Source organism: Prionailurus viverrinus, chromosome A3, assembly GCF_022837055.1.
Source record: "Prionailurus viverrinus isolate Anna chromosome A3, UM_Priviv_1.0, whole genome shotgun sequence".
Taxonomy (NCBI): Eukaryota; Metazoa; Chordata; class Mammalia; order Carnivora; family Felidae; genus Prionailurus; species Prionailurus viverrinus.
In genome coordinates, this window is record NC_062563.1 from 26,896,357 (window position 1) to 26,954,963 (window position 58,607).

The following is a 58,607-nucleotide window of genomic DNA, read 5'->3' on the forward strand; positions in this document are numbered from 1 at the left end:
CCTGGTCCAGCCCTCTTTGGGCCCCAAGGTGGAGGAGACCCAGTCCTGGGGTCTAGGCCCCGGGGATGCCTGGTAAGTCCTGTTTCTCCTTTGGCAAATGTTCCTCTTTCCTTTATAGGGCCTGTGCCTACGTTTCTGAACCAGAAGGTGTTTACACAAAACATCTTGGGTTTGGCGACAAATTCACCCTCAGTGAGGAATCCTTAATGAATTTTCTTTCCCCACGCAGGGCAGCTGCAGGGAAAACTAGCCGTGCCTCTGGCACTTGAAGGAAGCCAAAGGCCAGGCAAAGAGGAGGTCGGGCTTCTGGGGCCACAATCTGGGGTGGGGGGAGTTTTTTTCCCCCAGGATCCAAAGACAGTTGTGGTATGGAGACCAGAATGCTTCTAGACACACATTTGTTCCTGATTTTTTGTGTGACAGGGCATTGTGCTTCTCCTGGCCTCACTTTGCAGCTATGAAATGGGCGGTAATAACCTATCTGTACAAAAAATTGTGAAATTTAAGTGAGGCAAGGGACATTAAGGGGTTTGGTTACCAGGGGCCAAAGGAGAGAATAAAAAGCTGGAATCAGGGAGGCAGGAGGTCAGAATCCTAGGTCGGCTGTTGGCTGTGTAAGGTCCTCACTCCTCTCTGGGCCTCAGTTTTTCTCAGATGTACAATGAGGGGTTCAGGCATGAAGATCTCTAGGGAACCTTCTAGTTCTGAGTGGCAGCCATGTTCCACCTGCCTGCCTTTTCTTGGACATCCTTCCAAAGCCTATGGCCCACACCGATTTGCTTTCTAACACTTACAGAACTTCTTTTCTGAGCTGGCACTTCATTGTTCACTGCACATGGTTTTCCAGCCCCTTCCCTGGGTCTAGGTCAACCACTCTGAACATTGGGCCTGAGACAGGGGCTCGATGAATACTGGTGAAAGCTGAATTTTTAAAATGATGCCTACCTCCTTCTGATCCGGCAGAGACACAATGAGGGAGAATTTTGTTCACTCCCATTTTTATAAATTGGAAACTGAAGGTGTCAGAGATTAAATATAAGCCACTCTGACACATGGAAATTCTTCCTTCTTAGTGTTCCTGAAACAGGGGAAGAATGATTTTATTACTCCCAAACACCATAGTATGTAATTATATGTTTTGTCATGAATTGTCGGTGTTTCCCACTAGGATGACGTTGCATGAGGACAGAGACTGTGTTTTGTTCACTGCTGCGCCCTCAGCACCTAAAACTGCCTGGCGCCTAGTAGGTGCTCAACAAATAGAGAAAGACAGGCAGGTGGGTTCAAAGGCAGCGCTGCCTGCTAGGCGCTCTGGGCCTGCAGGGGGCGTTCCAGTCCCGCCCCCAAAGCTAGGCCCGCCTCTCTCTCGAGTGTCCGAGCCTGCGCGACACAGTTCTTTTAATTGCGCATGCCCGCCGGAAGGCCTGCCCGGGCTGCGCTTGCGCGTGCGCATGCGCAGCCGAAGCGGAGCCCGAACGGAATTTGAGTTGTGTCGCAGCCGAGCCGAGTGGAGTGGAGTCGGAGGTGGTGGGCATGCTGTCACCCGAGGCGGAACGGGTGCTTCGGTACCTGGTGGAGGTGGAAGAGCTCGCGGAGGAGGTGCTGGCGGACAAGCGACAGGTAGGAGGCCGGTCCGAGGCGCTGGGGCTGGGGTTCGGCGTTTGGGGCCTGGCGGCGAGCGCCGTAAGGCCGCGCGCTGGGCGCGGAATCCGGCTCCAGCGGGGGCTTGCAGTGGGCTGACCTGGGCTGGTGGGCTCACGGCTGTGACTACAGACGTGGGGCGGCGGTAAGGTAAGGTGGACCAGACGCCTGTGACGGCGCCTCGCTTCACGCATTTATTAGCACGTGTTAACTGGGCGCCTGCTCTGTGCCAGAGATTCCCTGTGCCCATCCTTTCTCCGTCCCTCGCCGTGCCCTCGGGATCCCGAGCCGTTACCTCTTTCGTAGGTTTACCCGAACATCTTTTTCAAAGGGCAGTTCCTGCTGCCTCGCCCCACTGACTGTGGGTGCTCTGCCTTGGCCAAGGCTCTCAGGGGACAAGAGAAAGAGAAAAGAGTGGTCTTGTGATTGGGCAGGTGGGGACGCTGGAGAAGTGGGGCCTTGGTCGTGGAGGGCCTTGTAGACCTGACCTGGAAGTCTGGGTCTTGGGTCTTGTGCTAATTTAAGCGTTGAGGGTTTGAAGGGAGTTGATGGGGGGAGGGAGGATGATGTAATTGGATTTAGGCTTTAAAAGAGTTCCTCTGGCTGGTGTGTGGAGCACAAAATATAGGGGGGCATGGGGGGTGGTCTGTGAGGAGCCACTGCCAAGGTTCAGGCAAGAGATGGGTTTGGCTCTAGCTGGTGGTGATGGAGACAAGCGAATGGGTCAGAGGTATATTTTGGGGCTTTAGTAGGCCTTGATGTGGTTACATATGGGGGTGAGGGAGTGGGAGGAGTGAAGAGTGATTCATGACTCGTCTCCAGTTAGAATAATTGGATGACTGGTCGGGTGTTTACTGAGAAGGGGAAGACTTGGATGAATAAGTGCCCATTAAATGAAACACTGCATCAGGGTGTGCTGGATGATAATAATAAAGAAGCGATTAAAATTTGCCGAGTACTTACTGTGTGTCAAGGACTATGCGAACTCATTTAGTTCCTGGCTCAATAACCTGTGAGCTAAGTGCTACTCATATCTCCATTTCTCCGAAGGTGAAATTACACAGCTCGTGACGGGCAACAGGATTCAGACCTGGGTATCGTGGCTCCACAGCCAGCGCTCTCCAGAAGGATACCGTAGTGTCTCCTCACTTCCTTAGTAGCTTTTGTGTTGTTAGCACTGTTTCAGTGCCCCCACCCCTGCTATTGCAGTCCAGGATTGTTGGCTTTCTCCTGATACTAGGTCAGCATCAGCTGAAGGGACTTGTCCAGGGAGCGGTTTCTACTGCCATGGTGATTCTGAAATACTCTGCAGCTGGGGAACTAGCACTCCAGTGAATAATAAGTTATCCATTTAGTCAGCGAACTTTTCCCCAGCACCTTCTCTGTGGGGACAGCACCTGCACGGAGTATTGTCTTTAAGGACCTGGAAACTGAATAGGAGAAGTACATTTGCACATCAGTGTGTTTTGGGCATGACATTGGAAGGAACCCAGGGATAATGCCTTGTGTCTGTTGAGTTTTAAAAGCCTCTGGTCTGTTGGAAGGTAATGGTTTGGGGCAAGAGGGAGCTGAGTTCCCTCCTACCCCTGTGCTTTGCAGATTGTGGATCTGGACACCAAAAGGAATCAGAACCGGGAGGGCCTGCGGGCTCTGCAGAAGGATCTCAGCCTCTCCGGTAAGTCAGGGTTTCATCACTGTGGCTCTGGAGGCCTGTTCTATCTTCCTTCTAAGGCTTTCAACTTATCTGTAACAAAGACAAGTCAGGAAGCCCCACGTGTGTGACACAGCCTGTGGAGATGAGGGAGAAAGTGTTGCAGGTCTGACACGGACTGTGGCTCAGGGTTTCAGCGGCTCATCTCCACGATGGGGGTTAGTTGCTGGCTCACTGATGGCACTAGGAAGGTGCTGGGTGGGGGTTATGGACACAGTGCAGTTCCTGCCCTTGTGCTCTTACAGATAAAACAGCATAAATACATAATTGGAAGTTGTGAGAAAGCTGAGGAAGGAATTGGACATGAGGTGGGTGTTGGAGGAGGGGTTGAGGGCTTTTCAGATGAGGACAGGTGGGTAAGACAAAGTAAGCGGCGGGGCGGGGCACGTGTGATGTGGCTGGAAAGATGGGCAGAGGTCAGGCCCAGGGTTTAAAGTGCACCAGAAAGCCTAAAACCTGCTCATTGCTTCTCATCTCACCAGAGTAAAAGGCGGAGTCCTGTAAGACCGCCTGGAACTCTCCAACATCCTCTCCTCTCCTGTTCCCCCTCGCTCATCGACTCCATTCACCCTGGTCTTGCTGTTCCTGTTTCCTCTGCCTTGCTCACTCTTTCCCCAGATGTCTGCAGGGCTCACACCCACTTTCTTCAAGTCTCTGCCCAGATGTCACATGATCATTGAGGTCTTCTCGGACCACCTAATACCAATGACAAGTTCGTCCCCTACTCTGACATTCCCCATCGTCTTACCCTGCTTTATTTTTCTGTGGAGTACTTAGACTTATCAGGGTCTGACAGGTCCTATCTTTGCTGATTTATTCTTTCTCCTCCACCGTAACATAAGCTCTGTGAGGGCAGAAACTTTGTCTCGTTCTACTGTGGTGTCAGCCTCTCAGACAATGCCTGTCAAGAGTGTAGGTGCTCCAAAATATTTGTTGAAAGAGTGACCATTTGCCCTTTCAGAAGATGTGATGGTTTGCTTCGGGAACATGTTCATCAGGATGCCTCACCCTCAGACGAAGGAGATGATTGAGAAAGGTAAGGCCTTCTGGGGATGAGTCAGGGACACATCTCCCCCACCAGCCCCAATCGTAACCCAGAACTGAGTGAGAGTCAGGCTTCGGGCCATTTGAGGAGAGGCAGCTGTGTTACAGGGTTCAGGTAGGTGTGGGTTTGAGTCCCTGCTCTGCCACTCTGAGCTACTTCTCATCTCTAAAGGGGAGGGACGCATCTCTGTAGCACACTTGTGAAGTTGGGATAAAACAGTATATGTACTTAGCCTAGTGCTTGTTTACCAGTGAGAAACAGTTTGTGCCACAAATACAGAAGACCCAACAAACCGAGGCTTCAGGAGACCTGGTTGTTTTTCTCCTCAGTAGTTGTCCAGAGTCAGGCAGTCCAGGACTGGCACTGCTGCTCACAGCAAGGTCACCCTCACGTGTTCTCGTGGTGGCGGTGTGGTCATTGCAGGCCTCGTGTCCTCATGCCAGGCTGTAGGAAAGGCAGAGGGCATGCTCCGTGTATGGCCTTGCTTTCTGTTTCCTTAGAGACTTCGGACATCTCGTTGGCCAGAACTAAGTCATGTGGCCACCCGTAGCTTCAAGGGAGCCTGGCAGAGTGAGCTCTTTATTTTTCAGGTCCCCTGTATTAGAGACTGCATTGAAAATGGAGGTTTGGGGAGAGTGAGCCTCCGGGCTCTGCTGCAGCCTGGGCACTCAGCATGTACTCAGATCTTCATAGCCACGACCCTCGAGTCTCTTTGTAGGAGCATAACGGCAAAAAGTCAAGCTGCAAATGGGTCCTTGCTTGGGAAAAGGAAAGGTTATGCGTAGTTTTTTCTCTCCCGACCCTTGGAAAATGTATAGACCAAGAGGACCGGCAAGGTCGCCCATCCCTGAAGGCAGAGTCTCCCTAGCGCTGTTGAAATAAAATTTTAGCAAAGGAGACTAGAACAGCTTAAAGAAGTTTCTGACTGCGCTTTTGAAAAATGTACACTAATACTATGGTTATAAAATTAAGAGTCGTCATTGCACTTGGGTGGTGGCCACAGTTCACTCAGGCTAAGCTTTCAGAGGGGGTTGCTTGCCTGGGTTCAGGATCTGGTCCCCAGCTGTCTTGGTCCACAGATATGGTCTTGTCACCATACCTCGAGGGGTTCTGGGACATGATTGTCGCTGATTGTCCGGGTCCTCCCAAGCCAACCAAGCCCCTGAGGGCCTAGCGTTGCTCGTTTACCAGGAGCACTAGAACCGTTGCCCAGGCCTTCTCCCCACTGGAAAGAATGAAAATCTGTGGGGAAGACAAACCAGCAGGTGGTCGTTTGGGTGACATTAGGCAGTGGTGTCACCAAACATTGTGGCGTCTACTTCTCATAATGCAGTGTGCCCTAAGGTATGAACAGTCTTGGCAAGATAACCTTTTCTGTTCACCAGGGTTAATTAGGTTAAGCCCGAGCATCGGGCTTGTCCATTGATCATTTAGGTCACATGTTACCACAGTCCTGTTACCTAAAAACCCCTCGTATTGATGGAGTTAGGCTTGTAAAACTCCTTAGCCATGCTTTTCCTAACCATCTTCTTCACTCTGGTTTGATGTTTGAATTTTCTGTGATTTCATTGTGGGAGGGTGACCTAAAGTCCCATATTGCCTTCCCCACCCACTGAGCAGCCGAAGGTACTTTGCATATGAAAATAGGTCAGTGAATGGAGAGGCGAACGCTCAGTCCTTTCCTGGGCTTACTCGACCATCTTGGGCAGATCACATCCCTTCTCTAGGCTTCACTTCCTTCCTCAGTTGGTCTCTCAAGTCCCCTTCTTCCCGAATGCCAGGAGCCCTTGATCTCAAGGAGTGGGGGGAGAAGTGGATGGCTTCTCCCTTTGGGTGGGTCTGTCTGTGGTGTAACCTCATCCTCTGCCCACCTCGTTTTTTTCAGATCAGGACCATCTGGATAAAGAAATAGAGAAACTCCGCAAACAACTTAAAGTGAAGGTCAACCGCCTCTTTGAGGCCCAAGGTATTGGCCTGGCGGGAAATGGAAACTAGGAAGAGAGAGGACTGTCAGCATGGACTTTGCAGAGCAGGGTGGAAGCCTCTCCCAGGCGGGCAAAGGCCTGGGCAGCAAGCGAGCGGTGCTGAAGCTGTGGGCAGGGACAGTGGTTGTAGCTGCCCAGAGATGGAATGAACAAGGAAGGTCGTGGGGTGTTATTCCTGTCATGAGTCCTTTTCCAGGCACAAGGAACAGCCTGGGCTATCTCACAGGAAATCCTAGGCATGGTATAAGAAGCAGGATAGCTCTGACTCAGGGCACTCAGAGGGCCTCAGTCAGGTGGTTAAGGCCAGAGCTAAATTTCTGGGTAAACCTAACCCCTCCAGATTGGTCACGGGTCTAGCAGAAATCTGGAGGTTTCTGGGCAGCAGAGTCAGGTTCTTGGTGACTCCTGTGCCTTATCCAATGCATTGCAGAATTTTAGGCCCTTCCCTGTCAGACCTCAAGGCCAAGTGTTTGGCAACATGAATGCAGCATAAGCCCCTTTCCTGGGCCTGACTCCAGGGCCAGCAGGAGTTGGACAACAGGAGGCCCAACTAGCTGATGGATTGTTTTCTCCCTTTAGGCAAACCAGAGCTGAAGGGTTTTAACCTGAATCCCCTCAACCAGGATGAGCTTAAAGCTCTCAAGATCATTTTAAAAGGATGAAATTCAAGAATGAGATGGGGGACCTAGGACAGCATCCCCCCTGAGGTCATGGAGGACCCAGGACTCCAGCTTTGAAACCTGCAAGGACACGATCCACCCTGCTAGAAGATGGGCGTCTTTACACTTTAAGATGTAAAGAAGATCTGCCCCATGAAAAGCCTTTGTCTGGGGGGATTGGCTCTCCGTGATGGCAGGAGGGAGCCCTCAGCCTGCCAGTGTCTGCTGGGGCTGACTGCTGGGGCTGGATGGACACAAGGCCCATTGATAGGCCCTGGCAGCCACCAGTGCTGAGTGGGGGCAGCGCCTGTGGGGGTGTGAGAATGACCACAACAGGCACTTTTAACAAGGGCCCCTGTTCAGATGGGCCCCGGACGTCGGGGAGCATCATTCCTGCATTCCTCTCCAGAAGAGAGGCATTCTCAAGCAGCATGTAGTGGAATTGGAATAAAGCAGGAGGCTCACAGGTGGTTTCTGAATGAAAGGCCGAATCAGTGTTTCGTAGTTCACCACAGCCATCTGTGGGCCAGACGCACCACTCCCCCAGCACCGCCTCCACTTTGACCCATTTTTCCTGCTTGCCCCCAGAATGGAGCCCAGAGTGGGTGCTGCTTATCAAACTCTTGCACCTGTCTTTTAGTCAGGAAGGCCTTGCAGAGTCCCACACCGGGGACGGGTGGGGGGGCTGCCTCTTCACGAGGCCCTCTGCCACCTCTGAAGGGGGGGCCTGGGTCAGCGCCACTCAGGGTTCCGGCCTGCCTTCGCTGGTCTCAGATCCTAATGTGCTGTGAGGCAGCACGCTGTCTTTCATGTCACTGAGAGCTTAATAAATGTTTCCTAAACGAATGAATAGTAGCTTCTGTTCTTTACCTCATTTGGTCCTTAATCGAGGCCACGCTGCCTTTAGGACGCCACCAGCCTTGAAATGCTAGCAGGACTAGACCGCCAGTACCAACACTGGTAACACGGAGCGGGCACGCCTCACCCGGTCCCCTCACTGCACTTGGCTCCAGCCGATGATCACGTGGGAACACAGGCTGGTATGTCCAGATGTTACTTTTTTTTCAAGAGCTAGAAATCTGGATTTTTAAATTGACTCTCCTGCCTTGTAAACATCACTGATACAGAAGAGTTTTAAAGACTTAGGTTTTGGCCAACAAAATACCCTACATAAGCCAAATTTGGCCCCATACCTACAATTTTGCATCTTCCTGAGTTTTAAAAGTAGAATTACATTGTTTTCCCCATCATGGTCCTAAAGTGGGGAGGTAGAATTGGAAGCTAGACGTCCATCCATAGTAGACTAGTTAAAGGAGTCAACAGCTCCAGACGGGAATACTCTGCACCTACAGTCAGGGATAAGGAAGCTTGCTGTGCACTGATTGGGAGCCAGTTCCAGGGTAGAGTAAGTGAGAAGAGCAAGACGACAGAGTAGGGTCTCATAAGCCGATAATTTGTGTGCAAACACTGTATGGTTCCCTCCCCAAGACAGAAACTGCAGGGCTGGAGCACAAGGGTGAAAGAGAAGGACACCTCACCTTTGTAGCACATACTACATAAAAACATAAAAAAGGGACCGGAGCATTCGCCCCGGTAGCTGCCGTCTGATATGTGTGCCTGGTTGCGTGACTTCTGTCTGAACGTTGTCCCTGCCTGTGTGGCAGGGTGGATGCTTGGCCAAAGGAGCAGGTCAGGTTGGCTGTCCTGGAAATGAGGAACCTGTGTCCGGGGCTGTCTGGCCTTGCCTCAGTCACATGGGTGGAGGGAGGTTCCCACGCTCTGAGGCAGGAGGCCCAGAGTGGCCTAGCTTCTGGCCTTCCCAAGGCCGGCTGGTTCACTTCTTGGGTCTGCCGGTATTTTTCCTTCCAAAAATCCCTTCCCCTTCCCCTTCTGCTATTTGCAGCCAAAAGAACTGTCCTGCAGTGGGGAGAGTTGCAGCGGGAGCTGCCTGGGCTCTCCTAGGCGGTCCCCCATGGAGCAATTTGCCCACAGCCCACTCTGCTGCAGTCTCTCTTAAACCAACAGGAGGCTTAGGAATGGTGGAATGTGTAGAGAATGCAGAACTTTTATTTGCGCCCAACTCCCCAAGCCGTATCCCGTTGCTGGCCAGGCCAAGGCCTTCTGGCTTAAAAAGCTCAGCTCCCAACCTCGGGAAGGTGCGTAGAAGCCCCACATCACCTAGCTGCCTCCTAAGTGCACCTTTGCAGAGACCCTCGCTAAGCAGCTTGGCCTTCCCGATCCTTACCTTGTCCGCTTGAAAAACAAGGATGCTCTGGCCTGTTGATGTTAAGATGGTCAGGGGAGCTCCATGAATTCCTGACACGCCAAGTCAGGGTGTTGCATGGAGGGAAAGGTGTATTTAGGGCTCAGCCTTTCCCCAGAGCCCCAGTAATCCAGTAAGTGCTTGCTTTGCAAGCACACCTTAAGACCAGTTCCCTAGCCCCTGACCCCTTGCTCCTGAAGGCTCGTTTTAAGCACTGACCTTCAAGACATCAAAGGCTCAAAGCCAGGAGGGCCTGGCTCCGGTCAGCATCATGCCCTGAGCCAGGCCCAGTGCCCAGTGACTCCGAGTGAGGTCTGTTCTCATTTATTAGACAGGATCTCTCTGGGGTAGCAGAACTTGCTGCGGTTGTCCTCGTGAGGCCCGATGGCCAGGCCAATCCCTCAAGGTTAATACGCATCCAGTCCCAGGGATTGGCCGTCTCCTGGTGCAGAGGTGCCCAGGTGGGGGCATCCAGGGGACCTGGAACAAGCAGTGAGCAGCAACGCTGCTGCCAGGCCAGAGGGAGGGAGGTGAGTGCTTGGAGGCACCGCTGTGCTGGAAAGAGGGGGGAGAGGACTGTGCTGGCATCTCCCAGGGTCGCTTTCCTCCCCACCGCGGGGACTAACTGGAGGCTTTCTTCTGGCTTTGAAGGGAGCGGAACAGTTGCCTCAGCTGTTTTTTCCGATCGTTGACACAGCCTGGAAGGGAGATGGAGTGTTAGCTGGGATGGCCTGTCCTTGGTAGAGGAGACATGGGGGGCGTGGAGGGGCCTGTGCTCCCACTTCCTGGACGAGGGAGGGCCCGCAGGAGCCATGCAACCCCGGATGGCCTGTGTTTTTCCCTGTGTTTTTCGTCCCGACTCCACTCCTGAACTGCACACCGTCAAGCAGATCATTCTCCCCTGTTGAACATAGTTTTCTCATCGATCAACCAGGATACCTGCTTTGTGGACTGAATGTAAGGATCACCAGAAAAAGGTAACATTCAACCCCGGTGCTGAATGTGGATGAACTTGCTGAGCCTTCACAGGAATGACGTGTAGAAGAAAACTGAGTTTCAGACAGGGTAAGAAATTTGCTTCGAATCATACCGCAAGTAGCGGAACTGAGACCCGAACCCAGATCTAGCTCCAGAGGCCAAGCTCTTTTTTTTTTTTTTTTAATTTTGAGAGTGTGAGCAGGGGAGGGGCAGAGAGAGAGAGAGGTGGGGGGAGAGAGAGAGAGAGAGAGAGAGAGAGAGAGAGAGAATCCCAAGCAGGCCCTGCACTGTCAGCACAGACAGGCCACGCTCTTAACCACTACCCCACACTATCTTTCCTCTTGGCTTCGCTTGGTGAAAACATTGCAAGCTAGCATAGTGCCTGGTACCTAACAGGTTAAACGTTAGCTTCCTTCCCTTCCTTACCCAACCCCATATGGCAGGCACAAGTGGTTAAGAGAGGAATTTTCCCCGCAAGTGGCCCCTACTCCCGGAAGGGTGTCCCAGGCAATCCATGCTGAGAGGCCGACAGGAGCTTCTGAGACACCTCCTCTCAGCACCTTCACGCCGTTACCCGCTTCTCGTTTGTTCTCACGGCTGGTCTGTGAGGCAGCACCATGGTCCTTTAGCTGTGCCAGGCACACTGATGGCACTCACAGATGCTGGCTGAATGACTGCATCGCTGTGGCCACGGGCCATCCACTGACCTGGAGGCATCTGCCCTCTCAGCACCCTAGAGCCTTCTGGGTACTCAACTTATCATCAAGGCTTCACTGAGCTGAGGCCCACTATATGCGCCCCCTGGGTTTTCCAAAGTGAGTTCCATGGAACTACCTGGTTCCTTCATAACTCCCAAATCTTTGTGTCCAATGCAAGCCTCTTGTTGGAGTTCTAGACTCATCTCTGAGTTACCTGCTGATCTTTTCACCCGGAGACCCTTCAACCCTTCATTTCATCCAGGCTCTTCCCAACTCCACCAGCTTCTCTTGTGCTCGCACCCAGACGCTCGACTGGAGACTTGGGGATTATTCTAGAGACTTCTAAAGCAGGGGCTCTCAACTAGGCTGTGCTTTAGTCAGCTGGGACCTTTTAAAACTCCTAAGGGCCAGATCAACTGTATCTTTACCTTCAGCAGACATTAGTACTTTTGAAAGCTCCAGCATAATTCCTATAGCGGCCAAGATGGAGAGCCACTGTTCTGCATCTTTGCGACTCAGACAGGGTCCAGGGATAAGCAGCATTAATATCTGAGGCAGATGGTTGCCAAAGATGGCTGCAACAACTCCTTCCATTCCTATATGCACGCCTTCCTGCAAGGTGACTGCTGCTCCTTGACCCAGTGGAGGGCTCCATTTCCTTGCCCTGTGAATCTGGGCTACAGCAGCTTTGACTAATGGATTGTGACGGAATGACACTACACCGTGGGACTTCTGAGCCTAGGCCTCAGGGGGCTTTGCTAGGTCTCCCACCTTCTTGGAACGTGAGACTACCATGGGAAGAAGCCAGGGCTGGGCTGCTGGAGGATGAGTGGCCACCTGAAAAGAGAGGCCCCGCTGACAGCATCACAACCACCACCGTGCGAATGAGGCTATTCTAGGCCTTGTGTCTCAGTGAATTGGCCAGGTGCCTGCAGCCTTATGAATGACCCCAGGCGAGACCTGAAGAATCAGCAAATGGGACAGAAGTTGTTTTGAGCCTCTAGGTTTGGGGAGAGTTTGTTTGTTACATAGCAACAGTCAACTAGGAGAGCATCACCTGGGAGCTTGTTAGAAAGGCAGAATGTTAGGCCCGCATCCCAGACCTACTGAATCGTAATCTGCATTTTAACAAGATTTCCAGATGATTATATATATATACACATCAAAGCTTGAAAGCTCTGTAGAGTCATCTTGCAACAACACAAGGTGGCACTGCTGTAGAAAAGCCTTTCATAAATCCCCTCTCCTCTCCTTTCTCAAGCAAATTAATCGACACTCCAGGCTTCCTTGCAGCTGGGGTGGCCATGTGACCCAGTTCTTGCCAGTAAGATGTCAGCCCTGGGAGGGTTTCCCTTTTGGAATAAAGAGTCAAATCTTGAAGGAAAAGCCTTGGCCCTTGGGCCTTCCTGCTTCTTCCTGCCTGGGACGAAGACACAGTGTCTGGAGTAGGAGCAGCCATATTGCAACCATGAGGCAACAAGCATGAGCACCAAGGCAACCCACTAAGTGTAGCCAAATGGAAAGAAGAAAGCGCTGGGTCTCTGGGGGCATTTTGCATCCATTGTGTCAGCCCTGTCACCTACCCCAAGACATCCTGTGGCTCAAAACAGATCATTCCCTTTCTGTGTAACTATTTGGCTTTTCAGTTGCTTGCAGCCAAACTCAATCCTAAATCCTATCAAACCCTAAAAAAAGATTTAAAACTTCTTTTCATTAAAAAAAGCCACTTAAATAAAATTTAAAAAGCAAGTAACAAATTCAGGAAAATATTTATAAATACATTTGACAGAGGGGTAATGTCATCAATGTATTGATATCCAAGGCCTTTATAAATTTAGAGAACAAGCCACTGAAAACTGCATAAAGACCATGGACAGCTTACAAAAGAAGAAATACGAATTGAAAAACTCTGCAACATAACCAGTAATCAACAGAATGCACATAAAAACAAATCTACTTTTTTACCTATCTAGTTGACAAAGGTTTTCTGTGGTGTTGTGTGTGTGTGCGTGTGTGTGTGCGTGTGCGTGTGTGTGTTTTATTCAGAGCAGGCAAATCTGTGTACTCTTTCTAAAAAGCAATTTGGCTGTAATAAGTCCATCCCTTTGACCCAGTACTTCTACTTCTAGGAATCTGTCCTAAAGAAATAGCCAGAATTTCAGCTGAGCTTGATGTGAGAAGATGTTCATCACAGCATGGCATTACTTATAAAAGAAAAAAATTGGAATCATACCAAATGTTCAATTATGAGAAATTGATTTAGTAAGGTTGACCTATATACAAGCTGGAATATTTTACAGCTGTAGAGTAATTTTGTTTTTAATTGTGCTAAGGGATAGAATTTTCTAGCACCCAAGCATTCAGGTTTTAGAGTAAGAGGGATTGGAGTTCAACTCCTCATCACTTATAACTGGGACCTTCAGCAAGTTGTGTAACACCTGGAGACCATTTCTCCATCTATAAAATGATACAAGCTGCCTAAAAGTGAAATGTACATAAAGCTTGGACCTGGCCAAAAAGTGTTTCCAAAAGAGAGACTCTTATTAGTATTGTTGAATGACATGGAATATACTATGTGGAAAAGTGGGACTCAAAACTCCAGCCCAATGCCAATGTTGTAAAGAAAAAAGTATAAATATAGGCATTTTTGAAAAACTGGAAGGAAATACAACAGATTGTTGAAGCTGGTTATGTCTGGATGGTTTTTTATTCCCTTGTAGTTTTCAAATACTCTACAATGAGTGAATAATTTTTATAATCAAGAAAATTTTTCACTTTTTAAAAACCAAGTTTAAGGTCAAGCCCTGAAGTCCTTAATTTCTTTTACCACATTGTACATTTTTGGAGTTCTTTTCCACCTAAGCCTTTTGCAATCCACCTCCTCATAGATGAATAATATCTCTTGCTATGTGCCAGGTGGCGTTCTAGGCATATGTTGAGATAAAAACTCCTTTGTCTCCATTTTACAGATGAGGAACAGAGAGGTTAAGTCCCTTGCCCAAGGTCACACAGCTGGTAAATTGTAGATCAAATTAAAACGGTCTAACCGCTATGCCAAGCTGCCTCCTAGACTACCTGGCTCCTCTCATGACACATCCCCCATGCCCACTCCCCACCTGGCCCCACTTACCAAGGTGTGTGTTGGTCACAAAATTCCCCATCCCTGACAGGTCAGGAGCCCCCTCTTCTCGGCTGACAGGGCCATCATTCCACATGAGGTCAAAGCCTCCCACTCGCTTCTCCCTTCCTGTGAGCCTAGACGGGCAGGAGATACAAGGGGCTAATGAAGGTGCACCTGATGAAGCCCTAAGACCCAGGCCAGGCTCCTGATCCCTCCCGGCACCCTGCACGTGCCCACGCTGTCAGCATTTCTTCTTTTGTTCACCCATTTCCCAGGTTTCAGAGGGGTCGTCTCCCATACTGTCCCCAGGCTCCCACCCTTGCCCTCGGTAACATGAACCTACTTATACTTAAAGTCTGCTGTCCCTCCCAGACTATAAACTCCAGGAAGGCAGGGACTAGGTCTGTTGTGTCCTTTACTGTGTCCCTGGTGTGGGGCACAGGTCTTGGCACATAGTAGGAGCTCAAATGTTTGTTGAATGAGTGAATGATGGTAGATACAGAGGACACTTGAGGTTCTACCTGCTCAGCACCCATTTCAGCTTCTTTCAGCCTCAGGGTACCTTGGGTTTTTTTGAGAACCACTCCTCCCTCTCTCACTCACATGGCTCAGCTCAGGGCTGATCCTACTCCCCTGGGAGATGGGCACAACATGTAGGCCCAGGCAATCAGAGTCACAATGATTGGTTCAGAGATAGGCATTGACATAATCCCCACGAATAAGAATGAGAGTTAGCCCTCAAACTTTTGCTGGAATAATTGGGAAAAAGCTAATACACAGGAAAGAGGTGGGTCACGGAGAAGGAGAAAGGGAAAGAAAGGGAATCAACCAATACTGACTGAGCATCTGGATTCAGCCATTCCTGAAGTCAGACCCTGGGTTTTCCCATCATATGCGCATCGTTATAACAGTAGATAGTCTCAGGGCACCTGAGTGGCTCAGTCGGTTAAGCTTCTGACTTTGGCACAAGTCATGATCTCATGGTTTGTGGGTTCAAGCCCCGTGTCAGGCTCTGTGCTGACAGCTCAGAGCCTGGAGCCTGCTTTGGATTCTGTGTCTCCCTCTCTCTCTGCCCCTCCCCCTGCTCATGCTCTGTCTCGCTCTGTCTCAAAAATAAATAAAAACATTTTAAAAAATAACAGTAGATAGTCTCTTATTGAGCACTTATTATGAGCAAGGCACTTTATAATAAATTATCTTAGTAGATTAATTCAACAATCCTGGGGGTTAACATGAGGTTTCCCATTTTACAGACCAGAAAACAGGCTTAGACAGGTGAAGTCCAGGGTCTCATGGAAATCCTGCTGGACTGAATCTCAGAAGGCTATATAGTTGGCCCTGCTGTGCCTCAAAAGGGCTGAGTCCTTGGACCAGGATCCAACCCTGTGTGGACATCTCAGTTTGTCCATCTGTAAAATGGTGAGCAGGCCCGAACCATCTCTAAGGGCCACTCAAGTCCCAGGGTTCTGAGTTCTCTATCTTCCTTGATGGGAGCCCCAACTGTCACATACAGGGGTGCCTGAGTGAGGCTGCCTTCCCTCACCTGGCCTCCATGTCCACGACATGCAGGGTATCTTCCAGAAGGCAGGTCTTGAGCTCATAGTCCTCCTGGCTGCTGGCTGTCAGCGATGGGGATGCGTTGACCTCCAGGAGCCACCTGGGGAAGGAGGGGAATGGAGAGCCTTAGGGTTGCCTGGTCCCTGGGGACCCTGGAATTTCATGGAGAGGCTAGATGGGGTGCCTGGGCCCAACCCTCAATTCAACCAAGGTTGCTGTCTCCATTTTTCCACTAGAAGAAAGGTTTCAGTGGCTAAAACTTTTTGAAAACAATTGTCACAAACTTGAAATCCCCACTGGGGCCAGGTGGTACCCAAACGAGGCAAGCTGGAGGGGGTGGAATGATCTTGGTGCCCTCGTATTGCTCTTCCTTCTCCCACTAGAGCTGTGAATACAAGACAAAGTCCCGTTTCCTAGTGAACTTTTGCATGTGTGGGCAATGGCTGCTGAGGGCGGCAGGAGCTGGGAGGGGTGGAGAGCGGTGAACCGGGAAGAACATTCCACTCTAAAGCGGTGGCCCCTCCAGGAGACTGTCACCCTGTGGGAGTGTGAGCCCAGGGTTCTGAGTTTTCCAGAAAAGGCGAACATCCAGACTGTTGTGTAAACATCTCCCAGTTTTTCGAGATGCTCAAATGAATTTACAAGGAACATAATTTGAACTCCAAAATTGAAGCGTCTGTGGCCAAAAGCAGCCCAAGGGCCTAGAGCTTGCAAACCCTTGTTTTGTGCAAATCCGGTCATTTACAGACAAGAACCTGGGGCACAGAGAGGGAAGGACCCATCCGGCAGGTGAGTGGCAGACTCGGGCCCCCCTCCCACCCCCAAGCTTGTTTCCCCATCAGTGTCCACTTTAATACCCGCAGCCACGTCTTGTAGCAGGGGGCAAAGGAGAGACCCGCTGGCACCCGGACCCTGTTTCCTTGAACCTGGGTCTGACATAGGTATCAGTCTAGGGCTCCAACTGCTGGCTCGGAAAGCCCTCAGCACCTATCCAGTGACCCTGGGGAAGGAGCTCGGGAGCCGCAGTGCAGGCAGGGAGTAGCTCAGCCCAGAAATTATGACCCTGGGCCTGGCTCTGCCTCTGACTTAATGTGTAACCCCAAACGCCCAGAACAAACCCACTGGGCTTCTGTGTCCTGTTGTATCACACGATGGTCCCTGCCACCTCAGGCTTGTCTTCCTCATCAGCTCAACCTCCTCTGTGGGGACTGTGGGAGCACACCAAATTCCTTTTTTTTTTTTTTAATGTTTATTTATTTTTGAGAGACAGAGCGTGAGCAGGGAGGGGCAGAGAGAGAGAGGGAGACACAGAATCCAAAGCAGGCTCCAGGCTGTCAGCAAGAGCCCGACACGGGGCTGGAACTCACAAACCGTGAAATCATGACCTGAGCCAAAGTTGGACGCTCAACTGACTGAGCCACCCAGGCGCCCCATGAATGCACCACATTCTTAACAGGAAGTGACATGGTAACAATATTCCCTTACACGGCACTTTGCACCCTGAGAGCAGCAGGGTTTACAGAGAAGTTTCTTGCCTGGTACTCGGGAAGGATTGCTGACTCAGCAGATGTTCGGGAAAGGTCTTTTAGTGCCAGGCACGGGGTTCGGTGCTTTACAGACAATTCCTCATGTATCCCTCATAATAATTCTATAAGGACAATGTCCATTTTACAGATGGGCAAACTGAGTCACAAAACTAGGAAGTGCGTCCAACTAGGAAGCGGCAGAGACCACACCCGGGCCGTCTGGGTGCAGAGTGTGTGAAACGTACCCCCCGCCCCGTGCCCCGGGCTGCCGACCCACCCACTTACGGTTTGAGGTCCTGGTCTATGAGGATGTCATAGCCGTACAGCTCAAAGCAGTGCTTGTCGCTGATGATCACCTTCTGCACGCTCTGCAGGCTCCTGATGAAGATGTTGTCCATGTCACTGAAGAGCGTCTCCACCGCCTCTGGCCCATGCTTGGACGCCAGGTACTGGCGGAAGCGCTGGATCATCCACTTGCAGCCCTGGGGCCCCAAGCACCCAGGGAGCGGGGGGAGAGGGAGCCTCCGTTAACTGGGACCTGGCCAGCCGGGACCCTTCAACAGTCACCATCAGCACGGGCCTTGGGTTTCGACAAGAGGCTCCCACCAGGGTCCTGTGATTAGGAGGACTCTGAGTTTGTCCCTCTTGCAGGGCAAAGCTACTGCATGCTCAGGGGAAGGGGTGGATGTGCCCTCCCAGAGCCTGTGCTTCTTTCTAGAGCACAGCCTGGGTCCCCAGGCTCCCGGAAGTCGCTGCCCCAACACCCTGCACAGGTTTCTTCCCTGGGCCTGCCTTCCTGGGGACAGACTGCACTGACCATGGGTGTACCCTGAGGCCCAAAGATGACCAACTGGTTACTGTTTTCGGGGGGCTAGGGGTACGTATATGCAGGAGGCCCCCACTGTGTAGGATGGAGCTGGGGGAGGGAAAAGACGGGAGCAGGTGTGAGCTGGGAGCCAGCTCTTCCTGTGCCCCTCTGTTCTGGCTCTTAACTCTGAGAAGTCTGAGAATTCTAAATGCGAACATGGCCTTGTAGGTTATTAGATAGATAAATGGATGGATGGATGATAGATAGATAGATGAAAGAAAGAAAAAGAGAGAGAAAAAAGAAAGAGAAAGAAAGGAAAAGAAAGAAAGAAAAGAAAGGAAGGAAGGGAGGGAAAGAAAAAAGAAAGAAAGAAAGAAAGAAAGAGAAAGAAAGAAAATACTTTCAAGGTAGGAGGATAGAACACATTTTGTTACAGGGTGTGTGTCTTTGATTCGTAACTTTTAAATATTCAGACACACAATGTGTGGGCCTCCTTCTGTACTCTTGTCCTGGGTCCTGCAAGTGGGAAGGGTGGTCCTGACCTCACCGATGAACTGGAACTATGAGCCCAAGACTGGCCTGTCCTGGGCTCCGTGGCACACCATCTCCTCACCCCAACCCAGTCCCAAAAGGCTGGCTCTGGAGGCCAGAAGCACAGCTTCCTCACCTTCTTTGGATGGTAGTCAGGAGAGGTCTTTTGCACAGCGACATTGGTGAGGTGAACATCTGGGAGAGGTAGGTGGTCAAGGACAAGTGTGAACAAGAAGGGTGAGCCCTGTTCCATGGAACCCCCAGAGATCAGACTAAGACTTGTGCTTGGACATTGATGAGGAAGGCGCCACAACGGCCCAGACGTCGCATATGTGGGCCTTGAGTTCAGATGGGCCTGGGTTCAAATCCCACCTGCGCCTTTTACTGGCTGTGCGCCCCTGAGCAAGTCACTTAACCCCTGAGCTCTATTAAGTGGGGGGACTTAGGTGGGGGAAATGGGCAAAGAATAAGCAAACAATCAAAACCAATCTGGACAGAAGTGGGGTTGATTAGTTATGAAATCTTTCAGCGGGATTTTTTTTTAGCTTAAAAACGATAATAGAGGGGCGCCTGGGTGGCGCAGTCGGTTAAGCGTCCGACTTCAGCCAGGTCACGATCTCGCGCTCCGTGAGTTCGAGCCCCGCGTCAGGCTCTGGGCTGATGGCTCGGAGCCTGGAGCCTGTTTCCAATTCTGTGTCTCCCTCTCTCTCTGCCCCTCCCCTGTTCATGCTCTGTCTCTCTCTGTCCCAAAAATAAATTTAAAAAGTTGAAAAAAAATTTAAAAAAAATGATAATAGAAATCACAGAGGAAGTCAGTGGATGAACAGAGCCAACCATGTAAAAATAAAAATAATCAGATATCAGGGCAAGAATGAAAAGCAAGCATGACTAGATAAAAGATTTGTAGCAAATGTGACAGACTAATGTTTTTATCACATGAAAATCCCACATAAATTGTTAACAATAAAAATTTATGACCCTAATAGATACGTAGATATAGGGGTATGAAAACATCAGGGAAAACATAACTGCTAAAAGACCATCTGGGAAAATGTCTGATGTTTCTAGTAATAGAAGATACATAATTTTATTTTATTTTCTTTTTTTTTTTTAATTTTTTTTTTCAACGTTTATTTATTTTTGGGACAGAGAGAGACAGAGCATGAATGGGGGAGGGGCAGAGAGAGAGGGAGACACAGAATCGGAAACAGGCTCCAGGCTCCGAGCCATCAGCCCAGAGCCCGACGCGGGGCTCGAACTCACGGACCTCGAGATCGTGACCTGGCTGAAGTTGGACGCTTAACCGACTGCGCCACCCAGGCGCCCCCGAAGATACATAATTTTAAAGAGATGTAAATGGAAGGGAAGGGTGGCGCCCGAGTGGCTCAGTTGGTTAAGCATCTGACTTCACGAGATCAGGTGAGGATCTCATGGTTTATGAGTTCAAGCCCCACATCAGGCTCTGTGCTGACAGCTTGGAGCCTGGAGCTGCTTCAGATTCTGTGTCTCCCTCTCTCTCTGCCCCTCCTCTGCTCACGCTGTTTCTCTCTCAAAACTAAATAAACATTAAAAAACAATTAAAAAGCAATAAATAAAGGGATGTAAATGAGGAAGAAGTACAAATTGGAAGAAACGCAAATTCTAAGGCAAAACCCTGCTTCCCCATTAAGTCAGTTACATATTTTTTAACCTTTTTATTTGGAAAGACTCAAAACTCACAGAATCATTGCAAGTGTAATGAATGCCCATATAGGCTTCATCTACGGGTGCTAATTGTTTTAGAAATGTCTTTAAAAAAATTTTTTTTAATGTTCATTTACTTTTGAGAGAGACAGAGCACGAGCGGGGGAGGGGGAGAGAGAGAGGGAGACACAGAATCTGAAGCAGGCTCCAGGCTCCCAGCCATCAGCACAGAGCCCAATGTGGGGCTCGAACTCACGAACCGCGAGATCATGACCTGAGCCGAAGTTGGATGCTCAACCGACTGAGCCACCCAGGCACCCCAGAAAAGTCTTTTTTAAATGATTGTCTTCAGGGGCGCCTGGGTGGCTCAGTCGGCTGAGCATCCGACTTGATTTCAGCTCAGGTCATGATTTCACGGTTCGTGGGATCATGCCCAGTGTCGTGCTCTGCACGGACAGCTCGGAGCCTGCTTGGGTTTTTCTCTCTCCCTCTCTCTCTCTGCCCTTCCCCCACTGATGCGCGCTCTAAATAAATAAACTTTTTTTTTTTAAGTTCCAAACTGTTTGAAAAAATAAAATCAAATGATTGTCTTCAGCAGGGAGAGCTGGGATAAAATGGGCCCTGTCAATGGAAGAGTAATAAAAATACAAAAGAACCTTCTGTAAAACAATCTGGCCCATATACCCTTGACCCAGTATTTACACCTCTGCAATGTCGTCTGAAGGAAAAATTAAATATGGTAAAAGATTTATGAAAAATATGTTTCTTTCCAGCATTGTGTGTCATAATTGGAGGAAGCAGAATACTTTCTAAATGCCTGCAGGGTGGAAGATTAATAAACCAATAAGTCTACTCGGTGGGATACTTTATAACTAATAAAAAATGTCTACAAGGAAAATACTGATATGTGTAGGGAAAAAAAGTTATGTTTATACAGTTGAGATCACTCCTTTATAAAATGCAACAACAACAAACTGTACAAACGAACCTGGGAGAAAATCCGTCAGGGTAAGTAATTGTCTCTAGAAAATAAGAACACAGAAGGTTTCTTTTCTTTTCTGTTTTTCCTTTTTGTACATTTTCTGAATTTTCTGATTTGCCTTTAAACGGCTTTACTACTTACATTGTGAAAGCTATACTCTTTAAGTGTTTTATTATTTTTATTATTAAAGTAATACATAATGGTTGTAAAAACAATTCATAATATAGGAAAACGTGTAAAGGTGAAAATAAACGTTCCTGGCCTGATTCTAATCCTCCTTGGTGTTCAGAGTTTATAAATTAGTGAACATCCTTCTGACTTTCTTCTGAATAGAAACATATTTCCTTAAGAGCAAAACTAGGATTATAAACACACCAGGTCTATACCTGTATGTTGTTTTTCATTTTAATAGTCTGTCTTACATACCTTTCCATGATATTTTATTTTATTTTATTATTTTTTTTTATTTTTTTTTCAAGGTTTATTTATTTTGGGGACAGAGAGAGACAGAGCATGAACGGGGGAGGGGCAGAGAGAGAGGGAGACACAGAATCGGAAACAGGCTCCAGGCTCTGAGCCATCAGCCCAGAGCCCGACGCGGGGCTCGAACTCACGGACCGCGAGATCGTGACCTGGCTGAAGTCGGACGCTTAACCGACTGCGCCACCCAGGCGCCCCAACTTTCCATGATATTTTAATTGGCCTCATTATAACAGCTGTACAATAGCATGTAGATGTTTTATCGTTCATTTTGCCATCCTTCAAGGGTGTTTTAACTTGTTTCTATTTATTGTTACAGTGCTGAGGTCATTATTTTTATATTTTGTGTGTGCACATACATACATATATATATGAATAACTGTATGTGAACTATATATAAAAATATAAATCTCTAACTCTTAAATATGGAGAACAGAGGGTTACTGGAGGGGTTGTGGGACGGGGGTGGGCTAAATGGGTAAGGGGCATTAAGGAATCTACTCCTGAAATCATTGTTGCACCATATGCTAACTAACTTGGATGTAAATTAAAAAAATAAAAGGAAAAAAACATTTAAAAAATGTAAATCTGTATATTTAAGGTCAGGTTAAAATGTCTTATTACTTTATGATCCAAAGTTGCTTTATTATTTTAAAAGTTGGTGTGTAATATACGAAACACATACAGCAAAATATTAATATCTGCTAAATCTGGGTGGTGGATGCCTGGATTTCTCTTATAGTCTTTTTTCTGCATTTTTGTATATATTTTAAATATTTCAACGTTTGAAAATTAAAAACAATTGAAAGAAGTTGTAGAACATCATGTGCATTGACTCACTGTGAAAACAGCAAAGGCTTGTTCACTAGAAACTAGTCCTGGGAAAGGCCGGGGTCTGTTTAACAAGGAGCCATGACCCGAGATATACAAGCACTTTTAAGTAGGGAACGGGGGACCACTAACGTGTGCTGAACGCTCACTTTGTGCCGGGCACTGTCCTAAGGGTTTTACGCGTGTCATTTAATTTTAACAAAACACATGGCGGCCAAAAAATAAAACTACAATGAATGATGACTTGCATATGTTAAATGCTTGCTAGAATCACATAAACAAACATACTAAAAATGCTAGAGTTGGGGCGCCTGGGTGGCTCGGTCGGTTAAGCGTCCAACTTCGGCTCAGGTCATGATCTCACGGTTCATGAGTTCGAGCCCCATGTTGGGCTCTGTGCTGACAGCTCCGAGCCTGGAGCCTGCTTCAGATTCTGCGTCTCCCCCTCTCTCTGCCCCTCCCCTGCTCATGCTCTGTCTCTCAATAGTAAATAAACGTTAAAAAAAAAATTTCTTAATAAAAAATTTAAAAAATGCTGGACTTGGAAAAATAGGGGGGGAAATTGTTAGAAATACTCTGCAGGGCCAACTCCCATTCTAACACGCAGGCGATGCATGTGCATGAGCTCGGGACAGACACGTAATCGAGAGACCAAATTAAGGCAGGGGGTGGAACTGGCTGGAAGCATTAGCTATGTTGTCCAAGCAGCAGCAGCAGCAGCAGCACCTTCCGTAGCCCTCTCCCCCACAGGCAGGTAATCCAGTCCTGCTGATTTATCATCTCTCCATTTCTGGATTGCCGGCCTCTTTGCTTCTGATGCTCATGTCTAAAAATCTTATGTTTATTTTTGAGAGACAGAGCATGAGTCGGGAGGGGCAGAGAGAGAGGAAGACACAGAATCCGAAGCAGGCTGCAGGCTCTGAGCTGTCAGCACAGAGCTCGAAGCGGGGCTTGAACCCATGAACCATGAGACCATAACCTGAGCCAAAGTTGGACGCTTAACCAACTGAGTCACCCAGGCGCCCCACATCTAAAAATCTTAGAAACATTATTTTTGATGTCAGTATTCTAACCAGATAATACACTCACGTGGTTCAAAAGTCAAAAGGCATCAAAATGTGCCTGAGGAACTATCTCCTCCCCACCCCTGTCCCCACCCGCCCAGTTCTCATCCCAAAGGCAACTTCCGTTCCCAATTTCTTATACTTCCTTCTAGAGATGTCTGCACATGGATACAAACATATACAGAGATATAATTTGAAATGTTAATGGAAGCATACTTTTCAGAGTTCTATACTTTGTTCTTTTCCAATTAACAATACGTCACAGGGATTATTTCATATCTGTACATAAAGCACGGCCCCATTCCTTTTTAACAGCTGCATAGTATTCCATCATGTAAATGAGCAGTTTGTTTTATTTCCTTTTTTTCTCTCTCTCTCTCACAAACAAGGCTGAGCAGTGCATTGCCTTTAAACCTCTCTTTTCCTATGTTGTGAGTGTACATGTCGGGTAAATTCTCAGAAGGCAATTTGCTGGGTCAGAGGGTATAGCTTTTGTCTTTTGATAGACATTTGCCAGATTGCCTCTGGAGTGGTTGTACCCACTTACACGCCACCAGCGACACACGTATTCCCCCAGCCTCGCCAGCATAGTGTGTGATCATATTTTTGGTCTCTGCCAGTTTGATGGGTGAAGAGGGCATTGTGTTTGAGTGAATGTGTGAGCCAATGTCTAGGCACATGGAAGGATGCAAACATTCTCCAAAGGAGCTCGAGCCCTCCCATCCTGTGAATGTGAGTCAGTGTGGAGCGAGCAGAGAAGTTTGGGGTGAGCTGCTCTGAGCAGAGTGGGGCTGCTCCCCTGGGATCACCGGGGGTTCCCCCACCCCCACAAGACTGCCAGCTCCCGGAGGGAGGGACCAGGCCCGTCTTGTCCACTGCTGTATCTCCTGTGCCGAGACCGCGGCTCGGCACTCGGTGGAATGAAGAAGCTCTCTCTGACCAGCTGGGGGGATGGGGAGGGGCAGGGCGCAAGGGGGCTGGGCAGACGGGATCCGAGGATACACTGGTCATCGATGCTGCTCAGTGTGAAGCGGGTGTTGGAGAATCGGGCGAAGCCGTCCCGGTACAGCCAGGCCCGCAGCGGGATGTACTGTGTCGAGGAGGGAAAGGAGGGAGGGGAAGGGGAGGGGGGTGAATACGAGCAATCTGCCCCTCCTAGCTTTTGCACCCGCTGTTTCTTCCACCTGGAGTGCCCTCCCTTCCTTCCTTCTCACATCACCCCTCAAGAATCCGTCCAAACAGCCTCCTCTGATTCTACCCCCTCCCTCCCTGGTGTCAGGGGCGGGGAGAAGACACAGAAGGGAACCGAATGAACGAGACTCTTCTCTGCTCCGCTACCACGCGCGACACCCTTCCGGGTGTGTCCACGTTCCCCACCAGACGCTCAGCTCCAGGAGCCCAGGGGCTGAGCCCGCCTCCCACGCCCCTATGTCCTCATGCCCCACATTGAGAAGCACCTCACGAAGGTTTGAACGGTTGCTGAACGAATGGGTGGGGAGAGGCGGTATGGCAGCTCCTTGTCTGAGAGTAGACTCTGGCACTAGGCTGCCTGGATTGGGAGCCCAGGTCTGTCCGTCACCTGTGCGTGACCTCGGGTAAGCCACTCAACCCCCTCTGATTCTGTTTCCTCATCTGTAACATGAGGATAATAATAGAACCCGCCTCCCCGGTCATTAGGAGGACCAAACGTAGTAAAACCTGCCGAATACCGGGGTTTGGTACTTAGGAGGTGCTTGGTAAAGGTCAGCTGCGGTTACCACGAATGGCTGAGTGAATAAAGGACAGGCGGGCGGCAAATCCAGACTCGGGTCTCTGAGATGGCAGAAATGGGATCTGTTTACGGGCCCCCGCCTTACCCTCAGACGCCCCCTGGGCTCTCCCAGGCAGGCTCACATAGGCACCCCCCAGAATGGCTTCTGCCCCCTGTCTCCTGGCCCAGCTCTTCCTTACCTGCTGCTGGAGGAGGGCCCCATCTTAGCTACTCACCGACATCACCAGCACGTAGACGCGCAGGTCAAACTTGCAGCCTGTCAGGCAAGGAAAGAATTCATGCAACAAATACTGACCGTGTGCCAGGCAGCATGGTAGGTTTGGGGGTTAGAGCAGTGGACGGGCAGAGGTGAATGCCAATAAAAAGCACAAGAGGTACAAGGAGAAGGTAACGAGGAGGGGACGTGGTTAATGTGGGGGAAAGGCTGGAGACAGGGGATCAAGGAAGGCTTCGTGGAGAAGCGGTGGCCTAGAGGAAGAGAGGTGCCCCCCAGCCTGGAGGGGGCGGGCCTTGGGGCAGGAGGGACTGCCTGAGCAAAGGGCTCGGTCCAAGGGCAGAGTGGAAGGAGACGAGGTCAGTGAGGTCAGCAGGGGCCAGCTCACGTGCAATATTTGGATTCTGTTTTAGCAACCATGGGAAGCCACTGAGGGGATCTTGTCCCCCTGGGTACTGTGCTGGAGCGGAGCATAAGGGACCAGAGTAGCAGTGGGCATCAGTGAGGATGGGAGGGGACAGTGGCCAGAACCAGGATGGAGGGGGTCAGATGGATTCAAGAGCTGCGTGGGAGCTTGATGGAGGTCAGACATGGGAGGGGAAGAGAGAAACACACCCACAACGGTCTCTGGCCTCTGGCTTAGCAACCAGGGGCTGGAGGGGCTGTATCCCGACGGGGAGGCTGGGGAATGAGCCATATGGCAGCGGGAGGGCGAGGGTTGGATCTTAGGCATATTGGGTGTGAGCTGCCGGGAGGTGCCCAAGGGTCGGTGGGACATCAGGATCCGGGCTGCCGGGGTGAGGTCCCGGCTGGAGACAGAAAGCTGGGAGGTCACTGGCATCTGGGGGTGTTGAAAGCTACGAGAGAGGATGGGGTCACTGGGGGAGGGGAGGGAGGATGTTGCCCGAAGCGGTGAGAGGAGCCAAGTGGCCCTCTGTTCTGGGCAGAGACCGCCATCTCACCTCCTATCAGGTAGGGGTTTTCGATATAGCGCTGAGCTACGTAGTTCTCCACGGGGATTTCATCCTTCTGGTCTTCAGAACTTCTTGCGTCCTGGTTGTAACAAGAACTATTATTAACATCTACGGAGCATTTCCCGTGCAGGAGGCATCGTGCTAGACACTCTCCTCGTTTGGTCTTTAAATCAACCCTATCAGGGAAGGGCGAACGTTATCCCCCATTTTACAGATGAGCAAACTGAAGCACAGAGAGGGGAAGCAACTTGCCCAAGGTCACACAGCTGCTCCGTGGCACAGCTGGGACGTGGACCCACACGCAGGCTGGGCCCAGAGCTTCCGCGTTTAACCTCTAGACCTGTGCTGTCTATTTACATTTAAACTGCTTAAAAATAAGTGAATTTAAATGCTGTCACGTGGATGAACCTTGAAGCCATTACGCTAAGTGAAATAAGCCAGATACAAAAGGACAAACACTGTAGGAGTCCATTTAGACGAGGTCCCTGGAGGAGTCAGATCCACGGACACAGAAAGTAGAAGAGTGGCTGCCAGGGGCTGGGTTGGGGGGGCTGCTGGGAAACGGAGTTAGTGTTTCCTGGGGACAGAGTTCTGGAAGCGGACGAGAGTTCTGGAGGTGGATGGTGGTGGTGGTTGCACAATGATGTGAATACACTTAATGCCCCTAAATTATACGCTTAAAGTCGTTAAGATGGTAAATGTCATGTAGATAAAAGAACGAAAAGAAATTTAAAATCCAGTCCTTGAGGGACACCAGCTTCATTTCAGCTGCTCAGTGTCAGCACGTAGCTAGTGGTCACGGTACTGGAGAGCACAGGCATACACCGTTCCGCCTCTGTAGAAAATTCCATTGGTCCGTGCTGCCTGGAGGGCCACGCAGGTGCCCGGGGACTTTCCTCTCCCGTCTCTGCCTGCGAATCCTTTCCTGGCCAGCGCAGCAAGGCTCTCTCTCACACCTGCACAGCACCCCATGGTCTGCAAAGCCCCTTCTCAGCCGCTGTCCCCTTCACGGTAACCATGTGACAAAACTGAGGCCCAAAGGCGAATGGCGCATACTTGGTGAGGTCACACAAGGGCCTGATGGCAGGGAGCCACTGGAACTCAGGGTCTCTGGCCCCCAGGGCAGAATTTTCTACACCTTCTATCATCCCCCGGCCCCCTCCCCCTCCACCGCCAAGCTGCTTCAAGACAGAGGCAACCAGGCCTTCCCTTCCTGGGCCCCGGGCCACCTGGCACCTGTACTCACATGGCCTCCGGGTGGATTGACAGCGCTCCGGGCTGGCTGGGCCTCTGAGCTGGTGAGCTTCTTCCCAGCGGTGCCCTGATGGGAAGGAATCAGACACACAGAGGAGGGAGGCAATTCACTTACTGAGCACCTGCTCATGCAGCAGGTGCTGGTTGTGTAGCAGCATTATCATCTCTAAAGTTCAGAGGGGGTTAGCAATTTTCCCAAGATCACACAGCTGCTGAGTGGCAGGGGCAGGATTGGAAGCGGGATTTCTACTACGCCGCATCCTGGGATAAGGATGGGTCATGGGGAGGGAGGGAGCTACCTCAGGCTCGGCCTGGGACTTGGAGGAAGAGTCAGCCAAGCTCTCCCCAATCAGGTGAGCAGGAGGCCCAGGTACAGAGGCAGCGTTCTCAGGTTTTAGGCATAGTAACTCGTCCTCAGCAGGCACTGTTACTACTCTCCCCCATTTACTTGGGCACAGAGAGGAGAAGCATCTTGCCCAGGGTCACACAGCTTTGAAAGGGCAAAATCAAGATTTGAGCCCAGGCAATCTGGCTTCAGAGACTCCGTGCCCAGGGGCAGAGCTTCGCTGCCAGCCCTTCAAGCTTTGGAGGAGGGAAGGAGGGGCCCCTCATGGCAGCAAGGGCAGAGGGAGATTTCCGGAGCAAGGGGGAGGGGTAAGCTTACCTTCCTCCAGTCCATGATGTCCTTCAGCCTCCGGAAGAGGAAAATGCCTTTTCCCTGCGACCGGGCTACCTGGGGTGGGGGTGAGTGCAGAAAGGTCTGCTCTCAGCTCTATGTGGTTCCTTGTTGGCCCCTGTGCCTGGGGCACCTCCCCACCATTTCTCTGTCTCTATCTCTCCCATGGGCTTCCAGCTCTCCCCAGAGGAATGGCCCAGCCCAGCCCCATGGGGCCAGCCACTGAGAAGGCACTAAGCCTGGCTGGCGGGTGGGAGGGAGGCAAGGGGGGGAGGAAAGAGAGAAGCCGACTTCGCTCACAGAGGCATACAATGGCATGAATAATACAAAACAACAGACAATTAAAAAACCATTTCTAACAGTCTTGGGAACACATCATCCAATTCTTTTTTTGGAAATCAATTTGCCTCCCTAATTAGGTTTTGCTTCAGCTAATACTGATCAGTCTGCCTTTACTGAATCCCAGCATGGATAATTCATGGCTTCACAGAGTCTAGGGGCTGGAAAGATCTTTAATATCATGCAGAGCAGTCAGCACCAAAGGCATTACTCCCCCCTGAGAAATCCCTCTGTGATGGTCACCTGCCAGGGAGCTCGCCACCCTCCCCCTACCTCCGGATGCAGCTCATTTGTTGCAGGATCGCTCTATGAAGCAGTCATCCCAAAGATATCCATTAGGTGACTACTGTGTGCTGGGCATTATGCTATAGCCGTGACCCAGACCTCATGGAGCTTTCACAGCCTAACCTGTGTCGAGCTAAAAATTTGCCAGCCTGGCTCTGGCCTGTAGGGCTTCCTAAAACAAATCTGATCCCTGGGCCCCAGAGCAGCCCTTTGGGTAATCTGCAGCCACCGAGCAGATCCCCTCGAGGCGTCTTTTCTCTGGCATTAAGGCACCCAGGTAATGCAAACTCTCATTTCCCTCTGTTCTTCTCGGAGCAGGGCCAAGTTGGTTAATGTGATGTTCTCTGTACAATGCAGGGGCAGGCAGGGCTGTCGGGCATGGATGGGCAGGCTGTCCACTGCACAAGGGCTCCCCGTCATGGGGCCAGTGGGAGCTGAAACCCAGCCCCCGCTCTGCCTGCTGTGCTGTGTGCCTGTTTCGGGGTTGTGTACGCCCAGAAGATGGGGTGCCCGCAAGACCTGGGAGCACTGGTAGCGTTTCAGGGGAAGCCACATGCGCACAGCTATTTGGGAGAGCAATAGTGTGCATAAAGGGCTTCCCACAGTTCCCAGCTACCCACAAGACTTACATTCACCTCACAAAAGATGACCCAATGTAAACAGTGAAAAAGTCACTCAACTTCATTAGCCTCAAGGAAATGCAAATGAACACCCCAAGAGGATGCCACCCTATACTCCCTGAGAGTGGGTAAAACTAAAGACCGACAATGGCAAGTGTTGGCGAGGCTGTGGAGAAACCGGAACTCACAACTGCTGGTGGGCGTGCACCAAAGCTGGACATAGGCGTCTGCTCTGACCCAGAAACTCCTCTCCGGGGCACCTGCTCGGCAGAAACCCGGGCACCCGTGGACATGTACAGGATGTGTAGCACACGATTCACAATAGCTCCAACCTTGAAACTCCCAAATGGACAAGTACGCACTCAACGGAATCGTGTCGACAATGATGATGAACAATGCACCGACCCGCGTCAGTGTGGATGAGTCGCCTGAACACGATGTTGAGGGAGAGAAAGCGGACGCAGTGGAGCCATACTACGTGATTCCAATTACACAAAGTACGAAAGCAGACAAATGATGAATCCATGCTGTTAGGGACCCGAGGGGTAGTGAGTGTAGTGAGTGGGAGAGGGTCGGAGGGGAGCTGCTGAGGGGCTGGCAATGCCCTGATTGCAGTCTGGGTGCTCGTTACTCAAGTGTGCTCGCCTCGTGAAATTGACCAAGCTGTGCCTCTGTGACTGGGGCATATTCTCTTTACCAAACTTCAATTAAGAAGGTTTTTTTTTTGTTTTTTTTTTTAATTTTTTTTTCAACGTTTATTTTTATTTTTGGGACAGAGAGAGACAGAGCATGAACAGGGGAGGGGCAGAGCGAGAGGGAGACACAGAATCGGAAACAGGCTCCAGGCTCTGAGCCATCAGCCCAGAGCCCGACGCGGGGCTCGAACTCACGGAGCGCGAGATCGTGACCTGGCTGAAGTCGGACGCTTAACCGACTGCGCCACCCAGGCGCCCCAAGAAGTTTTTTTTAAAGACTCCTGCCTTTGGGTCTAGGACCCCCCACCCCCACCTTTCCTGTAGCCATTCCCCTTCCTTCTTTCCAGCCGGCAGAGCCCAGCTCTCACACGGAGGCTGGAAAGACCAGATACCTGTGTGGTCAGCCTCCCATGCAGCTCACGGGAACCATGCAACTAGTTTTGGTCAATGAGGCCCAAAGAGACATCGGCCTGGGGCCTTGGGGCTTCTGAGAACGATTTTTTTTTCCTTGTTAACAATATTGGGGTGGGCGCCTGGGTGGCTCAGTTGGCTAAGTGTCTGACTCTTGATTTCAGCTCAGGTCATGATCTCATGGTTCGCGAGACCGAGCCCTGCGTCAGGCTCTGCTGATAGAGCGGAGCCTGCTTGGGATTCTCTCTCTCCCTCTCTGCCCCTCCTTCCCTCTCGAAGTAAATAAACAAGCATTTAAAAAAATACATTGGGGTTGAGGAAGAGGAGAAAGAGAGGGAGGGAGCAAGAGAGGAAGGGAGGGAGAGAGAGAGAGAAAGAGATGTTTGCCTCCTTTCCTTTCTTTGAATGCTACACTCTGGGGAGGTGAGGACTATAACCGTCACCAATGAGGTGACGAGTCTGTTGGAGGAAAGCCAATACATGCAGAGTGATGACAGAGAAGAAAGATAAGGAATGTGGTCTTTTCACAGCACCACTGAGCACAGCCCCCAAACCTGGAACTTCCTACCTCTGGCTTTCTTGTTATATGAGGTGATAAAATGCCTTTATTGTTTGAAGCATTGCTAGTATGTTGGCAAACACGCCTGTTCCGGGAGATGCCCTCCTAAGGGAATAATCCTCAGGGTGAAAAGTAAACTTCCTGCTTGGTGATCTATCAGGGTTGTTGAGGCTGGAAACCACCACCTGCTCCCTAGCTCCAGCAGACTGTAGTTTCCAAAAACAATCACAAAAATATTTCCACTCCCATATGTTTTCCCAGAACCTTGCTACCTCCACCCTCCATCAAGAGGTAAATTCAATGTCCCGCCCCGAATCTGGGCCAGCATTTGGGACTGTCTCTACTAATTGCATATGGCAGAAGTGACATTGTGTGGATTCCAGTGCTGGGTCCTCCAAGGCAACACAGCTTCCACACAGCTTTCTCTTTGGGGATGGTTGCCCTTGGAACCTAGCCACCATGCCGTGAGGAAGCTCAGGTCACATGGAGAGGTCCATACGGAGGGCAACTGAGTCTTCCAGCCCTCCACCCTGGCTGAGCTCCCGGCCAACAGCCAGCACTGACTTGCCAGCCCAGTGAGGGAGCCAGCTCGGAAGAGAATCCTGCAGCCCTCACGGGAGCTGTCCCAGTAGATGCTCAAACAGCAACGAGCCTTCCCTGTCAAATGCTGCCCAAACTAGCATGAGCTAATAAATAAGACAGGATTTTCGTTTCAAGCCACTGAGTTTTGGGGTGCGGGAATAGGACCAGCACACTGACTTTAGGGGAATGGTTTCTAACAGTGGTAGCCAATACTTCTCAGATGTTTTCTGGGTGCCAGGCACAAAGACTTATGCCCATGAGCTCCTTAAAGCTTTACAAAGAATCTTCTATGTAGGCATTAACATTATCCCCCTTTTGCAGCCAAGGAAACCAAGGAACAAGGCCAAGCACTCTGTTCAAGTTTACCCAGCCTGTAGGTGACAAACCCAGGTAGTTATTTTATTTTATTTTTTTACATTTATTTATTTTTGAGAGACAGGGAGAGACGGAGTACAAGTAGGGGAGGGGCAGAGAGGAAAGGAGACACAGAATCCGAAGCAGGATCCAGACTCTGAGCTGTCAGCACAGAGCCCGACGCAGGGCTCGAACTCACAAGCCGTGAGATCATGACCTGAGCCAAAGTCAGACGCTTAACTGACTGAGCCACCCAGGCACCCCCCAACCCCCACGGTCAACATGGTCCTACTGTTGGGACTATCAATCTTACTTGATAATCTGGGAGTAAAATATTATTTTTATAAAAAGATATGTTTTCAATTGGAAAATAATATGAATGGATTGTTGGGGCATCTGGGTGGCTCAGTCGGTTAAGCCTCCAACTTCAGCTCAGGTCATGATCTCACGGTTTGTGAGTCTGAGCCCTCCGTCGGGCTCTGTGCTGACCGCTTGCTCAGAGCCTGCAGCCTGCTTCGGATTCTGTGTCTCTTTCTCTCTCTGCCCCTCCCCCACTTGTGCTCTGTCTCTCAAAAATAAATAAATGTAAAAAAACATATATATATGAACGGATTGTTAGAATGAACCATATTTAGATTTAGATTTAGATATTTAGATTTAGAACCTGTGGCCACTCATGGCCCTCGATGCCCTGCCCCTGGGGATCATTTCTCATGAGGCATTCGTTGTGTGGCATTCATTGGGTGTTACAGATGTAGTTGGTGGTCCACTCAGCAACGCCAAGTATGGAAAAAAATTCCCTTTTTTCTCTGCCAACAGAACCCCATTTGGGTATTTGTTTTTTAATGTAAGCTCTACACCCATCGTGGGCATTGTATTCATGACCCTGAGATCAAGAATTACCTGTTCCACCAACTGAGCCAGCCAGGCGCTCCCAACAGAACCTCATTTGGATCACCTCTTCCTGGTGGCCCTGCCCTCTGCGGGGTCTGATGCCCACGGTGGTCCCATGCCCCCACCATGTGACCGGTTCAAGCAGGGCCAGCAGGATGCCAGGGGAAGTCTACTGCAGTGACCTCTGGGGAGTTTGTGTCTTCTTCAAAAGGGACACACAAGACCAGGGTGTTCCTTCAATCCTGTGGCAATAGTGGAGGCGTGAGGAGGTGAAGCTAGAGCTTGGCAGCTACATTGTGACCAAGAGTAGCGGCCAGCCCACTGGGGTGGGAACCGATGATGATGTCGAGCTGCCCTATGATGTTGAATCATCCCTGGAAGCGACCTCTCGTCATTAAAGGAAATGTCCTGGGGTCTGTAAACTTGAATGAGAAGAAAGTTTTTCATCCTAACCAGATTTTCCCACTGCTTCCCATTATGAATGCAGACAACAAATCCTAGTTGTACTAGCCAAGCCTGTGACTTTACTCTCAGAGGAAATCTCGGTTATTTTTAGATCACATTAGAGTCGCTGCAGGTGTCTCAAAATATTGTTTTTGCTTGTGATGATTTTGAAAGTATGGTAACAATGGGGCCTGCTGTTAGACTCTTTCACTGTTAATGAAAAGCACATATATTGTTACTGTTACTGCATACAGATCATTTAATAGTTTGTGTGGCCGTTGTGAGAACATGCTAGCCCATCTCCAACTGCGGAAGGTGCTGGACTGACCGCCAGCTTCTACTACCGCAATCCACGCTGCACTTGTGGGGCCCCGCCTGCAGGGGACGCTCCTGCCACGGACGGAGGACAGAGGGGGCCTTGAAGGCTGGCCCACTCCCTGGAGAGTGGGGCCTCCTCTGGCATGAGGCCTCCCCCAGGCCTTGCTGCCCGGCCTCTAGGGGCTTCTCTTCCTTCCCTCTCTCCCTCGCTGGGGTCTGACTGCCGTCCAGGCTCCCCCCAACTCCCTCCCCCAATTCCTCACGGGCAAAACTCCCGGCATGTTCCTTTGTTTCTCAGAGGACCCAGACTAACCGGTTGATAACTGTTTTTCAGTAGAGTTGCTTCTTTTTATAACCAAATTATTTTATCCTTTTAAAAACACTATTTTGTGACCGTGTGAAACACTATTTTTACCAGCCCTCTCGTTTGGGCTCCCTGTAGTCGTGATTTCTGTTATTTGCTGCCCAAGGCATCCTGCCGACCTCCTGCCCACCCAGAGGGCCTGAGCTGGTAGGAAGGGAGAATGTTTCGATGGCAAAGAAGTTGGGATCGATGCAATTCTTACATCAGTTGGACTTTTAAATGGCAGAGTCAAGGGCTTGTTCTTATACTCTGAGATGGGCTGGGGCTCAGGCTCGGTGGGAAGAGGGGTTCCTGAGGATGGCAGTGGGGGGATGAGGCTGCTTACTCCCTTCTGAGTCCAACTCGCCCCGCCCACCCCACCCCGCATCGCCCCTGCTCTGCTGCCGGGAGTGGAGGAGGAAGCTGAAGAGTCAGCAGGCCCTAGGGCACCGTGCAGAGGAGATGCCAGAGGGAAAAGGCAGGCCAGTGGCTACCCTGACCCGCCGGCCATGGCAGCTATGTGAAAACTCTTGTGTGTGGGTGCACGAGGACAAGCTGGCTCACAGAGACAGGCCTTGTGGGAGGAGTGGAGGGATTCGGGATTTTTTCTATTTTCTGAATTTGGAGTAATGTCCTTTTTTTTTTTTTAACATTTTCCCCACCCCAAAGGATCCAAACAACAGGATCCCAGAACTAATACTCCGTCCCAGCGGTTCATGGTTCTGTGGCTCCAGAGAACCCTGGTTGCTCTACCTGGGAAATTGTTAGAAATGCAAATTCTTTGGCCCCACATCAGGCCTCCTGAATCAGACCCTGGGGGATGGGAGGGGGGCTTTAATAAGCTCTCCAGAAAATTCTGATGCACTCTCAGTTTTGAAAATGATTCCGCTAGGGTCTCACTCCTCAAAGTGTGGTCCGTGGACCAGCAGCAAGGGCCTGACCTGGGAGCTGGTTAGCAAGGCAGACTCTCAGACCGACCCAGACCTGCCGAATCAGTCTCTGCCTTTAACCAGGTTGCCTGATGATTGTGGGCACATTTGGGTTTGGGAAGCACGACCTCCTGCTTTCCAGGTGTCGCCCGGAGTCTTGGAAATAACCGTAAAAGCGGTCAATGACTGGACACCTAAGTGCCAAACCCTTTATATAATGTGTATAACCGCATTGGATTCTCTCGCAAGCCCGGCAGGTAGGTGCACTCATTCATTCCATTTTATGGATGAGGACGATGAGGACGCAGACTTAGAGGGGTTGAGGAACCTGCCCAGGGCTTATGCGTGGCGGGTACAGAGTTAGAGCTCAGAGCACCCACTCCCGGCTCCCCACACCCCAGACAGGGCGCCACAGCTATTCAGGAGCAAGGACACACGCACACAGCCAAGATGCCTCCTCTTAATTACAGCTGTCTTGTGTCTGCCTCTAACAAAGGCCGTGGGCTGGGAAAGGAATCAACTTAATATGCAATTGCTCATCCCAATTAGCACAAATTACCATTTGTCTGAGAGGCTAATGCTGGGAGCTGGGACAGCCCTGTGGCTTGTTGTCTTCCTGTGCCTAACGAACCCCTTCTTGTCCGGCTGCAGAGGAGGGGACAGGTGCAGGAGGTCCCGGGGTCAACGCTGGCTGGGACCCAGTCGGGAGGATCCGTCGTTTCTGTCTGGCACGTCGATTCCCCCTCCAAGCAGCTGTGCTCTTGGTTGAATGTGCATATCAGCCAACACCAGGTCTAGTCCCCAGCTGCACGAGGAAGGGCTGCCCCCCATGCCCTCCCCCCAGCTCCCTTCCTGGGGCCTGGCACGGTCCCAAGCCCAGAAAATATTAGGGGGCTTTGATGATACCATTCAAGGCTATGGTGGCTTTGTGGTGAGAAACCAGCCCTGGCACGAGGAACAATCGAGGGGCTCATAGGTGCTCTGCCGCGCCTGCCCTCCACTCAGTTTCTTGATCCCCGAAGGGCTGGCTACCTCCGGATGCAAGGCTTTCATGCATGCAGTCCCTCTTCCCAGAATGCTCTTCCCTACCTCTGCCCTTCGCCAGGCTGACTCCTCGGCATCCTTCAGGCCACAGTCAATATTTCTTGACTTTCAGTCAAAGTCAACAATTCTTTTAATAACACTAATAACAATGGCAGCTATCATTTATGGAGTGCTTAATGTATGCTCTACCTGTGTTAATCACATCACAACATTATGTGACAGGTAACACAGTCTCACTTTGCAGATGGGAAAACTGGGGCACAGACAAGTTAAGTAACCTGTCTGAGCTCACACAGCAAGTAAGTGGTACAGGCAGTATTTAAACTAAGGGATTTGACCTTGGAGCCCAATCTCCCTTCAGAAAAGCCCGCTGGGCAGCAGGGAACCTCCTACTGTTTCCTCTCTAGTGTCACTTAGAACAACCGTACTCACACAGGTATCTTCTGTATCGTCTGCACTCAAGGAAGGTAGAGACCCACTTCCAATTTGCTGAGGGCTGTGTCCCTAGCACCTACTTCTATGCCTGGCATGTAGCCAGCGCTCGGTAAACATTGTGGAATGCTTGAATAAATGGGTCGCAGTCTCCTCATCTTTTTTTTTTTTTTTTCCAACGTTTATTTATTTTTGGGACAGAGAGAGACAGAGCATGAACAGGGGAGGGGCAGAGAGAGAGGGAGACACGGAATCGGAAACAGGCTCCAGGCTCTGAGCCATCAGCCCAGAGCCTGATGCAGGGCTCGAACTCACGGACCGCGAGATCGTGACCTGGCTGAAGTCGGACGCTTAACCGACTGCGCCCCCCAGGCGCCCCTCCTCATCTTTAAACCAAGGTAATATTGGGGCGCCTGGGTGGCTCAGTCGGGTTAAGCGTCTGACTCTTGACTTCAGCTCAGGTCATGATCTCATGGTTTGTGAGATCAAGCCCCACGACAATCCTGCTTGGGAGTCTCTCCCTCTCTCTCTCTCTACCTCTCCCTCCACCCCCTGCTCTCACGCAAGCGCACACACACTCTCTCTCTCAAAATAAATAAATACATATTTAAAAATGAAGTGAAATAAAATAAAATAAGGTAATATCTCATTCCAAAGACCATCTGGAGAATCAGGTAATGCAGGCAAAGCGCTTGGCATGGCCTGACTGCCACCATTTTCTCTCAGGTCAGGAAGAGAGGTGGGGACCTGAGCTCCAGCAAGGCTCTGGATTCACTGCCCTGGTGTCCTGAGGATATTTTCCATCTAGTAAACATGTATTGAGCACCTACTGTGTACTAGCAGTCATAGCTGCTGGGTTCAAACACTGCAAAGAGGAGACAAAGCTCTTCGGCGGAGGGGCACCTGGGTGGCTCAGTCGGTTAAATGTCTGACTTCGGCTCAGATCATGATCTCGCAGTTTGTGAGTTCGAGCCCCGCATTGGGCTCTGTGCTGACAGCTCAGAGCCTGGAGCCTGCTTCGGATTCTGTGTCTCCCTCTCTCTGCCCCTCCCCCACTCACGCTCTCTCTGTCAAAAATAAATAAACTTAAAAAAAAAAAAAAGCTCTTCTGCGGAGGCAGATGGTGCATCTAAGGCTGAAATCCCAGGCAGGGGTTCTGTCTTGGGATGCGCCATGAAGGATCCCTGCTGGTGCCTGGGCAGCCCTCCCTCCCCCTGCCCCTTCCCCCTGGTCCCCGGACTGGGCACCGGGCACTCACAGGCTTCATGATCCAGGTGATCCCCGGGTTTTTGCGGAACTCTTCCACGAACAGGTGGTACTCGCATGGCATCTCAAAGGTTTTGGGGAAGAAGTCGCACTTGGCTGCCTCCAGCTTCCCTGCCTCGCGCTCCAGCTGCTTCCGGAACCGCTTCAGGTTCTTCACCATGTAGTTCTTGCGCGTCAGCTGGGCAGCGGGATGGGTGGACAGGCTGTTAGTGCTCGTGACCCCTGCCCTGCTCCACCTCCCAGCCCCAGCCATCGCCACTGCCTCCCACAGCCTCCATTCTCAGCCCACGAAGTAGCAATAACAGTAAGAGTAACTTTGAGAGCCTGCTATTCTATAAACCATCCCCACTTTACAGGCAAGAAAACTGAGGCTCAGAAAGGCTAAGTCAATTGCCCAGAGCTACCCAGCTAACGGAAGGCACAGCCAGGACTTGACCCAGGCCTGTGTGACTCCGAAGTTCATGTTGCTAACTTCTAAGCCGCATTAACCTTTTCAAATCTCAGCACCTCTGGCTCCTCCAGTGTGATTTGTGATCTGATTCCTCCCGGACCTCCCTCCCAGCTCTAGACTCCCAACTGCTCAATCTGTCTCTTCCCTGAAATCACCATATGGCTCAAGCATCCTGCTCCTGCGGCCCTCGCCCCCCAAGCCAGGCTGCCCCTCACATCTGTAGTGTTGACATGCCCACCAGCCTGTGACCTGAGTCCCCATCCCAAGATAGCCTGCTGCTCGGGTATTAGATCCTTACCCTCTCACATCCTTTAGCCCATCGTGTATCTTGTGCACCTGTTCCCCACCTGGCATGTACCCCAAACTCCCTTACGCTTTTCCATTCTGCTCTTTGCACTCCCGTGCCAGCCCCTGCTCGTTGCGACATCCAGTGACATGAAGTGGCCGACTCAGTGCCCCCCCTTCCCCCGCCACCACCAGCCCACCCAGCTCACCTCGTAGTGGTTTCGGAAGTGACTGATCCGCACATGTTCGTCCATGTAGGTGTGGTCAAAGTTCTCCCGGAGCCAGCTGACGTCACACCAGTAGAAATCCCAGTCCCCTTCACTGGGGGTGGGTGGGACAAAGGTCATGAGGTAAGGACCTCAGCACTGCTGAGGGCCTGGGGCCCACGGAGGTGCAGCTGAGGGACAAGCAAGGTTCATAAGGAGCCTCAAGGGGGTGCCGTGGGCCAGCCCTGCCCACAGTGTGCTTCGCTAGGCCAGAGTGAGAACGGGAGAAATATTCCTACACAAATCCAGGCTGCCGGCTTCCTTTGGGTTCCCTTTGAACAACCGGGGTATCGGCCATACGGGGTCCTGATGCCTCCTGGCACCTGTCGGCGGGAGTGAGGAACAGCCACCAAGTTGGGACGTACCCTCTCCAGATCACAGCCCCTACCTACCACTGCCTATGGCCCATGGCAACCAGCCAGCCTCACCTGATCAGGTTACCTGCCTGGGCTCTAGAAGCATCTGGGTTGCCACCCCCGGCCCACATCACCAAGCAGTGCCTCCCAATAACATCTGTAAGCCCTTCCCTGGCCACAAAGCCCTCCCCTCACTGAGTCCTCAGAACAGCCTCAAGAGGTGACTACAATCATCCCTGGAGCCCTCAGTCGAGGAGAACCTCGCTCGCCCAGGGCACAGCAGCATCGGCATTCTTACCCAGGCTAATCTACCGAATCCGACGCCAGAGCTGGGGTGCAGAGAGGAGGTGCTTGAAAAGGATGTGACAGGAAAGAAAATAATGCCACCACCGTTGCTTCCAACGTTGTTTTTTTGTTTGTTTGTTTTTTTAAGTTACAAAATTACAACAATAACTGAAGACTAGACTCCAGTAGCGGGCAGTGGGAATCATGGATTCATCCATTGGCTCATTTGTTTCCTCATTCACCGAGAGGGTAGAGATGCACCTGGGACTCTGCACACAGACCGACTAGGTGCAGTCCAAGCCCTGACAAGCCAAGTGACCTCCAACATGGCACTCTTTACTCTTCCATGCCCAGGTGTCCCGTTTTCCAGCGGATGGGTATGACAATAGCACCTCCCAGAAGAAGGTTTGCTGGACGATTCAGAGGTCAGGCGTGTAAACTGCTATAGTAAAGAGTGTCTAACGGGCTCAGCTATTGTTATGCAACAACATTGGTTGAGCACCAGGTCAGGGCAGCTGGTGGCCCTCCCCCCTCCTATCCATTCTCCCCCTTTTGTCTACAGTAATAGAATTCCCAACATTTACCTGGGGAAATGTAATCCACATTTTCCAAAATAAAAGCTACATTTTCCAGATTCTCTTGCAGCTAGGCTAAGTCTGGCCAACGTGAGGGACTTCTGGGCTGTGTCCTTCAAGGGCAGGGCATGTACTTTCTTGTCTCCTTCCTACCTACTGCTGCTCGCCCTGTGGATGCAAGACTGGAGCTTCACCTTAGACCGTGAGAAGGGCTTCACTCAAGGGATGGCAGGATGGAAAGACGGAAACAGGTGGCTCCAAATTTCTATGCGATCTCTGAAATTCCTACACCTGGACTTTGGTGGGAGAGATAAATAAACTTCTGGTCCGTCAGAGCCTCTTTTGCTTTGGGTCTGTGTTATATGCAGCCCAACCTTAGCCCTCACTAACATTAGCACCTGCTATGTGCCAGACGTTGTTCATCTCAGCATCCCCAGGGCCCACCATAGAAGAGATGTAGGCTTAGGGGCCAAGTAACTCGTTCAAAGTCACAGGACTAGTAAGTGGCCAGGGACGAGCAGCCCTTGACCTCGACCTGCCATCCCTAGAGGATTCAAGCCAGCTAGTCTGTGACGGCTGCACTCCTTGATTCTCCAGAGAGCTCTAGGACCCTGGCTACGGAAGAGTCCAACTGAACTGGGAGCAACTCCCACTCTGACACACATGTGCTGTGTGACCTTCAACAATTGGCTTGATCCCTCTGAGCATAATCATATCTTGCTGGATGGTTCTAAGACTTAGACAAGGCAGAGACGGCGTCTGTAATGTGCCTGATACACTCGGAGTGCTAAATAAATTTTGGTCCCTGTCACAGCCAAATTGGGACAAGTCCCAGTAGCCACCCACAGGAACTGGGAGAAAACAGAGGGAGACAAGGCCTGGTGAGTCAAAGGGAAAGAGGGCCGAGATTGGCAGGGGGTGGGGATGCGTCTTACTCCTTTACTTCTACCCAGCCCGGCCTGTGGCGAAGGACATCCATGAGAGTATTCACGAGAGTGGTCTTGAATCGGATTGAAGCTCTCTGCTCTCTGCAAGACAGGGTGACAGATCGCTCGCTCAGGGTCACGCAGAAACCTGTGCGTGGATGTTCACAGCAGCTTTATCCAGAATAGCCCGAAGCTGGCAACAACCCAGATGTCCTTCAATGGGTGAATGGTTAAATAGCGGTCCATCCATACCATGGAATACTGACTTAGCAATAAAAAGGAGTGAAATATGTGTACATTCAACCTGCATGCATCTCTGGGGAATTATGCCGAGTGAAAAAGGCCGATCCTAAAACGTTCTTGTATACTGTACAATTCCATTTATATAGCTTTTCTTTTGAGACAAAGAGCATGCACGCAAATGCAAGTGGGGGAGGGGGGTGGCAGAGAGAGAGAGAGGGAGAGAGGGAGAGAGAGAATCCCAAGCAGGCTCCTCATTGTCAGCGCAGAGCCTGACACCAGGCTCCAGCCCACAAACTGTGAGATCATGACCTGAGCCAAAATCAAGAGTTCTCCGCTTAACTGACTGAGCCACCCAGGTGTCCCTATATAACTTTTTGAAATGACAAAGTTATTAACATGAAGAACAGATTAGCAGTTGCTTGGGGTTAAGGACGGGGGGGAGGTAGGATTGTGGAAGAAGGCAGAGGGAGAAGGAGGAAGTGGATGTGGTCATAAAATGGTCATATTAGGGATCGGTGGTGATGGGAACTTTTCTTATCTTGACTGTATGGATGTCAGTATCCTGGTTGTGATACCACATTATAGTTGTATTCTCTGTTACCATTGGAGAAAACCAAATACAGGGCACATGGTAACTCACTATATTATTTCTTATACTTTCTTATACTCCTCACCCAACATGAGGCTTGAACTCACAACCCTGAGATCAAGAGTCACATGCTTTACCAACTGAGCCAGCCAGGCGCCCCTCACTACATTATTTCTTATAACTGCATATAAATCTACAATTATCTCAAAGTAACTATTTAATTAAAAAAATTAACACATCATTAGAAGTCTGGATAATGGCTACCTGTGTGGGGGAATGACAGAAAGAGAGCATGAGTGGGGTTTCTGGAGTGTTGGTGATGTTCTGATTCCTGATATGTGGGTGTATTAAGTTGACGAAAATTCACTGAGCTATAAACTTACGACACATGCACCTTTCTGTATATACAACAGAACTCTGTAACAAAATACACCACGACTAAAGCTTAAAGGACTGGTTACAGATTAAGACAAAATATTTGTAATGCTTACAATCTGTAAGACATTTGGACCAAGTACATAATGAGCTTCGACAAATCATTTTTAAAAAGACAAAAATGCCTAAAGGATTGAACAGGCAATTCATAGCAGGGGAAACATACCAGTAAGCACGAGAAAAGATTCTCAACCTTCTCAACAATCAAGTAAACGCAAATTAAAACATCCCAGGTTATAGTGGAAGAGGATGCGAAAGACTCTCAGTCCTATTGAAGCAGGGAGGGGAAAAATGTGCAAACTAAACAGCACACTTGACTATGGGGCTAGTGGGGAGCAACGGACAAAAGAAAACCTGAACTGATTCCAGAGAGAAAAAAGCCCTTAGCGGGGAGCAGAGAGCTATAGCAGGTGTCCAGGTCTGGGGGGGGGGGGGGGGGGGCGGCGTCTGAGTTCGGGCAAGGGGAGGAATGAGCCAGCCACGGAGAAGCAGTCACCAGGAGAAAGCAGCTGTGCTTGGACAAGAGGGAGGGTGGCCAAACAAATCAAAATCTGGAAGAGTCCCATTCTGAAACCAAAGCAGACTGAAGCGAACCAAAACAACCTTGCGGCAAATTTGCTTAAGAAAGAAGCAGTAGAGAACGTAGTAAAGCAGAGAGAAAACCCATGCTCCTGCACAATGATGTGGTGTGGGCATTCTGGCAGCCCTGCCAGATCGAATCCAAAAATGAACCAAAAAACAACCCACAAACAAACAAACACACAAACACGGAACTGTAGTTCAACCCCCTTCCGGGGCAAAGGCTCAAAACGGCAGTTCAGGAGGTTGGCCTTGGAGCCAACTCACTGTAAAGCTTTGGCCCAACCCATGTTCCACTCAGCTTTAGGAGGAATCAAATGATCAGCCCCTAACCCTAAGTAGTGGTCAGAAGAAAGGGCTTACAGTCTCTGTGGAGTGGAGAACAAAGGCAAAAGAAAAAAAAAAAGTTAAATTTCTTTACAACTTATAGCACATTGACAAGTCCTTGAGACAGAGTGACCTTCCTCCAGAAACTCGACTGCCTCCATGTTAATACTTTGCTAGAGATAAAAGGCAACCTTAGCTTGACATTAGCCTGACCTCTAGGATCCTGTAAAGAAAATCCCTTATCTCTACCTCTCCCCCTGCCCCCTGTAACCAAGATATATGTTAGCAATCGTCCTCCAAACACATGGCCCACTGACATCCATCTGAAGGGTCTCATGACTAAGGTTTTACTAGACCGTTGTAAATGACTGTATCCTAACAACAGCTAGCCCCTCGAGGTCCTGGAAACCTTGCTTCCAAATTCCTTAGAGACTTACGTTATCCCAAACCCAATGTAATCAGCCACTCCTCACAACCCCAGTGCATCTGTTGTTGTTGTTGTTCTTAATTTTTAATGTTTATTTATATTTGAGAGAGAGAGAAAGAGAGAGGGAGAGAGTATAAGTGGGGGAGGGGCAGAAAGAAAGGGAGATACAGACTCCAAAGCAAGCTCCAGGCTCTGAGCTGTCAGCATAGAGCCTGATGTGGGGCTCGAACCTACAAACCCTGAGATCATGGCCTGAGCCAAAGTCAGATGCTTAATTGACTGAGCCACCCCAGGCGCTCCCTGTGCAGCTCTTCCTGCCCATAGATCCTGTCTGCATGCCTTAATAAACCACCTTTTTGCACCAAAGATGTCTCAAGAATTCCTTCTTGACTGTTACCTCCTAAACCCTAACATTTTCACATCATCTGGAAAATCAATCAATTGATCTCTCTTTCTACTCACATATCCATTTTGGTACATCTGAATCTCCATCAGGGATAATTTTCCTTGACCCTGAAGCACTTTCTTTAGTGTTTAAATACATGGCAAAGAGTCAGAGCACCTGGGTGGCCAGTCGGTTGAGCATCTGACTTCGGCTCAGGTCATGATCTCATGGTTCGTGGGTTTGAGCCCTGCATCAAGCTCTGTGCTGACAGCTCGGAGTCTGGAACCTGCTTCGGATTCTGTGCCTCTCCCTCTCTCTCTGCCCCTCCCCCACTCGTGCTCTGTGTGTGTCTCTCTCTCAAAAATAAAGATTAACAATTTTTTTTTAAATACACGACAAAAATAATAGCACAAAGGACCAGAGGGGAGTAAACAGAGCAAGCTGTTCTAAGGTTCTTCCATTGCGCACGAAGTGGTATAATACTGATTCACAGTACTGTGAATACTGATTCACAGTAGACAGTGATGAGTTAAGGATGCATATTGTAATTCCCTAAAACAGCAGTTCTTGGTGGGTGGTCCAAGTAGTCCTCAGGGTGTCCGAGTCTCTTCCAGAGGCACACAAAGTCCTCCCTTTTCCAACTACATACATTTGTGAGGCTGGATTTCCTTCCTCTTCTTCAACCAAAACAACAAATCACAACAGATTGAATCCAGAAGGTTCAGGAAGCCAAATGTTGTCTATTAAGCCAGACATTTAAGAAATACACAAAGATGTGCAAACATTTACTACTCATCATAATAAATTTGGAGGAGGGAGAATACAGTTATAGTTCATAAAAATGCATCATTTACGGGGCGCCTGGGTGGCGCAGTCGGTTAAGCGTCCGACTTCGGCCAGGTCACGATCTCGCGGTCCCTGAGTTCGAGCCCCGCGTCGGGCTCTGGGCTGATGGCTCAGAGCCTGGAGCCTGTTTCCGATTCTGTGTCTCCCTCTCTCTCTGCCCCTCCCCCGTTCATGCTCTGTCTCTCTCTGTCCCAAAAATAAATAAACGTTGAAAAATAAATTTTTTTTTAAATGCATCATTTACACTACCAGGTAATGAGTCCATTATTGCTTTCTAAATGAATTAATAAAATTTTTTAAATGTATCTTTTTAAATTTCTAATTTTTGAAGTGTTTATGATAAAAGTTGACAAGAGTCCATAATAATTTTGAAGTAGAAAACTTGAGCTCAAATTTTAAGAACCCCTGCTATAAAGTAGTAAAGTAAGGAGTATTTAAACATTAATCCAAAACAATGAAGAGACCCAATTTTAATATCCATCAGATCGGGGGAAATGTTTAAAATCAGACAAATACCAAGGGTTCACAAGAATGTAGAGAAATGACAATTATCCTATAATGCTGATGGAACTGTAAATCGGATAAATCTTTAGAGAGCAGGGGCGCCTGGGTGGCTCGGTCGGTTAAGCGTCCGACTTCGGCTCAGGTCCCGATCTCGCGGTCCGGGAGTTCGGGCCCCGCGTCGGGCTCTGTGCTAACAGCTCAGAGCCTAGAGCCTGTTTCAGATTCTGTGTCTCCCTCTCTCTGACCCTCCCCCGTTCATGCTCTGTCTCTCTCTGTCTCAAAAATAAACGTTAAAAAAAAAATTTTAAAAAATAGAGAGCAATCTGGCAGATTAAAACTGTCAGTTACTATTCAGGCACATTAGACTGGCAAAAACCTAGACGTCCAAGTTCGGCAACAATGTGCTAAAACGGAAACTCTTCCTGTACTGGTAGAAGGAACGCTGGAGAACCACATGGCAGTATTTAGTGAAACTGAACTTGCACGTACTCTATGGCCAGCAATTCCATCCTAGCTCTATACCCTAGATAGATACCCTAGGCATTATATGTACACGGATGTTCGTTTGTAATTATTACTGTTTTTTACGGAAATAACCTGCAGCACACGGTTGGTGGCCCACCCTTGTCCCTTGGACATTCTCCATTCCTGTGCACACAGTCAGCTCAACTAGTGCTTAAAGCAGGTCCGAAGTGCCCTTCCCACACCGGCATACAACTAATGATGACTGGAGTTGATGGGTAAGTCCTCCAGTTCCTCAACACTCAGTGGGGACGAGTCTGCAGTGTTCTGTACTATCTCCTAGGAATCCCCAGTGGGACTGAGCCCCACCGGCCCACCACAATAACCTGTCTGTAATGCCCCGTTTATTGGTTTCCCGTGGATGCCTCGCATCCCCCCTGCCCTGCCAATGCTTACTGAAATCACCTTCCAACCTTCCAAATAAACTACTTGCTCACACACCCTTGTCTCAGGGTGTGCTTTCTAATTCTAATTCAATTCTAAGGCCCAGCCAGAAGGCCTCTCAACAGGAAGCAGATAAATAACTCGTGGCTTACAATGGAACACAGATAGTAGTCAAAATGCATCCAGAGCTACGTGCACCAACGTGGATAAATACTGAAAATAGAATTTTCTGTGACAAAAGCAGGGTGCAGAATAATAACACGATAACGTCACTTATGTAACTTATATTCCTAACCATTCATGCAGCTAGGGGTGTCCAGGCGACACGATTCTGGTAAGATAAAAACATAAGATGGCTAAAGAGGGTGGGTTCCTGGAAAGCACTGGTTCTTTTGATGAAAATAAAGAAAGATGGGGTGCCTAGGTGGCTCAGTCGGTTAAGCAACCAAACCTTGGTTTTAGCTCAGGTCATGATCTCAGTTTCATGAGTCCAAGCCCCACATCGGGCTCTGTGCTGGTAGCACAGAGCCTGCTTTGGATTCTCTCTCTCTCTCTCTCTCTCTCTGCCCCTCCCCTGCTCACGCTGTTTCAGTCTCTCTCAAAAACAAATAAACCTTAAAAATAAAAGAAAGAAAGGGGCGCCTGGGTGGCGCAGTCGGTTAAGCGTCCGACATCAGCCAGGTCACGATCTCGCGGTCCGCGAGTTCGAGCCCCGCGTCGGGCTCTGGGCTGATGGCTCGGAGCCTGGAGCCTGTTTCCGATTCTGTGTCTCCCTCTCTCTCTGCCCCTCCCCCGTTCATGCTCTGTCTCTCTCTGTCCCAAAAATAAATAAAAAATAAAATAAAAGAAAAGAAAGAAAGAAAGAAAGAAAGAAAGAAAGAGAGAGATGTGGCTTGAGACTTCCCTCACCACTCCTTCCCACCTTGATTGTGACATGAAGGCTGGAGCTGTAGCAGCCACTTAGTGTCCAGAGGGAAAAGGTCAAGGCAATCACAGAGATGCTAGCTCTGAGAGCGTTGAACCACTCTGCACCCGCCCTCTTGACTCTTCGTTATATGAGGAAAGCAAATATAATTGTTTAAAGCTACTATTAATTGGGTTTCCTGTTACTTGTAGCTAAACACATTTCTAATTGGTGTCTGACGTAATAAAATAGACCCTGTTAACTGAGGTGCCCTTTTTTGGCTGGGGTGGGAGTGGGTGTGTAAGTTTAGGGTCAGGACTCAGACTAGAGCTGAGCTGCTCTGTGGAAGAGAGTAAGAGATTTGAAATTGGTGGCAAAGTTCTCTCAGTACGTAGAGAAAGAAGGCAAAGTCGATGGGCGCTGCACGAGAGGTGGGGTCAGAGACCACACACACCCTCCTCAGTGGTGTCATGGCCAGATGTGACTTTAGAAAGAATAGAAATACCTAATGAAACAGAAGTATCGAAAATATGCGCCACGGCGTGTGTGGTGTAACTTCTAACTTCTCACAAAAAACCTCCAGCGAAGTCCACACCGCTCCCTCTTGCTTTGGGCATCGTGGGCCCTGGCGCCCAACAAGCTCTGCCACTAACTGATCCTACGGGCTTCAGCAAGTTACCTACTTAGCCTCTCTGGGCTTCAGTTTCCCCATCTATAAAACGGACACAATAGCAGTATCTACTTCAAAGGACTGTGGTAAAGATTCAAAGAGATACTACAGGTAAAACAACTAGCCTGGCACATGGTAAGTGCTCAGTGATTGTTTGTTATTATCATTGTCATTACTGAAGCAAAGAAGCGGGGCTGGAGAGATGGGAAAAGGGAAGGAAGGAAGGAAAGAAGGGAGGGAGGGAGGTGGGAGGGAGGAGAGAGGAGGAATTTAGTTCTGCGTTTATTAGATTGCGTGGGACCACTCACCGCTCTTTTCCCTTTGACAATCCATGGCCCTTGTAATTTTGATTCTGCAATGAGAAAAGGAAAGTGATGTAACTGGTCCTGCATATCCACTCTGCCTTCCCAGCTCAACTGACCGCAGATCTTAAAATGCTGAAACCATCAGATGTAATATCGCCCGATGCTGAGACGAGAAGGACCAGCCTGGCCAAGTTCACATTGGTCAATATGTGCCCAGCAACTTGGTCCTTGGGATAAATCCTCAGGTATTCAAGGGCCCACCTCATAGGACTGTTCCGCAAGCATGACCAGTAGAGTGAACACCTAGTTTTCAGCGCTCCAAAGGTCCAACCCCAGTTTTGAGGGCTGAGGGTTTTTTTTGTTTTTTTTTTTTTTAATTTTTTTTTCAACGTTTATTTATTTTTGGGACAGAGAGAGACAGAGCATGAACGGGGGAGGGGCAGAGAGAGAGGGAGACACAGAATCGGAAACAGGCTCCAGGCTCTGAGCCATCAGCCCAGAGCCCGACGCGGGGCTCAAACTCGCGGACCGCGAGATCGTGACCTGGCTGAAGTCGGGCGCTTAACCGACTGCGCCACCCAGGCGCCCCTGAGGGCTGAGTTTTAAGGGCTGAGCTCAGCAGGCTCTGTGAGAAGGAGCTGAAACATGTTTGATTAGATCCATGATCCAGGAGTGGACTGAGTCAAAGGCTCGGAGCAAAGTTAATCTCTTGCATCCAAAATGGGCCTTTCAAATCCTCAAAGCAGAGTGAGTATTATTTTGCTTCTACCACGTCTAAAACAGTTTGGCCTTCAGTCCTGGCAAGACTGATCCCTAACGGCAGGTATGAGAAAGAAATCAAAATTGGTCTTGTGCAGTATGACTTCTGTAGCTTAGACAGACTTGTCATCTGCATTTGTTTTCTATTACTGTATAACAAATTACCACAAACCTAGTGGCTTAAAACAGCATAAATTTATGCCTTGCAGTTTTCGCTGGCCAGGAGTAGCTTAGCTGGATCCTCTGCCCAGGTCTCACAGGGCTACAGCCAAGGTGATGGCCTGCGTTATGTTTCTCATCCAGGGCTCGGGGTCCTTTTCCAAGATCATCCAGATTGTTGTCAGAATTCAGTTGCCTGGGGCTGCAGGACTGAGGTCTCTGTTTACTTGCTAGCTGTCGACTGGCGTCTGCTCTCAGCAACTAGAGGCCACGCAGTTCCTTTCAACGTAACCCCCTAGGCAGTTCGCAACATGGATGTTTGCTTTCTTCCAGGCCAGCAGGAGCTCATCGCTCTGACTTCCAACCTTTTCCTCTCCAAGTCAGCCACGATAGAGTCCTATGCCATGCACAGTATACAATCACAGTCGTAACTATCCCATCAAATTCATAGACTCCACCCACACTCAAGGGGAGGGAATTACACAAGGTGTGTCCATAAGGGGTGGGAATCTTGGGGGCCATCTAGAATTCTGCCTACCACACCATCCTATCCCTCAGAGGGATAGGGACAGTGGAAAGGGATAGAGAGTACTGCTTTATGAAACAGACAGAAACTAGCCCCCCACAAAAGCAAGTGAACTCTTAGTCATGTACACAAGCCCCTCCAAGTACCCCAGGACTAGTCAGGTGTCCCACTCTTTTCTTAATTATTGTATCTTTTATACTCTTTCATGTTTTCAGTTCCATTTTCCATCAGTTTATCCAGTTGCTCAGAGTATTTGGTTGAAAAACTTTTCCTTTCCTCACTGAATTACATTGACTCTTCTGTCAAAATTCAGTTGACTGTGTATATGTGGGTCTGTCTCTAGACTACATCTTATTTGCTTATTTATCTACCCTTATGTCACCACCACACTGTCTTAATTACCATAGCTTTCTAGTAAATCTTGAAATCAAGTAGCATAGGTCCTCTAACTTTGCCTTTTTTCAAGATTGTCTTTGCAATTTGGGGTCATTTGCACTTCAATATAAATTTTAGAACCAGCTTGCTAATTTCTACAAAAAAAAAAGCATGTTGGGATTTTACTGGGATTGTATTGAATCTATAGATCATATTGAGAAGTGACATCATTATGTATTGAGTCTCCCAATCCCTGAATATGATCTATCTCTCCATTCATTTAGCTCTTCTTTAATTTCTGTCCACAATATTTTCTAGTTTTCAGTACAGAAGTCTTGGACTTTTTTTAATGTTTATTTATTTTGGGAGATAGAGAAAGCACAAGCGAGGAGGGCCAGAGAGAGAGAGGGAAAGGGAGAATCCTAAGCAGGCTCTGAGCTGTCAGTGCAGAGCCTGACTCAGGGCTCACAAACTGTGAAATCATGACCAGAGCTGAAACCAAGAGTTAGACACTTAACAATTGAGCCACCTAGGCACCTCCACTGGACATTTTAAATTAAATTATTTCATAGGTCTTTGATTTTGTGATGCAATTTTAATTTTAATTTTAATTTTAATTTTATTTTATTTTTTTTTTAGGTAGGCTTCACACACAGCATGGAGCCCAGCTGCGGGCTTGAACTCATGACCCTGAGATCAAGACCTGAGTTGAAATCAAGAGTAGAATGCTTAACTGTCTGAGCCACCCAGGTGCCCATGTGATGCTTTTTTAAATAGTACTTTTTACAATTTCATTTTCCAGTTATTTGATGATAGAATATTGTGGTAGGCAGAATAATGATCCCCCAAAAGATGCCTATGTCCTAATATCCCAGAACCTGTAAATATGTTGCATTGCAAAGGAAAACTAAAGTTGCAGACATAATCAACTGACTTTAAAATAGATTATCCTGGATTACCTGAGTGAGCCCAATGTAATCACTTGTTTTTTGTTGTGAGATGGAATTAAAAGAACTGGGGTGCCGTGCATGAGAGAACACGGGATAAGAAGCAGGCTGGTGGGGAGGAGGGTGGATTCTAGAGTAATTCATTTCCCTTCTTTGAGCCGCATTTTCCCCCATTTTAAAGTGGGGGGGGGGCGCGCTGGCCTGTGCACTCCTAGAGGACAGGGACTTGTGTGATTCACCTCTGTGTCCTCCTCACTGGTCAGCAGTGGGCTTGGTTTAGAGAAGCCATTGATTAGCGTTTGGGGATGAATGCATTACGAATGGATGGATAGGTAGGCAAACAGGAGGCGGGATGAATAGATCTCTAAGAGCTTTTCTAGGTTCTGAGGTTGCCCCCAGGGTCCCCGAAATCGCTGAGTACAGTTTAGAATCCCAGATTTTCGTAGCTTTCCCGCCAGCAAGCCCCGGCTGCGGACTCGCGCAGCATCTCCGGCGGCGGCGCGAGGCCACCCAGGGCTTGAAGTCTTTTCTCTGAATTCATTTTCCTCCCCCTTGTCCGGAATCACTCCGCGGGGACCCACCGCCCCCCCACCCCCGAGTCTGAATCCCTCCGCGGCCTCCCTCCCTCTCTCTCGGGACGTTGAAAACATCTGGACCCCGTGACACTCCTACCTTCGGGCGCGACATAATACGATTCCACAGGACCAGACCCAAACTGCCACCTCGCCGCGCGCGAGCCCCTGCGTCCCGTTGCCAAGGCGACAGAGGGTGCCCGAATCCGCCGTGCTGATTGGATGAGCCGAGGCACCTCCTCTCCGCGCGATTGGTGCGCCTGACCCGGGGCGCGGGAAGCTCGCGCGCCCCAGAGGCCCAGATCCCCCTATTCCCCAGACCTTTCTCTCCCAGCCCGTAGCCTCCGCGACCCGGGGGCGCACCCGGCCGGAGACTGGCTGCCTTTCGCAGGCACTTACTGCGCCTCCTCCAGCTACGTTTCGCTTGACCTAAGAGCAGCTAGCCTGAAAAGTGGCCAGTCTTTGGTAAATGCAACGGCACTGTTTCTTTACTCGGTGCCTCACGAAGTCAGTCACCTTGTCAGTTGGTCAGTTGGCAACGTGGCCAGGCACTCCTGCTTTTGCTCAGCCACTCTCTCTAATTCTTAGGCACCAACTCGATGCCAGGAGTCACCTCAACGCCTGCTGACCAGTCTGCTAGTGCCTATCCGTAACAATTCATTCTTGGCACTGCAGCTAAAGAGCATTAAAAGAAATTTTGTTTTTAATGTTTATTTTTGAGACTGAGCCAGAGACAGAGTGCACGTCGGGGAGGGGCAGGCAGAGGGTGACACAGAATCTGAAGCGGGCTCCAGGCTCTGAGCCATCAGCACAGAGCCCAACAGGGGGCCCGAACTCAGGAACTGTGAGTTCATGACCCCAGCCAAAGTTGGCCGCTTTACCCACTGAGCCACTCAGGCGCCCCTATAGAGCATTCTAGAACACGAATCCCATCGTGTCTCTACACTACATATAGCCTGAAGTAGCAATTTGTTTGCCATTGAACCCTGTATTGACTCCCTGCCTTTTCCTGCCTCACTTCTCCACTGTCTTGGGATCTATATACCAACCATAACTGATTAGAAACTGTTAAAAAAATGTGTTGTTTGTTTTATAGCAACAAAATATAAGTTATGTAAGAATATATCTAATAAAATATATGCAAGATGCTTCATTAAACAACAAGTTATTAAGCCTCTAGTCTTTCTTTTAATTTTAAGCCTCTAGTCTTACGGCATGCCTCATTCTTGACTCTGAGGATACAACAATGAACAAAACCAACAAGCAACTGCCCTTGTGGAGTGTATGTTCTCACAGGGAAAATTACAAAACATTGAAGGACATTAAAGAATGCCTGAATAGGGGCACCTGGGTGGCGCAGTCGGTTAAGCGTCCGACTTCAGCCAGGTCACGATCTCGCGGTCCGCGAGTTCGAGCCCCGTGTCAGGCTCTGGGCTGATGGCTCGGAGCCTGGAGCCTGTTTCCGATTCTGTGTCTCCCTCTCTCTCTGCCCCTCCCCGGTTCATGCTCTGTCTCTCTCTGTCCCAAAAATAAATAAACGTTGAAAAAAAATTTTTTTTAAAAAGAAGGCCTGAATAAATGGAGGAATATACCCTGTTCATGGACTGGAAAACTCAATATCAAAAAGATGTGTATTTTCCCAGATTCAGTCAGGATTTTTGCGAAACCGTCTCAACCCAAGAGAGGCAAATATCAATGGAATAATAAGGGGATCCTAGAAACAGACACAGGTGTCCGTGTGCATGTGTGTGTGTGTGCATGTGTGTGTTTTAACTTGATGTGCAATAGAGGTGGCATCGTAAGTCAGTGGGGGAAGGATGGGGAGCTCAGTATATAGCGTTGAGAAACTGGCTTTCTGTAGGAGTGAAAAATAGATGCCTAATTCAAGCAGGTTAAAGAATAAATATGGCAAACAAATACTTCAGGCTATTAGAAAATATACATATATATAATATTTTATGATGTCATGGTGGAGAAAGATTTCTTAATAAAGCACAACTCAGCAGAAAAAATTAATCTGTGACCCTCTCAAACTCTAAACTGCCATACAACAAAAAAAACATTGTAAGTTCAATTAAAAGACAAGCTACAGGGGTGCCTGGGTGGCTCAGTCGGTTAAGTGTCCGACTTTGGCTCAGGTCATGATCTCACGGTTTCATGAGTTCAAGCCCCTGTGTCGGGCTCTGCGCTGACAGTGCAGAGCTTTCTTGGGATTTGCTCTCTCTCCCTCTCTTTCTGCCCCTCCCCCACTAGCTCTCTCTCTCTCTCTCTCTCAAAAATAAATAAATAAAGGTAAAAAATTTAAAAAAAGACAAGCTACAGATGAGGAGAAAATATCTGCAACACATATAACAAAGGACCAGTACTCAAAGAACTACAAACTATTAAGAAAAAGACTACTCTTACCTCACAAAAGAAAACTGGACAAAGTACATGAATAGAAAACTTTCAGCAGAAGAAACTCAAGTAGCCAATAAGCAAATTGAGATATGTAAATCAAAACAATTATAAAATATTTTTTTTTTAATTTTTTTTTCAACGTTTATCTATTTTTGGGACAGAGAGAGACAGAGCATGAACGGGGGAGGGCAGAGAGAGAGGGAGACGCAGAATCGGAAACAGGCTCCAGGCTCTGAGCCATCAGCCCAGAGCCTGACGCGGGGCTCGAACTCCCGGACCGCGAGATCGTGACCTGGCTGAAGTCGGACGCCCAACCGACTGCGCCACCCAGGCGCCCCTATAAAATATTATTTTAAACACATCATCTAGATAAAAATAAGAACATTTTTAAAAAATTTTTTAACGTTTATTTATTTTTGAGAGAGAGAGACAGAGCATGAGCGGGGAGAGGCAGAGAGAGAGGGAGACACAGAATTGGAAGTAGGCAGACTTCAGGCTCCGAACTGTCAGCACAGAGCCCGATGTGGGGCTTGAACTCATGAACTGTGAGATCATGACCTGAGCTGAAGTTGGACACCTAACTGACTGAGCCACCCAGGCACCCCTAATGTCAAGTATTTTTAAGGATGTGTGGAAATCAAACCTTTATATGCTGTTGGTACAGTCACACTTTGGAAGGCCATTTGCAATATCTCATAAAGTTGAAAATGCACACAACTCCCAACCTGATTCCACTACTGGACATATATTCTAGAAGCTCTCTGAATACAGCTGCACAACCTGGGGACTATCACTTTGAGGCAAGACGTCATCCTTCCCTAAAGAAATTCTCATTCTTGTTCATAGGTTATATGTACAAGGATGTTCATTGCAACATTCTTTTTTTTTTTTTAACGTTTATTTATTTTTGAGACAGAGAGAGACACAGCATGAACAGGGGAGGGGCAGAGAGAGAGGGAGACACAGAATCGGAAGCAGGCTCCAGGCTCTGAGCCATCAGCCCAGAGCCCGATGTGGGGCTCGAACTCGCGGACCGCGAGATCGTGACCTGAGCTGAAGTCGGACACTTACCCGACTGAGCCACCCAGGCGCCCCTCTTTTTTTTTTTTAAGAGAGAGAGAGAGCACAAGCGGGGAGAGGGCCAGAGGGAGAGAAAAGAGAGAGAGAGAGAGAGAGAATATCCCAAGCAGGTTCCACACTCAGTGCAGAGGCCAATGTGGGGCTCGATCCCACAACCCTGGGGTCATGACCTGAGCCAAAATCAAGGTTGGGTGCTCAGGGAGACTGGGTGGCTCAGTTGGGTAAGCATCTGACTTTGGCTGAGGTCATGCTCTCACGCTCGTAAGTTCAAGCGCCGCACTGGGCACTGTGCTGACAGCTCAGAGCCTGGAGCCTCCTTCAGACTCTGTGTCTCCCTCTCTCTCTCTCTCTTCCCCTCCCCCCTCTCAAAAATAAATAAACATTAAAAAATTAAAAAAAGAGTTGGATGTTCAACCAACTCGGGCACCCCAAAACATTCTTTATACTCATAAGAAATATTAGAAACAATCTAAATGTCCACTCCTAGCAAGATGGATTAATAAAATGGAATATATTCTAATAAAAATACTATAATGCTAAAAATTAATGTTCCAGATCTATATCAACATAAAAGTAACCCCAAACTTACTGTTGAGTGAATAAAAGAGACTTGCAGGATGACAAATATTTTTAAAGGTTGAAATTTGTATTAATTATAAACATACAAAAGTGTATTCTACATACTTACGGATATATTGGCATTCAAAGTTTAAAAATACGACTAGAAAGATGCACACCAAACTCACAATAGTGGTTTCCTCTAGGGAGAGTGAAGGAAGAAGGGAGAGGAGAGGAAACTCCAACTGCTTTAAGTTTATTTGGAACATTTTGTTTTGTTTAAGCAACACAGTTGAAGCCAATTAACCAAAGTAGTCTTATCCGGATTTATTTTTTGGTTTTTGCCATAATAATAAAGGAATATCAGTGCTACCATAGAGGAAGAATTTTAGGATGCTTTGGGAATGCATAACTGTGGGGTCTAACCATCTTTAATTGGAGTCAGCAGACTGGCGGGACGAAATGGGACCTAGTCTGGTAAAGCGGATGGGAAGAGCATTCCAGACAGAGGGAATGGCATGTGCAAAATTGGAAATCAGAGAGAGTGAAGCATGTTTGTGGAAGTGAATGCCGATCAGTGACCAGGAAAGAGTTAGGGAAGAGGGGAGAGATGAGGCTGCCAACCCTGTATGTTTTGCTGTTTCCTTTTTTGTTGTTGTTGTTGTTTTTTTACAAATGTGGAAACAGAGCCCTAGTGAGGAGAACAGAGCCCAGGCTTCCTAACTCCCTGTCAGTTGCTCCAGGCAAATCATAATGACAATGGTAACAATGAAGATGTATTATATGCCTGTCTCTCTACGAGGTACTTGAAATATGTCCTCCTCATCTCACTAGAGACCTATCGAGGTTTTTCCTTCCTGTGTTACAGCTGATGATACCAAGACTCACAGAAGTTAAGAAATTTGCTCCAAGTCACAGAGGCAGAAGCCAGATCCCACAAGGCCTTGTGTGCTATGCTAAAGAGATAGAGCTTTTTCCTAAGGGCATTGGCCAGTGTATGATGTTCCTGTTGTAGCTGTAATTAGCACAAACTCAGTGACCTAAAGCAACACAAACACGTGAGTTTACAGGGTTTTTTTTAAAATGTTTATTACTTTTGAGAGAGAGAGTGCACAAGCAGGGGAAGGACACACAGAGAGACTGAGGGAGACACAGAATCTGAAGCAGACTCCAGGCTCCGAGCTCTCAGTGTTGAGCCTGACACTGGGATCCAACTCATGAACCCGTGAGGTCGTGACCTGTGCTGAAGTGGAGCCACCCAGGCGCCCTGAGCTTACAGTTTTTGAGGTCAGAAGTCTGAGGTGGATTTCATTAGGCTGAGATTAAGGCGTCGGCAGGGCCGGGTTCCTAGGAGGCTCTAGGAGAAAATCTGTTTGTTTTTTCCACCTGCATTCCTTGGTTCATGGCCCCCTTCCGTCTTGAAAGCCACCAATCCTACCACTCTGACCTCTGTTTCTTTTCTTTTCTTTTTTTTTTTTATAATCTGAAATTTATTGTCAAACTGGTGTCTATACCAAACCCCGTGCTCATCCCAACAGGTGCCTTCCTCAGTGCCCATCACCCACTGTCCCCTCCCTCCCACCCCCCATCAACCCTCAGTTTGTTCTCAGTTTTTAAGAGTCTCTTATGGTTTGGCTCCCTCCCTCTCTTCCCCCCCACCCCCTTCCCCTCCACCATGGTCTTCTGTTAAGTTTCTCAGGATCCACATAAGAGTGAAAACATATGGTATCTGTTTTTCTCTCTATGACTTATTCCACTTAGCATAACCCTCTCCAGTTCCATCCACGTTGCTACAAAAGGCCATATTTCATTCTTTCTCATTGCCAAGACCTCTGTTTCTATCGTCATATCCCCCCAGACTCTATTCTCCTGCCTCCCTCTCTCATTTATAAGAACCTGGGTAATTACATTGGGCCCACCCAAATAATCCAGGACAATCTTTCCATCTGATGGCCAGCTCATGAGCAACTTTAATTCCATCCACAGCCTTAATTCCCCCTTCCCATATAACATAACATATTCACAATCCCCAGGAATCAGAGCATGGACGTCTTTGGGGAGATCATTATTTTGCCTACCACAATGAACCACACTGAAGTGTTGTTGTTTTTTTTATTTAATTTTTTAAAGTTTATTTATTTGGAGAGAGAACTGAGATGTGCCGTACGTGTAAGATAGACACTGGATTATGAAGACTTAATACACTAAAAAGGATGTAAAATGTCTCAATAATTTGAAAATATTGGCTACGGGTTGAAGTGATAATATTTTTGATATATCGGGTTAAATAAAAACTTATTTACAACCTGTTTCTTTCTACCTTTTTAATGTGGCTGCTAGAAAATTTAAGATTACGCGTGTGGCCCACGTTACATTTCTGTTGGGTGGTGCTGGCCTACACTGTTAGCCAATGAAGGTAGAAACCGTCTCTGCTTTAGCCACCTCTGTGTCCCTAATATCTAGCATATAGTAGGTATTCAGTAAGCATTTGTTGAATAAGTTCGTTTTTATGAGAACCCCGTGCACAGGGAGAGATGAGACAGGCAGACCCATGTATAGTGTGAATTCAAGGGAGAAAGAAATGCCAGGGAGTTTTAGTTCTCTCCAGTCACTGCATTTCAAACCGAGTTAACTCTCGGTCCTGCTCTGTACCAACATTCCCCCCCACCCCAGTCACCTACTATGTAGATGGGGGGGGGGGGGTGGCCGGAGGAGCCAAGCTGGCTCAGCTACTTCTATTTCCCGCCCCCAGGAGGTGCCTGGTCTCAACTATTTTTACATTCTTCATCTTTGGTCCTAGCAGCCAGAAAGGCTCACTTCAACTCCCTGAGACACAGATAGGGTAGCTGGAACCCCAGAGGAAGTTGTCCAGGGTCAGCCAGCAGGCCAGAGCTGAAGAGGGCCTGGAACGTTATCAGGTCCAGGACTCTTGCCTCTAACTATATCCTCCTGGAGTCTCCTTTACTCCAAGGGACCCAGGTGTCTGTAACCCCCGCCCCT

General features: G+C 49.1%; 2 protein-coding genes across 2 annotated transcripts; one reads left to right on the plus strand and one right to left on the minus strand.

Annotated features, from left to right (window-relative positions):
- Positions 1–1,442: 1,442 nt before the first annotated feature.
- On the plus strand, positions 1,443–7,887 carry PDRG1 (p53 and DNA damage regulated 1). Its single transcript, XM_047854364.1, has 5 exons — positions 1,443–1,620; positions 3,241–3,316; positions 4,314–4,388; positions 6,283–6,363; positions 6,962–7,887. The coding sequence occupies exons 1-5, from the start codon at positions 1,534–1,536 to the stop codon at positions 7,042–7,044; spliced, it is 402 nt and encodes a 133-aa protein (XP_047710320.1). The 5' UTR covers positions 1,443–1,533; the 3' UTR covers positions 7,045–7,887.
- A 1,813-nt stretch (positions 7,888–9,700) lies between these two features.
- TTLL9 (tubulin tyrosine ligase like 9) lies at positions 9,701–51,730 on the minus strand. The gene is made up of 15 exons (XM_047851200.1): positions 51,670–51,730; positions 48,235–48,278; positions 41,121–41,213; positions 38,913–39,024; positions 37,960–38,145; positions 28,441–28,509; positions 27,769–27,843; positions 26,511–26,601; positions 25,550–25,590; positions 24,566–24,653; positions 18,660–18,718; positions 17,470–17,666; positions 15,645–15,758; positions 14,111–14,235; positions 9,701–10,002 (listed from the first exon to the last, which is right to left on the minus strand). Exons 1-15 carry the CDS (start codon positions 51,682–51,684, stop codon positions 9,926–9,928), a joined length of 1,386 nt encoding a protein of 461 aa, XP_047707156.1. The 5' UTR covers positions 51,685–51,730; the 3' UTR covers positions 9,701–9,925.
- Between the last annotated feature and the right edge of the window lie 6,877 nt (positions 51,731–58,607).

Bases quoted from the DNA above. Each gene is read 5' to 3' on its own strand.
- PDRG1 (XM_047854364.1), top strand. From the start codon at position 1,534: ATGCTGTCACCCGAGGCGGAACGGGTGCTTCGGTACCTGGTGGAGGTG. The intron at 1,621-3,240 runs GTAGGAGGCCGG...TGTGCTTTGCAG, and splicing joins TGCTGGCGGACAAGCGACAG to ATTGTGGATCTGGACACCAA. The intron at 6,364-6,961 runs GTATTGGCCTGG...TTCTCCCTTTAG, and splicing joins CCGCCTCTTTGAGGCCCAAG to GCAAACCAGAGCTGAAGGGT.
- TTLL9 (XM_047851200.1), bottom strand. The intron at 41,214-48,234 runs GTGAGTGGTCCC...CCTGTCTTGCAG, and splicing joins TTGTCAAAGGGAAAAGAGCG to AGAGCAGAGAGCTTCAATCC. The intron at 27,844-28,440 runs GTAAGCTTACCC...CCTTCCCATCAG, and splicing joins ACATCATGGACTGGAGGAAG to GGCACCGCTGGGAAGAAGCT.